This window comes from Carex rostrata, chromosome 7, assembly GCF_964058835.1.
Source record: "Carex rostrata chromosome 7, lpCarRost1.2, whole genome shotgun sequence".
NCBI classification, from domain to species: domain Eukaryota; kingdom Viridiplantae; phylum Streptophyta; class Magnoliopsida; order Poales; family Cyperaceae; genus Carex; species Carex rostrata.
In genome coordinates this window covers 12,139,688-12,200,635 of record NC_135924.1, presented here as the reverse complement: position 1 = coordinate 12,200,635, position 60,948 = coordinate 12,139,688, and the positions used below count along the sequence as shown (strand labels likewise).

At 33.4% G+C, this 60,948-nt stretch overlaps 4 protein-coding genes and 1 long non-coding RNA gene across 5 annotated transcripts; 4 read left to right on the top strand and 1 right to left on the bottom strand.

Annotated features, from left to right (window-relative positions):
• The first annotated feature begins 5,114 nt into the window (after positions 1-5,114).
• On the top strand, positions 5,115-15,215 carry LOC144556885 (putative disease resistance protein At1g50180). Its single transcript, XM_078305372.1, has 4 exons — positions 5,115-5,904; positions 6,290-6,577; positions 7,031-7,526; positions 15,076-15,215. The coding sequence occupies exons 1-3, from the start codon at positions 5,285-5,287 to the stop codon at positions 7,203-7,205; spliced, it is 1,083 nt and encodes a 360-aa protein (XP_078161498.1). The 5' UTR covers positions 5,115-5,284; the 3' UTR covers positions 7,206-7,526; positions 15,076-15,215.
• On the top strand, positions 7,294-16,402 carry LOC144557159 (putative disease resistance RPP8-like protein 2). The gene is made up of 2 exons (XM_078305688.1): positions 7,294-7,526; positions 15,076-16,402. Exons 1-2 carry the CDS (start codon positions 7,294-7,296, stop codon positions 16,400-16,402), a joined length of 1,560 nt encoding a protein of 519 aa, XP_078161814.1.
• Positions 16,403-28,162: 11,760 nt separating this feature from the next.
• Positions 28,163-28,885, bottom strand: LOC144557309 (uncharacterized). The gene is made up of 2 exons (XR_013512602.1): positions 28,749-28,885; positions 28,163-28,437 (listed from the first exon to the last, which is right to left on the bottom strand). It is a non-coding gene; the product is annotated as an uncharacterized LOC144557309 (long non-coding RNA).
• Positions 28,886-32,452: 3,567 nt separating this feature from the next.
• On the top strand, positions 32,453-40,102 carry LOC144556979 (disease resistance protein RPP13-like). The gene is made up of 4 exons (XM_078305498.1): positions 32,453-33,152; positions 33,541-33,828; positions 34,279-34,773; positions 38,776-40,102. Exons 1-4 carry the CDS (start codon positions 32,533-32,535, stop codon positions 40,100-40,102), a joined length of 2,730 nt encoding a protein of 909 aa, XP_078161624.1. The 5' UTR covers positions 32,453-32,532.
• Positions 40,103-44,847: 4,745 nt separating this feature from the next.
• On the top strand, positions 44,848-48,709 carry LOC144557158 (uncharacterized). The gene is made up of 2 exons (XM_078305687.1): positions 44,848-47,464; positions 48,443-48,709. Exons 1-2 carry the CDS (start codon positions 44,894-44,896, stop codon positions 48,707-48,709), a joined length of 2,838 nt encoding a protein of 945 aa, XP_078161813.1. The 5' UTR covers positions 44,848-44,893.
• Positions 48,710-60,948: the final 12,239 nt, after the last annotated feature.

Genomic DNA, 60,948 nt, shown 5'->3' with positions numbered 1-60,948 from the left:
AAGAACATTGTTGATGGTAAAATAATTCATTTGGAAAGGAGATTTCTCTAAAACGATGTTTTTTTAGTTAATTTCTTATCTACTCGCGCGTTATGCATGTGTAAGGCATATTTACGTAAAATGAAGCAACCACTGGTATCTTCTCATTAGTTGTCCTAGAAAAAATGAGGTAGATTTGATGTATATTGGTTTGTAAAATTCATTGGATTTGTACATTACTATTGCAGTTGACATGAATGTTTTAATTTTTTTTAAATTTACATAATACTTATCCAAAATAATTCATTTTTCTTTTGGAAAAATTGAATTGTTATTTATTTTTTATTTTTCTCATACGTCATGAGGAAAATTAATAGATTAATACAAAAAAGTACATGAGTAAACTAAATGTATTTATATTATTTATCTAAAATATTGTATAATATAGTGTTTTTTTTTGTAAGGAAAAGAGTCAATTGATTTTAGTTTCTTTTATTGGATTTGCCATTGATTGATTCGGTTAAAGTTGAATGAATGGACACTAAATTTTGCTCCTTTTGTTCTTCATATTGATATCATTCAATTTTAAAATAATTCGGATTCCCTTCGATAGGTGTGAAAGAATGCAGAGAATAGGTATGCTTAATTTTCTAATATATAACTCCATCATTCATTGTTTTATTTATTTTTTAAACCTAATTGTGGGTATCAGGTTGTACTCCATTACTCGTTAGGTGGTGCATATCGAAGGACAAAATTAATAAGCATACCCAATCAATCAAGAGCAAATCCAATAAAACAATATAAAATCAATTGTCACTTTTCTTGAAAAACAATATAAAATCAATTCCCAGAAATATTGGTAGAATTTGAAAGTAAATTCATCGGGGCCAGGGTTCACAAACAAAGACAGAAATTTTAAGCTCATCTAATGTGAAAGAGAGTTCTAAAGATTGTTGTTCTATGGGAGTTAGTAGCTAGAGTGGAAAAAACGTGCCGTGCCGTGATCAAAATGTTAAGGGGTGGTCACGGCACGTGAGTCAAGCTGTGACTATTTACGTGCCGTGTTCAAACGTAATTAGTCATGTTTCTCACGTTTAACTATTTTTTCATAATTTAAGTTAGTTTCTTCAAGATTCACCATTTGATTAAGACCTAATGTCCTTATTACACGTGACTCGTGTGATTACGTGTCATGCCGTGCTGTGATCGGATCTTTCGCATGTCATACCGTGACCAAAACATCAAGCGGTGGTCACGGCACGTGACACGTGAGTCACAACACGGAACAGTAACACGTGCCATGCCATTATGTGACGGAGCCGGCTCCGCCGTGCCATTTTTCCCACACTATGGAGTTAGTTTATCACTTTCATCCCAAAATTGTGTATCTAAATGAGCACATGTTACTCCAGGGATTCCTAAAAGTTTCTTATAAAAATCAGAGATATGGTGTCGTATGGTGGTCATGTTAGTGGTGGGCTCTGACCATCTATTTCTAGTTGAGTTATCGATTTTGTTTTTCTTTGATCTATGAGAGGCAATTGTATGAAAATATTTCGTATTGTTATCTCCTTCCTCAAACTATTTTTATCTAGATCTATGAATCCAATATTTTTCCTCTTCTAAGTAGATGGTATCTAAATCCTGTTTATACTTTTTAACCAAAGGTCTAGTTTAATCCTAGTAATATTGCAAATTAGACCTTCTATTCTTTAATTCTTTCACACTCAAGTCCCCGACAGTTTAAATCAGCATAACAGTGGATCCACTTAAAGAAAAAGAGGAAATAATGAAGGAACCACTTGAAGAAAAAGAGGAAATAAAGAAGGCAAAGAAAGAGAGATTCCCCAACATAAAAAATAAGGAAATAAAAATTAGCTTCACGAACAAGAGATTGATTGACTTTACCAGTATGAAGAGGTCTTAAGTCTATTCATGATTTATTCCTTATCTCTAAAATTTGATTCCCAGACATAATAGAAAAAAGTTTCTCTAGTGAACCCAAATGGAAGCTAATATAAGTGGTGGAACCCTTCTAGCACTTAAAAATAAAGACAAAGGCATGCGATGCCTTTCACATAAAGAAAAAGAAAGAATAAGATTAACATGTCATGTGGTTCCGTTGTCTATTTTACAAAATAAATCCTTGATTAATTTAATTTAAATACATAATCTAAATTCTTATATATCTGTAGTGTGTGCATTGGATTCAAAATTTTAAAATTTGCACATTTGTATTTTTGAGTAATGTTAGTCTTCATTTGAATAGAATATATCCAGATTGCACAAAAAAAATTACTTATTGTATTATTTTTGAAATGTCAAATAAAGCAAGATCGTGGCGGATCCTCTCATCCTCTTCTAACCAGTGCTGTAAAAAACGATCTTAACAGTCGTTTAATCGTTAACGGCGGTGCCTGTTTGTGGATGAAAATAATTAATTGGCCGTTTTTTCCACTTAATTGGCCATTTTACTTTTTAATCGTCCATTTATTCCTGTTTATTTCAATTTATTCCAGTGTATATTATAGTTTTATTTGTGCTTAGACATACATCCAATATTTTATATATATATTTTTTCTTCTTATTTTCTTTGAAATTGATTAATTCTTCTGTTATTTATATACCATATATTTTTCTTACTTACTGATATAATTTTTTCAATTAGCACAATATGTTCATTGATGAAACTAAGTTGTTATTATAAACTAAATTTAGTGATTTTATATTGGAATGTTTGATTTCTTTCAAATAATATGTTATTAGTATTTGTAAAAGTTTAATTCTTGAATTGTTTTTCATTAAATAAATGTGTTACTTACACATGTAAAGTGCTTACACGGTAAGAAAAAATAAGCATAGTGTCATATTATAATAATAGAACTAAGTTAAATTAAGTTTATTTGATAAGTTTAATGAGTTAAATAAATTATTTTATAAATTATGATATTATATACATAAATTTCGTTAAAATGTTAAATTGTCCGTATAATTCTGAATAATTGGACAAATTACTGATTATCGCTTTGCGGTATCCGGTCCGTCCAATAATCTCATACCGTTATTTGCAACACTGATTCTAACCACTCCATGTGCAGTGTTCAATAAATTATCTTAGAAGGTTTCTTTTTAAAAAATCCTCTCTTACTTGAAATACCTGAAAATGTCAAATAGAGCAAGATGGGATCGATGCGCATATATTTATTCGAGATATGTGTGGATGTCCGACTACATTTTTAGTTACTTACATATCCAAAAGAAAATTTTATCTAATTTTATCAAATTTATACTTACATATGCATTGGAGATCTTGTATCCTGTGGCCGGGTACCAGAGCAATGTGCTGATATTTTTCTGCATCATCTAAGGCAACATGGACCGAGCTAGCTACTCATCCAAGTCTGAGCGAGTCATCTCATCTAAATATGTCTGTTCTCCGGTTCTCCAATTGATAGATATATGGCAACATAAAATAATTAGTTCATTTTAATTGAGAATCAGAATTAAAACTTCATAACTAAGATAATAAAAAAAAATATGTTCATATATAACTCACATTGATTGAAGCTATAATTTACAACACAAGAACCTGAGAAAGTGATGGGGAGCTTTGCACCGTGAAACAGATAGGTTCCCCTGTTCCACCACCATGAAATCTAGTTTCAGTCTAGTTGAGTGATTTGGTTTTTCTTTGATCTATGAGAGGCAATTGTATGATAATATTTGGTATTGTTATCTCCCTCCTTTAACTATTTTTATCTAGATGTATGCATGAATCCAATATTTTTCCTCTTCTAATTAGATGGTATCTAAATCTTGTTTACACTTTAACCAAAGGTCTAGTTTAATCCCAGTAATATTGCAAATTAGACCTTCTGTTCTTTAATTCTTTCACACTCAAGTCCCCGACGGTTTAAATCAGCATAACAGTGGATCCACTTGAAGAAAAAGAGGAAATAAAGAAGGGAAAGAAAGAGAGATTCCCCAACATAAAAAAAAGGAAAAAAAAATTAGCTTCACGAACAAGAGATCGATTGATTGGCTTTACCAATATGAAGAGGTTGCTTAAGTCTATTCATGATTTATTCCTTATCTCTAAAATTTGATTCCCAGACAATAGAAAAAAGTTTCCATAGTGAACCTAAATGGAAGCTAATTAATATAAGTGGTGCATGTTGAAGGTTCCCTTGTAGCACTTGAAAATAAAGGTAAAGGCAGGCGATGCCTTTCACATAAAGAAAAAGAAAGGATAACATAAATAAATTCAAATATCATTATTATTATATAATAAAGGAATTACAAATTATGTCGTCTATAACAAAAAAATAATATTTGTGGAGGAACCTAGTCCTTAAAATATTTTGTATGTATTCGGTAGCAATATAATAGAAATTCTGAGTTTAATCAAATTTGAACCGAGTGAAGAATTCAGGTCTGCTGAATCATTTTTGTTCCATCTCCATTTTAAATAAATGTTAACAATTAATAATATATCTTTGTTTTTAAAAATTTAGCAATACTCTATACATATTTTATGAATGCATTCAGTATCGTAAACTATTGTTTTTATAAATTCCCAAGTCATTCTAGAGTCATCTATTCAAATATTGTGAAATACTGAAATTTCCTAAATGCATTATGTATCGTAATTTAGATTCTTTTTTTTTTGGGCCGAGCTTGTAACAACTAACTCTTCCACTGATTTAATTAAAGATATACATTTTAATAAAACTTGTGACAAGTGATGTTTTTGTTAAAAACTCTAATGTGGATTCAAATTGAATTAATCAAGATCATGGCGTGTTGCAATTAAGCATGCGTTGCTTCCTTCTGTTCATAGTATGTGCAAATAAAAAATAATATTCATAGCATGTAGAGGTGTGTTTTGGATATCTGTAAAAGGTTGATACTTTTTTTAATGTATTAGAAACACTAATGCATGAAAGATTGATTCTTTACCCAACACAGATCACTTATCTACCAATTATGTGCCAAAAACAAATTAAAGAAAGAAAATAAGACATAGGATATAAAGGTTGATAGGGAAATATATAAAAAGAAAAAAAAGAATCAATCTCTTTAATTTGTATAAAAAGAGATATCAACATGGAACCACCTAAGAAAAGAATCAATCTCTTTAATAAGTATAAAAAGCATACTGAGTAATGAACGATAATTACTCATTCTTTTGCTCTCATACCTATATATACTCTATTGTCATACTTAAAGGCCACACTATCGTTAACTACTCAATAACCTTTATCGTTAACTACTCAGTAACCGTTTTTTACAAATTAAAAAGATGGCTGAGACTATCGTGAACCTTGTTCTTGGCAAGCTGGCCGATGCGGTTGTTCAGGAAGCACTCTTTCTCTATGGGGTACGTGCCAAGGTCGAGCAGGTTCAACGCGACCTCACTTGGATCCAATCTTTCTTGAAAGATGCAGACGCAAAACACCACAAAAATGAAAGGGTAAAAACATGGGTGAATGAGATTCAGGAGGCTGGGTATTTAATTGAAGATGTATTGGAGAAGTTTTTGGTTGAGGTTGGAGGAGGTAAACGGGAAGGCCTTTGCAACAAACTCAAAAGGATAGGCAAGATGCCCATGAAACTAATTTCCGAACACAAAGTTGGTAGTGAGATCGACAACATACAGAAGAGGCTCAGTGAAATCAAAGATAACAAAGAAAAGTACGGATTAGATCTTGAAGAAGCTAGTAGTGGGGCCTCTGTCGAGCAGCCTATAAGGCCGTTCTTTAATCCTGACATAGATGAAATGGAGGTTGTCGGCTTCGACAAAGAAAAGAAAACAATTGTCAACCAACTCATTGATCCAAAAGATACAAGGCGAGCTGTGATCTCAATTGTTGGGGCCGGTGGATCAGGAAAAACTACACTTGCAAAAGAGGCGTACAAAAGGTAACTACTGCTGAATAACATAGCAAATTCATTGTTTTAAAACATGTGTCATATGATAAATAGTTTAATTTTTAATTTGGTAACTTTTTCCCTGAAGAGAATAATGTTATAAACTAAAATGGTTGTTTACTATAAAAATAATTGTATAGGGAGGGACAAATCGTCGCAAATTAAATGTGTGATATTACTTCTAACATGCTCTCTTTTTTAATATTAAACAATTCAATAATTATAACTATTGTAAAACAATAAATTTAATTATTTAACTATCAGTGTTGAAAGCTTTGTAGTTTGGTAAAATCTTAATTTGTGTTTATTTCCAACTTGTATGTATAAGTATGTTGTATACAAATCATCTAATTAATTTATTTGATGCATTTTACAGTGATGAAGTTAAACGTCACTTTGGCATTTCCATGTGGTTAACTATTTCACAACAATACAAGCTAATTGATATTTTGATGACGATGCTAGAGAAGATTCGAAAGGTAGATGACTCGGAGAGGCAGAATAAGAGAGAAGATTATTTCCTTATAGAGCTTAACAACTCCTTGAGAGAGAAAAAATATCTAGTTGTATTGGATGATTTATGGTCAAGCAATAATATTTGGACCCAACTTCAAGCTGCTCTTCCTAATGCTAATAATGGAAGTCGAGTATTAATTACTACCAGGTTTGTTTGCATTTCTTTTATTGTAAAAAAAAAATAGTGTTACATTAATTACTCAAGGGAAGATTTAACAATTCTTTATATTGACAATCTTAAATTTGAAATCCAATAAGAATGACATGATCTATATTATCCACCTATAATACATATAAATATGATAAGATTTGATGTATGTTCTACCATAAATCAAATAACTTAAAATGTCATGGTATGAAATTAACGGCCCTTGATCGATGTATTTTCAAACAATAATTTGAATTACATAAAATATGGTTGTTAGACTATCTATATGTCCCTTAATTAATATATCTATAAATTTATCTTTAAAATTTTCAATTTGGCATCATTTTTATAAAAAAAGAATTAACTATTGTTAAGATTGTCAAAATAACCATTGCCAAGTGATTCCTTCTCATAAAATATGCTTCTTCTGATTTGTGTATTGATTAATATCAGGTTCATTAACCTCGCTGAAGAGGCCGACATTATATCTATCCCACACAAGATAGAGCCCTTAAATGAAGATGAAAACAAACATCTATTACTGAAGAAGGTTTTTCCTAATCGTTTTGCCAAAGAATGTCCCAATGAAGTACTTCCCATAGTAACTCAATTTACCAAAAAAATGTAATGGATGGCCTCTAGCATTGGTAGTTGTTGGCGGAATCTTATCAAGAAAAAATCCTGATCACATTACATGGGATGAGGTGATGCAAAAAATGGATTGGCAGACTGATGGTAGCATCTTCACGGGTGTTATATCCACCAGTTATGAGGATCTACCAATTGCTCTCAAACCTTGCTTCATGTATTTTGGTGTTTTTCCTGAGGACTATCAAATCAAAGCAACAACTCTGATTCAATTATGGATTGCAGAAGGATTTATACGACAAGAGGGGATAAAATCATTGGAGGACATTGCTGAAAGCTATTTGGAGGAACTTGTGGAAAGGTACTTTATATTTATTATCATTAAATTATCTTGTCAACTGCAGGTACATATAGTCTTTCCAGTTTCTTTTTAATAGACATGGATAGTTTTTTATTCTAAGCATCAAATTCACATTATGATATTGAAAATGCAATTTTGCCCAACAATTTTCATGTCTATCTCTATATTACTTTTGGTAAATTATAAATTTGGCAACCGAAGGAACATGCAATTACAATATCCTCTTATTTATAATAATGCTTTGAAAAGCATATCAATAAATTCACGAGTTAGTTAATCACAGTAATATCAAATAAAAATTCGATATATAAATATATATATAGAGAGAGAGATTGACTAATATGGTTTCGGTAGCATATGGACCGAAGTGCTACCGGTCCAAATTTAAAATTTCATAATCCAAAAAGTCGATCTGAACCATTCATCTTGTTCTCCATATTAATATGTGCTTGGAGACCAAATTTTACATTTTTCTGAATTTTTTTACTATTTATTAAGCCACTTTGAAAATCGCTGATCCAACAGTAGCACTGTTTTGTTAAGCCACCATTGGATCAGCGATTTTCAAAGTGACTTAATATATAGTAAAAAAATTCAGAAAAATATAAAATTTGGTCTCCTAGCACATATTAATATGGAGAACAAGATGAACAGTTCAGATCGACTTTTTAAATTTGAAATTTGGACCGGTAGTACTTCGGCCGAAGTGCTACCGAAAACATATTAATATGTGTTTGGAGACCAAATTTTACATTTTTTTGGAATTTTTTTACTATTTTTTTAGATTTATTGAAAATCGCTATTTTTTATGGTCCAGATTTGTCTGAAAACAACGATTTTCAATAAATCTAAAAACATAGTAAAAAAAATTCCAAAAAATGTAAAATTTGGTCTCCAAACACATATTAATATGGACAATAAGATGAAGAGTTTGGATCGGTTATTTGGACTTTGAATCACGTAATTTATAGTGCAATGTACCATAACCCATCTCTCTCTCTCTCTCTCTCTCTCTCTCTCTTGAAAATCTTCGCAGAAGTTGCGAAGTCGTGAGGGGGAATTGAACTCTCGACCTTTGGGTACAACAACTCTAGGACTTTTTCCTAGCCAATTGTGCTACCTCCCCTTTCTCCCCTCTCTCTCTCTCTCTCTCTCTCTATATATATATATATATATATATATATATATATAGAGAGAGAGAGAGAGAGAGAGAGAGAGTTAGGCTTGGGTGCTATGGATAACATAGTGGCCTCTATGCTACGGCTCAATATTCGAGTTTTCAAAATCCAAACGGTCGATCCGAACCATTCATCTTATTCTCCATATTAATATCTGCTTGGAGACCAAATTTTATAATTTTCTGAATTTTTTTACTATTTATTAAGCCACTTTGAAAATTGCTAATCCAACGGTTTTACTGTTTTGTGCAGCTACCGTTGGATCAACAATTTTGTAAAATACTTAATAAATAGTAAAAAAATTCAGAAAAATGTAAAATTTGGTCTCCAAGCAGATATTAATATGGAGAATAAGATGAACGGTTCGGATCGACCGTTTGGATTTTGAAAACTCGAATATTGAGCCGTAGCATAGAGGCCACTATGCTATCCATAGCACCCAAGCCTAACTCTCTCTCTCTCTCTCTCTCTCTCTATATATATATATATATATATATATATATAGAGAGAGAGAGAGAGAGAGAGGAGAAAGGGGAGGTAGCACAATTGGCTAGGAAAAAGTCCTAGAGTTGTTGTACGCAAAGGTCGAGAGTTCGATTCCCCCTCACGACTTCGCAACTTCTGCGAAGATTTTCAAAAGAGAGAGAGAGAGATGGGTTATGGTACATTGCACTATAAATTACGTGATTCAAAGTCCAAATAACCGATCCAAACTCTTCATCTTATTGTCCATATTAATGTGTTTGAAGACCAAATTTTACATTTTTTGGAATTTTTTTTACTATGTTTTTAGATTTATTGAAAATCGTTGTTTTCAGACAAATCTGGACCATAAAAAATAGCGATTTTCAATAAATCTAAAAAAATAGTAAAAAAATTCCAAAAAAATGTAAAATTTGGTCTCCAAACACATATTAATATGGACAACAAGATGAATGGTTTGAATCGGTTATTTGAACTTTGAATAACGTGATTTATAGTGCAATGTACAAGGAAGGCTATATATTGCAATGTACCGTAGACCATCTCTCTCTCTCTCTCTGTCTCTCTCTCTATATATATGAGGAGGGTTAAAATGCACCATCTTTTTGTGCTCCTAATGTGCACCCTCACCTCATATATTTTCATTTTCAAAGTTCAAATAGTTGATTCGAACCTTCCAACGTGTTCTTCATATTAAAATGTGCTTGGAGACCAAATTTTATATTTTTTGAAATTTTTAGTATTTTTTTCAGAATTTTTGATTAAACTAAACAATAATAAAAAAAATTCAGAAAAGTGATGATTTTCAAAAATTCTGAAAAATAGTAAAATTTTTCCAAAAAATGTAAAATTTGATCTCCAAACACATTTTAATATGAAGAATACGTTGGAAGGTTCGAATCAACTATTTAAACTTTGAAAATGAAAATATGAGGTGAGGGTGCACATTAGGAGCACAAAAAGATAGTGCATTTTAACCCTCCTCTCTCTCTCTCTATATATATATAGAGAGAGAGAAAGAGAGAGTTAGGCTATAGTGGTATGCATATATAGTGTCGTGTTGTGCTAAGACTTTTCAACTGTCAGATTGACTTTGAGATTCGTGCAAAACTAGATCTCTGGATGCAGGGGCGGAACACAACTTTGAGTATAGGGGAGGCTAACTGACTAAAATAATATGATTTTTCACTATTTGATTTTAGAAAACTTACAATAATTAACAAACACCAATAAATGACATGTTTAACAAAAAAAAAAACATAGTATATTCAAACATCATATTTTTTTTATATTTTTTTTAATTTAGACCTACGCTTTGCTAAAAGATAAAATTCGACAATAATCTCATCTGAGCTAAAATTTTAATTAAGCATATAGACGTCGAAATATATAGAAAACCCGTAAATGAGAACACTAATTTTATCTTTCTTCTTTTGAAATTTTTTAACTTCAGAAATTAATTTACTATTTTCGAAATATATAGAATGATTATTAATAGAGCGTTAATTTTATCGTTCTTATTTTGATTTTTTTTTTTCTAACCGGAGAAACTACTTTCTTTGCTTTCTATTTTTAGAAAAGCTTTTTTTGTTCTTCTAAACTAACAATAATTTATTGTTTTTTCGGTTCCGAGTGCATGTTGTCTTTTTCCAATTTTAACTTGTGACTTTCTATATTATAATATTAAATCACTTTGATGGATCTGGCAAAACCATCCCAAAACGAATGATAGACTATATTATATAATATTAAACAACTTTTGACTTTGGTCACGGGTCACATGAAACCATCCCAAACCAATTAAAAATTGATGTTACTTTTACATATGAACTCTTTAAATTTTCTGTATCATAACAGGGGTGGCTGAAGCATTCAAAATATAAACTTTAGTAAAATTTGTAAATGCTAGTTAAAAAAGTTTGGAATGTTAGGGTTTACTCAGCCACTTTTCAAATGCACTATCTTCCGCCCCTGTCTGGATGGGTCTAACTGAGACATAAAACATTAAAAAAGTGTACTACGGACTCTCCGTTAGCATTCTCTCTTGGTTTGAATCAACAAGTTCTATGAAATAGAAGAAAAATAATGAAAAGTCTCTGATCACGATCTCTCATTTGTTCTCATTTGTTCTAAAGCTATCGTCACTATACTTGAATCAAGATTTATCTTGATCTTCTTGGATCAGGCAAGAACTCATTTCTCTATCTGATTCCCTATCTCTCAAATTTTTCTGAACAAGTCTTTTTGGAGTCGTTGGTACAAGTTAGGAATTTGTCTAGAGGGAGAAGAGCGGCTAGCAGGGTGGGGCGAGCGATAGTGGTGAGGGATGGAATCGACGGACAGGAAGCAAGGGACACAAGGGGACTTGAGAGCGGGGTGCCGAGTAGCTGGCGGTGAAGGACTGGTCTCTCTGTTTTTAATTTGAGGAAAAAGTACTAACAGAGGGACTTCCAATTTTTAAAAAAAAAAAAAAACTAACGGAGGGACTTTTTCTTGCACTGATCTAAAAGTTTATCAGATGGTTAAAAAACGTATAGCACAGAACGACACTATATACGCATAGCATCGTAGCCCAACTCTCTCTCTCTCTATATATCTATATGTATGAGGAGCAGTGGCGAGGCTAGCACTGTACAGCGGTAGGCATTTGCCTACCCCTATGTTTTTTTTTTTTTTTTGAATCAAATTCTTTTGTTGGGTTTGTATACTCCTGGAAAATAATCTTATTTCCATACTAATATACTATAATTCAGCCCAGAGAGAATATCAGTCCCAAAAAAAACCTCCGCCTTTCTATTAGAATTTTGTTTACTTTTTCCTATAATTGTTTTACTTTTTCCCAAGATTGTTATTGTCTACTCTCTACTATTAGACTAGCTGACAAATAAGAATCTGTAATAAGATACAAATACAAATAAGAATAGAGAATATTTTAGCTTCATTTGGGCAATACAAATACAAATAAGAATCTGTAATTTAGAATATGTACCAATATGTCATTTGTAATTTAGAAAGTGTTTTGAACCCGAACCCGTTTAAAAAAAATGAATTTGATTTCTGCCTACCCCTAACTCAAATTTTGGCCTCGCCACTGATGAGGAGGGATCCACTGACACCATTTTTTGGTGACACCGAATTACACTCTACATTTTCAAAGTTTTTAAATTATAAATAGTCGATCCAAACTATTTAACATGATTGATATATTAAAATGTGATTGTAGATCAAATTTTGCATTTTTTTTTCAATTTTTTTACTATTTATTAAGTATTTTACAAAATCGTTATTTTCAGACCATTGAATTTTTGTATCCATCTTAATAAATATTAAAAAAATTCAAAAAAAATGTAAAATTTGATCTGTAAGCACATTTTAATATATTCACCATGTTGAATAGTTTGGATCGACTATTTGAATTTTAAAAATATAGGGTATAATTTGGTGTCACTAAAAAAAGATGTAAGTGGATCCCCTCTCTCTCTCTCTCTCTCTCTATATATATATATATATAGAGTTGGGCTACGGTGCTTCGCGAAGTAAAGCGAATGTTTTACTTCACGTTTATATCTTCAATTTTAAAGTTCAAAACGTCGATCCAAACCGTTCAAGTTGATCTCCATACTAAATTGTGCTTGGAGACCAAATTTTATATTTTTTGGAAATTTTTTACTATTTCTTTAGAATTTTTGAAAATCACTGCTTTTCAGAAAATTCTAGACCATCAAAAACAGTGATTTTCAAAAATTCTAAAGAAATAGTAAAAAATTTCCAAAAAATATAAAATTTGGTCTCCAAGCACAATTTAGTATGGAGATCAACTTGAACGGTTTGGATCGACGTTTTGAACTTTAAAATTGAAGATATGAACGTGAAGTAAAGCGAATGTTTTACTTCACGTTCATGCTTTATATTTCTTTTTTTCTCATGTCACCAATGATCTGAAAATTCTGTACCATTCCAATCAAGTGATTTTCTACATATCTAAATAAATAGTAAAAAATTTCTAAAAAATGTAAAATTTGGTTTGCAAGTACATATTCATATGGAGATCATGTTGAACGGTTCAGATCGACCATTAAGATTTTGAAAACTTAAATATTGAGTCGTTGCACAAAATCCTCTATGCTACATGTAGCACCGTAGCCAACTCCTAATCCTTTAATGGTACAAGGACCATATTTCAATGAACATATTCACCCCCAAAATTTTTTAATGTTGTGAAATGATTAAATCCCTTCCATTTTGCAATTAATAACAATAATCATAAGGTGTTCAATCAAATTCCTTTAACCAAATTAAAATTTTAAATTACCGCTCTCACAATAATCTCCGACGAGCTTAATTGTCGCTCTTAAACAAGATTCCCCATGTTACTAATGATTTCTATTTTCTTAATTTTGTTTTAATATTTTCAAACTTTTTTTTTATTTTCTAAGTTCCAGAAGTTTAATTCATTTTAAAATTGCTTTATTTTTGAATTAGTTTTTGTGATTCTTTTATTTTTCTTGTAATCTTCCTATCCCAGTTCTAATAATTCTTTGAGATTCCAGCCCTTTTTTTTTTAAGTATATCAAACGTTATAATTAATTTATAACATAGTAAATTCAAACTTATTTAATTTCTTGTTTTGACATAAGTCAAATTTTTACTATTATGTCATACTTCAATTAGTATTTTTTTTCTCTGTACAGCGGTGAGTACTAATTTTTCTTTTTAGTTAATTAATCTAGAGAATATCCATTTAGAAGTCAGATTTCAATTCCCCTTTAAAGAAAACCCTTGAAATCTAAAATCAATTAAATACCAAAAGTGGAAGTAATCTTGGGAGTTTAATGGCTATTTTTATCCTTTCATAGATTGTATTAGCTTATTTCATGGCTATTCTTCACCGATGTCCCTGGAAGATTTTTTCCGATAGCCCGAAATTTATTTTTATTACAAAGAATCCAATTAGTAAATATTTACTAGTAATTTCATTCTTCTTTTCCATCAATGAAATCCTTCAAACTGTTTTGATGTTTAAAGATAAATTTACAACCTTTAAATAAAATATAACTTAATTACAAGGTAATAATTATTTAATTTTTTAATATTATATTCTAAACTACAAAATTTACAACATTACAACACTGCTTTTATTGCTCTTTATTTAACATCAGTTTTTTTTAGGCACAATATTAATCGATTTCTTTCCAAAGATGATGATCTTATTGTACCTTGAATTAAATTACAAAATTAAATTTTCTAAATTAATAATATCCAGTCAAAAACTTAGCGAAGGTATAATTTAAATGAAAATGTCTAATTGCAATTTCCGAATCATGTAACGATCGAATATGATTCTTCCGAAATTTTTAAATATACCATTATACAAAAAAAAAAAAAACCAAACCATCACTTTCTCTCAAAATTTCGAATTTTGACATAGCCGCATTCCCAAAATGCGGCCACTTTTCTGCGGGCCGCATCTAGGGGATGCGGCCACCTTTTTTTTTTTTTTTTTTTGGCTTTTTTCTCTTCTTCGTGCAGTTCAATTTGAATGGAAAAAAAAAGGGTGGCTGCATCCCCTAGATGCGGCCCGAAAAGAGGTGGCCGCACCTAGGGGATGCGGCCATGTCAAAAATCGAAATTTTCAGAAGTTGTGGTTGTTTGGTTTTTTTTTTGAAAGTATGGTATATTTAAAAATTTCGGATGATTCTTAGGAATTATCACTAACGAAAAGTAAGTCAATAAATTATAATTATGGTCAATAAAAACTATTATTAACAATAAAAGAAAGAACTAATATTAACAGAATTATTCGCTGCATAAGTTCAATTTAATTTCTGCAATTAGGATTTAATTAAATGAATGATCCAATTCAATTCAACTTTCGTGGTAACTAACAGGTGCATGGTGCAACTCTCAAGGAGATCTTGGATAGGTAAAATCAAGTATTGTCATACCCATGATCTCCTACGGGACCTGGCCATACGAAAGGCCAAGGAGAATAATTTTCTGATGGTGGTCTTGAAGAATGACACCAACTTGAGTTGTAGAACAAGTGCACGTCGTGCTGCACTTCACGGTGATAAGATGATAGAACAAGCTTCCACAAACCTTCGCTCTTTGATAAGTTTCGCAGATGAACCAGATTTCAATAGGTTTAGAGCGCTACGAGTTTTACACATTACCAAAGAAGAAAACAAACCTTTACATGAGACAAACTATTTGAAGTTGAAGGGCTTGAAGTACTTCGCGTTTCAATGTACTACTTATTCGACTTCGTATTGCCGCAAGCATCCCCCTTGTAGGTTTTTTAAAAGATCTCCTTTAACTTATATGAAGAATCTTCAAACGGTGTGTACATGGTTTTGTAAAAAACAAATCGGGGCACACAAGTTTCCTCAGTCCTTTTGGGGTAATAAACAGTTGAGGCATATCAAGTTCACCTGCTGTTTTTTATGTCAAGTAGCTCCAGAGGGACCACCATCAGCAGCAGATTTGCAAAGTTTACTGACCTTAAAAGGAGTGAGAGCCAGGCAAGGCTGGGTTGCAGAGCTACCTAACTTTCCCAATATTCGTAAGTTGGGGATTGTTATACCTGAAGATGTTGCAGGGGAACCATTGATCATGTTGTTAAGCAACCTAAATCATCTGGGTTCTCTGCATTTAGAAATGACCCGCAACGTGCAAATGACATTTCCAGATTGCATTTCTGCATTCAGAAACCACAACAATTTGCACTCATTTAGCCTAGTGATGTGCAAATGGCCCAGGAAAGAAGTTGATGATTGTACCCTGTTCCCACCACATCTTGTTAAGCTATCACTTACTTCATGGGGTGGGTTGTTTGCTTTAGAGGAAGACCCGATGCCCCAACTAGAGAAGTTGCCAAACCTCAAGGTACTCCGTATATATAATGCATCCATGCAAGCAGCTGATGGGAAACAAATGATCTGCTCCAGGGGAGGTTTTGGTCGCTTGCAACAATTGAGACTTGATGTACGTTATTTGGAGGAATGGAAAATAGAGGAGGGTGCTATGCCCATGCTCAACCAACTCGAGCTGTGGGGTTACTCGATGATGAAGATAGTTCCTGACTTGCAATATCTAGTCAACCTTCAAGAGTTAATTATACATTGTTCGAATGAGTTCAAATCAAGGCTGGAAGGAGAAGACCAATGGAAAATAAAACATATTCCCTCTGTAGAAATAATCAATAATAATTGGTGAGTTCATTTATTTATTAATTATAGTTGGCTTGCTTCTTATAACATTTTATTTGAACTTGTATACTTTTTGGTGTTATGTACTGCTTCAATTGATACGTACTATAATTTCAGCTTGTACGACACGTTCCATAAGTTGTTCTTTTAATTTTTACTTTTATATGACCTGCATTAGTAATTTACTAATTTTTCTTCACACAGTTAGAAACATATATTTGACTATGTACCTGACCTGTCGAATATATTTCCCTCATTTTTTTATGTTTACATATTATTTTTTTTGTTTTTGGTGCAATAAAAAAATTACTGCTAAATAATAACTACCCCATTTCATCATACTAAACATATATAATTTAATTAAATAACTTTTTTGTTTTCTTATGGAGTCAACTATTTACTAACTGAGAATTTTATGATCATTTAACTAAATACTTATCATTTTATATTATATAAAAAAAATTCAAATTACATTAAAAAAAACTTAAATCAAATAATTAATTTTTTTATATCTTCACTTAAATCTATCTTTAACTATATATATTGTCAAACACATACATAAAATTGTTTTAGCCCGGGCCCACTAAATTATAGCCTTTACACGACACGTGAATTTTTGTTTTCCCTCTGGTAAATACGAGATGTATAATATAATTACTATTAAAACGTTATTTTCATTAAATTTTATTATACTACTTGACTTTTTATTTATAATTTAAATTTAGAACCACTCTATTTTAATATTATTCATAATTGTTGAATAATTATTATTTTTAATAATTTTTTAAAATATTTTTTTTCTCTTATAATATATTTATGTTGCAATATACGAATACATATTATTAATAATAGAAAAAACTTATGATAATTTCTTATCGCTCTTGTGTAATAATAACTTCACAAAATGTCAAATGTACGCTGACATCTTAATCCGACGAATTTCTTTTTCTTAAATTTCGTAGCCTTTTGTTATTTTTTAGAAATTTGTTTCTGCTCGCTGAGAATTGGCTGTGTAAAGGGAATCTTTTTTTTATAAACCATAATTAAGAAATTGATTTTTATCAAACCAACATGATTATTTTTATTTTTTACAAAAACATCAACAAAGAGACCGAAAATCCAATTTGGTCTCGCATTTTTTTTTGGACCGATTTAACTATTCGGTCCCCACTTATTTCACATATTTTTTCACTATACGGTGCAGCTGCTGGTGTAAATGCGAATTTTTTTTGGGACCGAAATGCCAATTCGGTCCCATGTATTTTTTTTTTTTTCAGCTGGGACCGAATTGGCATTTCGGTCCGATGTATTTTTTTTTTTAAGTACCCTTCTTCTTCCTCCAAAAATATATTAACATGCAAATCCAATTAAATATTAACATTCATTCTATTACTCAACATTATTCTATAGTTACACTACAAATGTCTAAATTACACTAAAAACATTAAATCATTCAACAATTGATTAATACTATATGCAAAGAGTTAAATTACTTGCAAACTAAATAATTCTACAATTAATAGTTACATTACATAAACTTAAATTACACTAAAAAAATCATTCACAATTAATAATTACACTACAAAAACCTAAATTATACTAAATAAAATACTGGTCGTTGTATGTCTACCGTTGATAGAAAACTTGAACTGAATTTTTGAGGCACTAAACGACTTTTTTTGCAATTCTGATTCCGTCGAATTACCGGGGATGATCCACGAGGCAAAATCCAGATCTGTCTTGTCCCCCTTCCGAATTGGGATCATACGCACAAATTTGACTTTCCTGGCTAAAGTTATGGTTGTTTAAAGTAAAAAAAAAAAAACGATGCTTCCGTGCAAAATCACTGATAACACACTGATGCTTTATGCCCGACTTAACAACAGCAGAAGTGCATCGATGTTTCATTGCCAAAACATTGATGACGAGCCCATGCTCTCTAAACATTGATAACTTTAAAATACATTTACTAATTATTGTGTGCGTTTGCTTATTTTTTTAATGGATTACAGTTTCATTTATTATTCAAAGATCATTGAAATTATCTATGATTGTTCAATATATGTATTTTAAATTTGATAATTTGTATTTTATGTTGGATACTAATAAAAATGTCGGTAAATTATTTTACATGCAAACTAAAAAATTATACAATTAATAATTACAGTACAACAACCTAAATTACACTAAACAAAAACCTAAATCACAATTTTTCCAACATGCGGCCACAAAAAATCTGAAACCACAAGGGACCGAATTGGCTATTTGGTCCAGCCTTTTCTCTAATTTTATGTGGCTGCGTCCACGAAAATATGCAAAAAAAAAAGTGGGGACCGAATAGTCAATTCGGTCTCAAAAAAACAAAAATATGGGACCGAATTGGCTGTTCGATCTTTGTGGTTATTGTAAAAAAATATATAATGTTGGTTTAGTAAAAATCAATTTTCTAATTATGGTTTATAAAAAAAATTGGTGTAAAGGCTATAATTAGTGGGCCCGGATTGAAACGATTTTCTCGCTGGCATATTGGGCTCAATAATTATTATACATAGTTAACCCTTGAAATGGAATTTCATATTGTGGAATCGACTTTGGAGTGATTTGAAAAATCTCTCTTCTCAGAAGATTGTATCCTCAGGTTTTGTCAAGAAGAGAAAGCGACGACGAGCGCCAGAGAGTGGAGTCTAGCTATCAGTCAGAGAAGGTTCTTCCAAGCCAGAGAATGGATTACGACGATCAGTCAAAGAAGGTTCCGCCAGGAAAGCAAAGCAACAAGCGCCAGAGAACGGAGTCTGATGATCAGTCAAAGAAGGTTCATCTTTCTTTTTTCCTATTTGAGCTTCTATTATCTATTTATCTCTTCTTGTACGTCCTTGCAACATTAGCTGAAATTTTTATTAATATCCAAAATTAATAAATATCTATCCCCAAAGCTAAGCAATTTTGAAATCTGTCCAAATCAGAGATTAAATTGCCGGTTTCATACAAACTCTCCGTAAAGAAGGTTTCTGGTTCTAGGCATTCTGAAACTAGGAAAAAAAATTCTGGTTTGCGAAACCAGAAATTAAATTCCTGGTTCTAATTTTTTTTAAACATAAGATGTTATTATTTATTTATTTTTTATATTGAAATATTAGAAATATTTTATATATTTCTTTGAAAATAGATGGAATACAATGTAATTTGATTTATTACAAAGACTACGACAAATAACCCGAATCAATATTTTTTAAATTGAATTTTTGAATATGAGTTATTGATTCCGATTCAAAAATCACTTCCAGGTAAATAAATAAAATATTGTAATCCTTTTATTTTAGAAAAAACAAAAAAAAACATCTGACAAGACTGACAAAGATATTAAATAACTTAAAGTTTTTTTTTTCAAAAATAAAAAGATTAGAATATTTGCTGAATTTACCTAGAAGTGACTTTTGAACCGTGATCAATAATTCAAATTCAAAACATTTTTTTTTAATAACACAAAGAAATATTTTAATTTTTTCTTACAGCTGCGAAAAATCTGGCCTGAAAAATGTTGATCCGAGTGATTTGTCACAGTTTTTCTAATAAATCAAATTATACAGTATTCCATCTATTTTCAAGAAATATATAAAATAGTTATAATATTTCAATACAAAAAAATATAACATTTTATGTGGTTATTTGGCCTAAAACTGGGAAATAAGTATGTGGTTTGGGCAGTTTTCGAAATCTTGTCAAATAAGGTGTAGATTTTGAAATTTAATATTTTTTTTGGACACTAATAAAAATTTCGGCAACATTTGTTTAATCAGTGTTGAAAAAAATGCCCGTTTAGGCCGATTAATCGTTGGCGGTAACTAAACCGTCATAAATTTTTCGGACTAATTGGTCGATTAATTCCGATTATGGTCAATTATTCCTGATTATTCCCGATTAATCACTTGGTGGTACTCTGTCTGTCTGACTACCGCATACTGTTATTTACAACTTTGGTTTAATGCTTCACTTATTCATTATTTGTTGAGGATTCAAGTTTTCCATTCTTGATAATTTTTCCTTGTTAAATTCTCAGTGGAAAAATTTCAAGAACACAAATTGACATAATAAAAAATTAGATTTGGTCTATATTGTTTATTCTACAAGCACATAAAAAATCAAGCATTTTTAACTTGGATTGATGAGAATCAAGAATTGAAAATTTGACTTCAAGAAATTCTTGACTTCAAGAAACTGTTTACAATAGTAGTTTTTGACAAACTCTTGATGCCTATGAAAATAGAATTGAAATGTCGTCATTTGTGTGCAAGTAGTAAAACTGATTGATCAGACCACATCTTGCAATATTATTTTGATTTTTGAGGTTTAGTTTTTGAAGTATTTACATAGTTTTAATATAAAATAATGGAGAGACCAAATGAAGGCATTTGATTCCTCTCTTTAATTTCATTATTATGCTATCTTGGAGTTAGATTTTTTTGTAAGGGCATCATTAACCATCTGATAAAAATAGTGTAAATTAGTTAAAGCAAACTCCTATATCTTGAGGGCCAATTAAAATAATTTTACTTGTTCTTCTTTTAGGGAAAGGAGTTTTGAGCAAGACTAATATATACAAATTTAGAAACTAGTCCAGCAATTACTTAGAGATCTTTTTTATCAAACCATGAATAGCATCTCAATACATACTACTGAAGCATTGCTCATCCTATATACCATTGGCTGTAGAATTAATATGTTAGCAGATTTTTCACTCTGAAACTATGCTTATTGGTATTGTATATTTTTATCCAAACTAAACTTGTAAGAAACCACCACCAAGGAACAACATGTAAACCTCAACTTGTGTTTCAATTTTCTGAGATTATGAATAATTTTTTCATTATGTAGATCTTTGTGAAGATGACAAAAACTATAGCCGACCAGGGCCAGAGAATGGAGTCTGGCGATCTGTCAAAGAAGGTTTGTCTTTCTTTTTTCCTATTTTGAGCTTCTATTATCTATTTACCTGTTCTTGTCCTTGCATTATTAGTTTAGTGCTTCACTTATTCATTATTTTCACTGAATGTAGAATTAATATGTTACCATTATTTTCACTCTGAAACTATGTTTATTGGCAGTTTATATTTTTATCCAAACTGAACTTGGAAGAAACCACAACCAAGAAACAGCATATATACCTCAACTTGTTTTTAAATTTTCTGAGATTATGAATAATCTTTTCATTCTGTAGAACTTTGTGAAGAAGACAAAAACTATAGCCATCAATGTAACAAACACTGATACAATTGATGCAATCAAAACCAAGGTTCAAGAACTCGAGGGGATTGCATCGAGCAAGCAAAAGTTGTTTTTTTGTCGCATCCACCTCAAAGGCACCGAAACCCTAGACTACTATAATATACATGCAGACTCATGCATCGACTTGTATGTCAAAGATGATATTACAATTTCAATCCAGAGCCTCAATAATTCAAATTCAGTTTCACTGAATGTGAAAACCTCAGACACCGTATCAAAGATAAAGGCTATGATACATGATAAAATGGGGATATCTTCTTATCAAGAAATTAGTCTCTTATTTTCCCATAAAATACTTCACGATGACCAAACACTTGCATCATGTGGTGTACACAACAATGCTATGCTTCAGATGGCTACCCGGCGAATTAGAACTCTGCATATTACTGTGGAATTATTTCAAGGTCCATTCATAGAAATTGAGGTGCAGAGATGGTACACCATATCTATCCTAAAGCACATCATTGGTCTCCCACAAGATGGTCCACTCAAACTCTTCTTTTCTGAACAAGAGTTGAACGACAATACAACGCTACGCCATCACAAGATACATCATAATGCGATGCTCCAAGTCAGGTCGGTGATGTAGGTCTCTGTGAAGAAATGTAGATGCGTCTGAGTGGCTTTCTGATGTAGCCTTTTGATTTAACAAATTCTTTGTATGGGATTGTACTTTCAGACCAAATTTTTTATTTTTTATTTTTATTTTTTCTACTATTTTTTAGATAGGAACAAATTTATTGATTTTGAATTATCCAAAATTTTCAAATCGAGGGATTTTCAAACCTTATTATGTGGGAATAGCAGGAACCAGCGATTCCAAATCCATCCATTCAATTTTCTTTGAGTTTCGTGCAAGAAAAATCATTTGCTTTGAGATTCAAATATAAAAAATTTAAAGGCTAGATTTGGAATCGCAGGTTCCTGCTATTCCCACAGAATCACAGCAGATTTATTTCCTTACACAGATAGTAGAGCAAGTTTTCAGCGAGCAGAAACAAATTTCTTACAATAACAAAAGGCCACGAAATTTAGACAAAAGGAAATTCGACGGATTAAGGTTCCGTAATGGAGAGAGAACAACGAGGAGAAAGAATCAGGGTAAATTTGACATTTTGTAAACTTTTTATTACAAAAGAGAGATAGGAAAGAGAAAATAGGAATTCCATCACATCATACATATAAGCTGTTTCCTTTTTTTTGAGGAAAATTTTCAAAAAAATACCATATAAAAAAGGAAAGTTCAAACGGACACAGCTCAAACAAGAGTTCAAAGGAAAGTTCAGTGACCAATTCACACTCTACCCGTATAAACTTTTTAAATTATGAACTTCCCTATAAAAAATACCATATACTTAATCTCCATAAAAACTTAACATTTATCTTCTATCCTCAAAAGAAAAGTTCAAACGGAACCAAGCTCAAACAAAACAAAAGGACATGCTCCAGTACATGCAAACTCATGATCCCTTTCTGGAGATTCCTTTTCAGGTCTCAATTTGATATTGAGGGATCATCTAAGAAATTTTCAGCTTACTGTACCATATTGGAGCTGCTGGAAACATTTAACCTGCAATTAAAATTGTGAAATTTCATAATCATCTCCCTACCAGAATCTCATCTTGCTCCAATGTTTGCCCTTTTCCTAAGCACACCTTACATAATGCATATAATTTATTGCTTAAAAAGGACATTAAATTTAGTAATGTTAATACTTAATAGCCAGTCAAGCTACTCTCCCTTATTATATTAAGTGTTAGCTGCCATTCATACTCATGAATCATATCACAATTGAAGTAAAAACAAGAATCAGTTTTATAACCAATGGATCCTAATTTAGTAATTTGACCAAAAAAAAAAGTTAGCAGATTATGCTTAGCAAAAGTAAAACCTTGTCATCCAGGAAACAAATAAAGAACAAATTATAGCAATAAAATATTATGATATGGCTTCAGAATTCAGTTAATTAACATCACAAACACAATCAATTGCTGTCTTTTTGTCTACTACTAAAAAAACAACCCGTTGTATTTCATGTCCGAGACTAAAACAGTTACATCATATAAGTATATATCAGGCAAACTAATGAATCCCTTATCAATCTATCATGCACATTTAGAATAACACTAACCCGAAGCTCTAATATAGAGTAAAAATATGCACTTATAAATTGCATTCTAAAATGAAAATAACAACATTATTTTGAAATAATACTATTCTCATGCATCCAGATTTACCCAAGCAATACATGCAAGTGGGATCGATGTTTTATCCGTCTCCAAAATATATAATCAAAGGAATAAAATAAAAGAGCTTTATTTTAATTATACGAAAAAAATTGATCTCGCAATTGAAATAAATGACAGATCAAGTATTGTTATGTCAAGTGGTCGGAATAGGCATTTACAAGTACCATGTTCAATAGTTAAAATTGGAACATGCTCTCGATTATCTGACTCTGGAATTATAAGACATGCATGCCAATGCAAAAGAATACTTAATCCTGCAACAGTGAAAGACGCAAACTAAGGAAAAGAAAATATTTTAAACAAAGATTTATATGTTTGTGAGTAATATTTTAAAATGTTATAAACATAGCTTTAAATATTTGAATATTAGTGTTGAAAATGAAATTTAAATAATATTAGAAGGTTTTTTTCTATTAAACTACTCGAGGGACATGCTCAGATATAATGGTTCGGGAATCAGAACATTTATCTTTTAAATAAATGTTAACAATTAATAATATATCTTTGTTTTTAAAAATTTAGCATTTTATGAATGCATTTCGTAAAATATTATTTTTAAAAATTCCCAAGTCATTCTAGACTGTTCTATGCAAAAGGAAAAATAATGGTTCACCATTTTTATTTGAAAGTCAAAAAGATGCAGACATGAAATAACTCTGACTGACACTCCACATGGCCCCAAAACCCCAAAATTTATGAAATTTCTATTGGATGCTGTAACTTAAATTATGAGTTTCTGCACAACGAATCTAAACCATTCAATCCATATTATCACGAATATTAAAAAATATATATTACAGACGTGAGTCGGATTGATTCGAATTCTAAGCGGAAGGTTGATATTATAAACACAATATGCGAGTTAATGCAGAGAATTCAAACTTAAGTTTATGATAATTTCCAGCAGACAATGCGTCACGGGTTCCACAGGTGCTCACAATTAATACAAGCGCGTCCAGCTTTTTTCACTGTTCCGAATGAATGTGTGGGGCAGAAAAAATTGGACGATTATGAAACAAGGCTGAAACTTCCATTTTTTTTTCTTTTATTTTATTTGTCAAATAAATCATACTAATTGCTTCATTTTAAAATACCTTTCTGTTAAATACGTCCACGATAATATCTGAAGAGTAGGGCTATGGTAACATCCATATTATGGATCAACTCTTGTTATGAATTTATATCTTTTTCTTAAAAATTCAAACAGTTAAACATGATTTTCATAGAAAAATGTAATTGTGAAATATTAAAATTTCCTAAATGCATTCAGTATTCTAATTTAGATAATTTTTTCTGGGCCGAGCTTGTAACAACTAGACTGCACTCGATGAAGAATAAATCTTCCATTGATTTAAAGATGAGGAGGGTTCAAATGCCTCCATGTTTTTGTGTCTCCATCATGTCTTCATCTCTCTTCATCATTTTCAAAGTTCAAACAGTCGATCCGAACCGCTCAACCTAACCTCCATACTAAAATATGTTTGGAGATGTTATTTTTAGAGATGCAAAACTGAGGAGACAGAAGAGATTTTGTAATTTGAAAAGTTGTATATTTTTTACTGTTACAATGGCTATATATATGTTACAAGATCAATATGACCGTTGGAATTTATCTACCTTTTCTCTACAGTAGACTTTCTAAGTTATTTGTACATTTTGCATATTAACCCTTACATCTAAGATTATTATTCAACACCCCCCTCAAGCTAGGATTATAAATATCGAATAATCCTAACTTGCTTGTAATTTCTTCAAACGGCTTCGGATCTAATCCTTTTGTGAACACGTCCGCTAGTTGGTTTTCACTTCGCACAAATGGTGTTTCTATTTCCTTGGCTTGGACCTTTTCTCTAATAAAATGACAATCCACTTCGATGTGTTTGGTCCGTTCGTGAAATACGGGATTTTGAGCAATGTGACGTGCGGAGTTATTGTCACAATACATTTTCATGGGTTGATCAACATTGATTCCCATGTCTTTGAGCAATTGCTTGAGCCAAATCAATTCGCTTGCGGTTGATGCCATGGCTCGATACTCCGCTTCCGCACTTGATCGTGCCACGACATTTTGTTTCTTGCTTTTCCATGTGACTAAATTTCCGCCTACAAATGTGCAAAAGCCGGTGGTGGATTTTCTATCAAAGCTACCGGCCCAATCTGCATCGGAGTAGCCACATATTGCATTAGAATTATTATTTTTCATCCATATGCCCTTTCCGGGATTTCCTTTTAAATATCTTAAAATTCTATTTATGGCCTCTAAATGTGGTGTTCTTGGTGAATGCATAAATTTACTAATTTGACTTACGGAAAAAGAAATATCCGGACGGGTTACCGTGAGGTAAATTAATTTTCCTACAAGTCTTTGAAATTGGTTTATATTTTCTAAGGGTTCACCATCCTCGGTATTTAATTTATATTTATTATCTATTGGTGTAGAGGCCGGTTTACAACCTAATTTACCGGTTTCTTTTAATAAATCCAAGGTATATTTTCTTTGTGAAATTAATAGACCCTTGTTTGAAAATGCTACTTCTATTCCTAGAAAATATTTTAAATATCCTAAATCTTTAATGTCAAATTTTTCTTTTAATTGGAGTTTGATTTTTCTAATTGCTTCTAAATTGTTTCCAGTAATTATTAAATCATCTACGTATACTAAGACAAGTGTTATATTGTTTCCTTCACTTTTGGTAAATAATGAGTGATCGGCATTGCTAATTTTAAAATTGCAAGAAATTAAATATTGAGATAATTTGCCATACCATGCCCTTGGAGATTGCTTAAGTCCATAAATTGATTTTTTTAACCTACAAACAAGGTTAGCATTTTTTTCCTTTACATGACCCGGTGGAAGAGTCATATAAACTTCTTCCTCAAGTGTTCCTTGAAGAAATGCATTTTTTACATCCATTTGGTATAAATTCCACCCATTGTTTACGGCAATGGAAAATAAAACCCTAACGGTATTCATTTTTGCAACCGGTGCAAAAGTTTCTTTGTAATCTATCCCATATGTTTGTGTAAATCCTTTGGCTACTAACCTTGCCTTATACCGTTCTATGGTACCATTACAATTATATTTAATTTTGTAAACCCATTTGCATCCAACGGGTTTTTTATTTTTTGGTAATGGAACAATTACCCATGTTTCATTTTTTTCTAGAGCTTTTAGCTCTTCTTTCATTGCTTTATTCCAAGACGGTTTTTGAATGGCCTCTTGGTAATTTTTTGGTTCTATTTCTTTTTCTATGGTGGTAAGAAAAGCTTGGTATGAAGGCAAAATTTTTTCATATGAAACAAAATTTTGTATGGGGTATTGGACGGTATAAGTAACATAGTCTCTAAGTCTAGTTGACGGTTGTGATACTCTAGTTGTTCGTCTAAGTCCCGAATTATTCTCTACTTCGGTCTCATTTATATCATCATTATTATCATCAATTTCTTCTTCAACATCACTTATTTCATTTTCTTCTAAATTATTTTGCGCAATGTAGGGTATTACCGAATTCATTCTTTCAATTTGGATTTGATTAGGCTCTTGAATTTCTCCTATTTTTTTAAAATATGGCTCATTTTCGAAAAATACAACATTTCTAGAAATAAATAGTTTTTTATTAATAGGATCATAACATTTGTACCCCTTTTTAAATGGTGAATATCCTAAGAAAATAGTTTTTGTTGATACAAAATCTAGCTTATCTTCCCTTTTAATATGTACAAAACTTGTACATCCAAATATTTTTAAATGATCAAAGGTAATTTTTTGTTGATAAAGGATTTCTAACGGAATTTTGTTTTCTAATCTTGAACTTGGTAATCTATTAATTAGATGTGTAGCACAAAGTATGGCATCCGACCAATATATTTTAGGAACATTATTTTGAAACATCAATGTTCTTGTCATTTCTAACAAATGTCTATTTTTTCGTTCCGACACTCCGTTTTGCTCGGGTGTATTAACACAAGTGGTTTGGTGTATAATTCCTTTTTCTTTAAAAAATGTTTCAAAATTTTTGTTCACAAATTCCGTTCCATTATCCGACCGAAATATTTTTAATTTTGCATTAAATTGATTTTCTATAAGACAAAAAAATTCTTTGAAGCTACTAAACACTTCACTTTTTGATTTGAGTAAATATAACCAAGTGGTTCTTGAAAAATCATCGATAAAAATAACAAAATATTTAAATCCATTGTATGATTCAATTGGGGCCGGTCCCCATACATCCGAATGAATTAAATCAAACATAGCTTTACTTTTGCTATTGGAATGAGAAAAAGGAAGTTTTGTTTGTTTTGCCAATTTACAAACTTCACAATTGGCATAATTTAAATTTTTACAATCAAAAATATAATTTAAAATCTTGTCGGAAGGATGCCCAAATCTTCTATGCCAAAGTCCAATATCAATGGATTTAGCGGAAGCACAAAAATAATTTTTTGGGTTCAAAAAGTAGTGTCCGTTTTCAAGAAACCCTTCACCAATCTTCATCCCGGTTTCCCGGTCCTGAAATACAACATTTTTACAAGAAAAAATCACGTCGCAATTTAATTCTTGTGTTAATTTTTGAACCGAAAGTAAGTTTATCGGAAAAGTATCTAAATATAACACATTAAATAATTTTTTGTTACAAAATATAGTTTCACCTATACCATTTATTTTAGCCTTCATACCGTTCGCTACTAAGACAAATTTGTCACTTTTGGTCATTTCTAAATTTTTTAGAAGTCCTTGATTTCCAAACATATGGTCTGTAGCACCACTATCAATAATTATTTTATCTAACAAATTTAAATTTTTTGAGTATGAAGATATACCAGAAAATTTAGACTGGTTTTGTTGAGTCAGCAGCACAGACATCTGCTGGATTAGTGACTGCAATTGATCTGCTGCTGCCTCTGACCCGTTTCGGCTTGGTTCTGACCCGCCAGCGAAAAATCCTGCGCCAGAGTTGTTAATTGTTGCGCCAGAGTGGTTAATTGCTCCAGGCCCATTAAGAAAATTTGCTCCAGGCCCGTTTCTTTTTGCTGCCACGTTAATTCCACTGTTCGGATTTGGTTCAAGGGTTATTAGATTATATGGTTCAGCGGAGGACTTGGGTTCAGCGAAATACACACGCCCCTCATTTCTTAATTCCCTGCCTTCGTTCCGATCTCCTCTTCCTCCTCCAATTGAGCTCTGATTTTTCCAATGTTTTGGTTTCAAATGGGGATGAAGAAACCAGCAGTTCTCATGAGTGTGCCCCTCCTTCTTACACCCCGTACATCTCTTTATTTCATTTTGATTTGAGTGAATTTGAGATCTAGGGTTTTGGCCGAATTTAGGGAAATTAGATTTTTTTGCTGCTGCAAAGGCATGAGTTTCGTGTTGCTCTTCGATTGTCTGTTGTGGACCACCCATGGCCTCTCTTCGGCTCTCTTCCTGTTGAATCATGTTCTTGATTTGGGAGTAAGAGGGAAGAGGAATGGTGTTCATAATCTGAGCCCTTACGGCCTCATAGCTCGGGTTTAATCCCGCAAGGTACTCAAATATATCATCTTCTTCTTCTCGTTTTTTTATTATTGCCAAGTCGGTGGTTGCCGGCCGGTACAATCGAAGCTCATCTTTTTTCTTTTGAAGAGTACCAAGGTACTCTACATGTTTTCTCGTGCCTTGCTTTTCTTGTTGAATTTCTAATTTGAGTTGATATATACGGGAATAATTGTTTTCTTGCCCGTACATATCTTTCACGGCTTGCCATAGCTCAAAAGCCGTGTCGGGAAGGAGAAATAGCTCAGCAATGGACGGTTCCATTGAATTCGTGAGCCATGTTATGATTTTGTCATTTTGGGTTCTCCATTTTTTCATTTCTTTTTTCTCCGCTTGGGTCAGCGAAAGCGGATTTGCAATATCGGGCACTTTGTTGTCTCCCGTGATGTATTCACGCATCTCTCGGCCGCTGAGTGCTCTCGCTGCAGCCTTTGCCCATGTAAGGTAATTTTTGCCGTTAAGCAACGCATTTGTGAGCTTGGAGGAATGGTTGGTAGCCTCGTGTTGCCCTTCTTGAGCCATTTGCCCTTTGCTGATTTTGTTGTTGTTTTATGAGTTTTGTAGTCAGAGATCTTAGTGCTCTGATACCATGTTATTTTTAGAGATGCAAAACTGAGGAGACAGAAGAGATTTTGTAATTTGAAAAGTTGTATATTTTTTACTGTTACAATGGCTATATATATGTTACAAGATCAATATGACCGTTGGAATTTATCTACCTTTTCTCTACAGTAGACTTTCTAAGTTATTTGTACATTTTGCATATTAACCCTTACATCTAAGATTATTATTCAACAGGAGACCAAATTTTATATTTTTAGGAATTTTTTTACTATTTTTTTAGATAGGTACAAAAATACTGTTTTTAGATGGTTCAGATTTACTGATTTTGTACCTATCTAAAAATATAGTAAAAAAATTCCTAAAAATATAAAATTTGGTCTCCAAACACATTTTAGTATGGAGGTTAGATTGAGCAGTTCGGATCGACTGTTTGAACTTTGAAAATGATGGAGAGAGATTGAGGCATTTGAACCCTCCTCTTTAAAGATATACATTTCAATAAAACTTGTGACAAGTGATGTTTTTGTTAAAAACTCTAATGTGAATTCAAATTCAGTTAATCAAGATCATGGCGTGTTGCAATTAAGCATGCGTTGCTTCCTTATGTTTATAGTGTGTAACTAAAAAATAGCATTCATAGCATGTGGAGGTTTGTTTTAGGTATTTGTAAAAGTTGATACTTTTTTTAATGTATTGAAAACACTAATGCATGAAATATTGATTCTTTATCTAACATAGATCACTTCTCTACTATGTTGCATAGATACAGGTACGAGTGTCGTATCGGATACGATACGGATATAGCAATACGTCAATTTTCAAATATCCAGGATACAATACGCCTATTATATATATATATATATATATATATATATATATATATATATATATATATATATAAAGAGAGAGAGAGAGAGAGAGAAACTAGGGTGTGATGTGCTCACCAAGAGGAGTTGGTTAGCACACCTCCAAATGACTATCGGATTGACTCCGAACTACGAATCTAAACCGTTGAAGTCCATGTACTTCGTGAGTGATGCATGTACGTACATGCAAAAAAATTTAAGTTTCGAATTCATTTAGCACATGGTCAAGAGGTCAAAACAATGAATATTTTATAAATTGTTTTTTTTAATGTTTTATGTATTAATTTTTCATCATTGTTTTGACCGCTTGACCATGTACTTAATGAATTCAAAACTTTAAAATATTTTATGTACATGCATCACTCACAAAGTACTTGAATTTCAACGGTTTAGATCTGTAGTTCGGAATCAATCCGATAGTCATTTGGAGATGTGCTCACCAATCTCTCTTGGTGAACACATCACACCCTAGTTTTGCTATATATATATATATATATATATGAGGAGGGTTCAAATGCCTCCATTTTTTGTGCTTCCACTATGCCTCTATTTCTAAAAACTTTAATAATCTAAAATATAAAACTTAAAAGTCAAAATAAAACCGTTGGATATGATCTACATCATTTATTATTCAAAGATCATTAAAATTATCTATAATTATTTAATATATGTCCCTTATGAGATAATAATATTTTTTTAAATTCAAGAAAATATAGTGCAAAAAAAACAATCCCAAGTTGCAGGATTTTCCTGCAACTTGGGCCTTAATTCCAAGTCCTAATAAAAAAAAAATTTCAAGTCGTAGGATTTTCTTGCGACATGGATATTTTTAAAAAATTTCAAAATCTTAATTATTTTTATTAAAATATATAAGAAAATAGGTAAAATTCTGCTACTTGGATATGTTTAAATTTTTTTGAAAATGCTGATTATTTTTATTAAAATATATTAAAAAATACGTAAAAATAAAAATGTCGGTTCTAATTGTTTTGTATCTCGTGTGAATCATTGAATTCAGTTCTCTATGGACTGGAGTTTGGTTACGAACAGGCAACACAATAATAGAGCGTTTGCAGGAGTAACACGTGTTCCTGTATAGGAAGGGAGCGTATGTTAAGGTGGTTTACTGGAAACTTTGTTCTGCACCAACATTGGGATGGGCAGATCTGGTCGTTTACTCTTTTTTTTTTTTTTTTTTATTGGCAACCCGTAGACTGGTCGTTTACTCGTCTGCAAGTTGCTGGAATCCATTTCCACTGAGGTAACAAAATATTTCTGTTTAGGTTTAAACCGTCCGATCGGAACTCAGACCAATCTGGCCCGATCAGATTCTGATCGAACGTCTAAATCCAAAAGGAAATATTCTGTTACCTTGGGTGACATGAATTCGACTGGCAGCAGGTGTGATTGGGACAATAACTTTTCGCCTAACTTCTTAATAATATATAAAATTAGAAACAAAATATTCGCACATTTTTTATCCGCACCCGTGATAAGATTTATGTAATTTCTTATTCTCTCGGAACGTATTTCCTCTTAAAACAGCACATCTTTCTTTCATTCTTTCATTCTCATCTATTGTCATTCTTAAAAGCCCACAATATCGTTCACTACTCAGTAACCTTTTTTACAAATTAAAAAGATGGCTGAGATTATCGTGAAACTTGTTCTTGGCAAGCTGGGTGATGCGGTTGTTGAGGAAGCATTCTTTCTCTATGGGGTACGTGACAAGGTCGAGCGGGTTCAACGCGACCTCACTTGGATCCAGTCTTTCTTGAAAGAAGCAGATGCAAAATGCCATAAAAATGAAAGGGTAAAAACATGGGTGAATGAGATTCAAGAGGCTGGGTATTTAATTGAAGATGTATTGGAGAAGTTTTTGGTTGAGGTTGGAGGAGGTAGACGGGAAGGCCTTTGCAACAAACTCAAAATGATAGGCAAGATGCCCATGAAACTAATTTCCGAACACAAAGTTGGTAGTGAGATCGACAAGATACAGAAGAGGCTCAGTGAAATCAAAGATAACAAAGAAAAGTACGGATTAGATCTTGAAGAAACTAGTAGTGGGGCCTCTGTCGAGCAGCCTATAAGGCCGTTCTTTAATCCTGACATAGATGAAATGGAGGTTGTCGGCTTCGACAAAGAAAAGAAAACAATTGTCAACCAACTCATTGATCCAAAAGATACAAGGCGAGCTGTGATCTCAATTGTTGGGGCCGGTGGATCAGGAAAAACTACACTTGCAAAAAAGGTGTACAAAAGGTAACTACTGCTGAATAACATAGCAAATTCATTGTTTTAAAACATGTGTGTCATATGATAAATAGTTTAATTTTTAATTTGGTAACTTTTCCCCTGAAGAGAATAATGTTATAAACTAAAATGGTTGTTTACTATAAAAATAATTGTATAGGGAGGGACAAATCGTCGCAAATTAAATGTGTGATATTACTTCTAACATGCTCTTTTTTTTTAATATTACACAATTCAATAATTATAACTATTGTAAAACAATAAATTTAATTATTTAACTATCAGTGTTGAAAGCTTTGTAGTTTGGTAAAATCTTAATTTGTGTTTATTTCCAACTTGTATGTATAAGTATGTTGTATACAAATCATCTAATTAATTTATTTGATGCATTTTACAGTGATGAAGTTAAACGTCACTTTGGCATTTCCATGTGGTTAACTATTTCACAACAATACAAGCTAATTGATATTTTGATGACAATGCTAGAGAAGATTCGAAAGGTAGATGACTCGGAGAGGCAGAATAAGAGAGAAGATTATTTCCTTACAGAGCTTAACAATTCCTTGAGAGAGAGAAAATATCTGGTTGTATTGGATGATTTATGGTCAAGCAATAATATTTGGACCCAACTTCAAGCTGCTCTTCCTAATGCTAATAATGGAAGTCGAGTATTAATTACTACCAGGTTTGTTTGCATTTCTTTTATTGTAAAAAAAATAGTGTTACATTAATTACTCAAGGGAAGATTTAACAATTCTTTATATTGACAATCTTAAATTTGAAATCCAATAAGAATGACATGATCTATATTATCCACCTATAATACATATAAATATGATAAGATTTGATGTATGTTCTACCATAAATCAAATAACTTAAAATGTCATGGTATGAAATTAACGGCCCTTGATCGATGTATTTTCAAACAATAATATGAATTACATAAAATATGGTTGTTAGACTATCTATATGTCCCTTAATTAATATATCTATAAATTTATCTTTAAAATTTTCAATTTGGCATCATTTTTATAAAAAAGAATTAACTATTGTTAAGATTGTCAAAATAACCATTGCCAAGTGATTCCTTCTCATAAAATATGCTTCTTCTGATTTGTGTATTGATTAATATCAGGTTCATTAACCTCGCTGAAGAGGCCGACATTATATCTATCCCACACAAGATAGAGCCCTTAAATGAAGATGAAAGCAAACATCTATTGCTGAAGAAGGTTTTTCCTAATCGTTTTGCCAAAGAATGCCCCAATGGAGTACTTCCCATAGTAACTCAATTTACCAAAAAATGTAATGGATGGCCTCTAGCATTGGTAGTTGTTGGCGGAATCTTATCAAGAAAAAATCCCGATCACATTACATGGGATGAGGTGATGCAAAAAATGGATTGGCAGACTGATGGTAGCATCTTCACGGGTGTTATATCCACCAGTTATGAGGATCTACCAATTGCTCTCAAACCTTGCTTCATGTATTTTGGTGTTTTTCCTGAGGACTATCAAATGAAAGCAACAACTCTGATTCAATTATGGATTGCAGAAGGATTTATACGACAAGAGGGGATAAAATCATTGGAGGACATTGCTGAAAGCTATTTGGAGGAACTTGTGGAAAGGTACTTTATATTTATTATCATTAAATTATCTTGTCAACTGCAAGTACATATAGTCTTTCCAGTTTCTTTTTAATAGACATGGATAGTTTTTTTATTCTAAGCATCAAATTCACATTATGATATTGAAAATGCAATTTTGCCCAACAATTTTCATGTCTATCTCTATATTACTTTTGGTAAATTATAAATTTGGCAACCAAAGTAACATGCAATTACAGTATCCTCTTATTTATAATAATGCTTTGAAAAGCATATCAATAAATTCACGAGTTAGTTAATCACAGTAATATCAAATAAAAATTCGATATATACATATATAGAGAGAGATTGACTAATATGCTTTCGGTAGCATATGGGCCGAAGTGCTACCGGTCCAAATTTAAAATTTCAAAATCCAAAAAGTCGATCTGAACCGTTCATCTTGTTCTCCATATTAATATGTGCTTGGAGACCAAATTTTACATTTTTCTCAATTTTTTTACTATTTATTAAGCCACTTTGAAAATCGCTGATCCAACGGTAGCACTGTTTTGTTAAGCCACCATTGGATCAGCGATTTTCAAAGTGACTTAATATATAGTAAAAAAATTCAGAAAAATATAAAATTTGGTCTCCAAGCACATATTAATATGGAGAACAAGATGAACGGTTCAGATCGACTTTTTAAATTTTGAAATTTGAAATTTGGACCGGTAGTACTTCGGCCGAAGTGTTACCGAAAGCATATTAGTCAATCTCTCTCTCTCTCTCTCTCTATATATATATATATATATAGAGAGAGAGAGAGAGAGAGAGATGGGTTATGGTACATTGCACTATAAATTACGTGATTCAAAGTCCAAATAACTGATCCAAACTGCTCATCTTATTGTCCATATTAATATGTTTTTATGGAAATTTTTTACTATGTTTTTAGATTTATTGAAAATCGTTGTTTTCAGACAAATCTGGACCATAAAAAATAGCAATTTTCAATAAATCTAAAAAAATAGTAAAAAAAATTCCAAAAAAATGTAAAATTTGGTCTCCAAACACATTAATATGAACAACAAGATGAATGGTTTGAATCGGTTATTTGAACTTTGAATAGAGTGATTTATAATGCAATGTACAAGGAAGGTTATATATTGCAATGTACCGTAGACCACCTCTCTCTCTCTCTCTCTATATATATATATATGAGGAGGGTTAAAATGCACCATCTTTTTGTGCTCCTAACGTTCACCCTCACCTCATATTTTCATTTTCAAAGTTCAAATAGTTGATTCGAACCTTCCAACGTGTTCTTCATATTAAAATGTGCTTGGAAACCAAATTTTATATTTTTTGAAATTTTTACTATTTTTTCATAATTTTTGATTAAACTAAACAATAATAAAAAAATTCAGAAAAGTGTTGATTTTCAAAAATTCTGAAAAATAGTAAATTTTTTCCAAAAAATGTAAAATTTGATCTCCAAACACATTTTAATATGAAGAATACGTTGGAAGATTTGAATCGACTATTTAAACTTTGAAAATGAAGATCTGAGAAGAGGGTGCACGCTAGAAGCACAAAAGGGAGAGTGCATTTTAACTCTTCTCTCTCTATAGAGAGAGAGAGAGTTAGGCTACAGTGCTATGCATATATAGTGTCGTGTTGTGCTAAGACTTTTCAACTGTCAGATTGACTTTGAGATTCGTGCAAAACTAGATCTCTGGATGGGTCTAATTGAGACATAAAACATTAAAAAAGTGTACTACGGACTCTCCGTTAGCATTCTCTCTTGGTTTGAATCAACAAGTTCTATGAAATAGAAGAAAAATAATGAAAAGTCTCTGATCACGATCTCTCATTTGTTCTAAAGCTATCGTCACTATACTTGAATCAAGATTTATCTTGATCTTCTTGGATCAGGCAAGAACTCATTTCTCTATCTGATTCTATATATATCTCTCAAATTTTTCTGAACAAGTCTTTTTGGAGTCGTTGGTACAAGTTAGGGATCTGTCTAGAGGGAAAAGAGCGGCTAGTAGGGTGGGGCGAGCGATAGCGGTGAGGGATGAAATCGACGGACAGGAAGTGAGGGGCACAAGGGGACTTGAGAGCGGGGTGCCGAGTAGCTGGCGGTGAGGGACTGGTCTCTCTGTTTTTCTTTTTCTGTTTTTAATTTGAGGAAAAAGTACTAACAGAGGGACTTCCAATTTAAAAAAAAAAACTAACGGAGGGACTTTTTCTTGCACTGATCTAAAAGCTTATCAGATGGTTAAAAAACGTATGGCACAGAACGACACTAGCTATATACGCATAGCATCGTAGCCCAACACTCTCTCTCTCTATATATATATATATGAGGAGGGATCCACTTACACTATTTTTTGATGACACCGAATTACACTTTACATTTTAAATTTTCAAAGTTTTTAAACTTGAAATAATCGATCCAAACCGTTCAACATGATGGATATATTAAAATGTGATTGTAGATCAAATTTTACATTTTTTTTCAATTTGTTTTACTATTTATTAAGTATTTTACAAAATCGTTGTTTTCAGACCATTTAATTTTTGTACCTATCTTAATAAATAGTAAAACAATTAAAAAAAATGTAAAATTTGATTTGTAAGCACATTTTAATATATTCACCATGTTGAACTGTTTGGATCGACTGTTAGAATTTTGAAAATATAGAGTGTAATCCGATATCACCAAGAAAAGATGTAAACACATTGTGAAATGATTAAATCCCTTTCATTTTGCAATTAATCACAATAATCATAAGGTCTCAAATCAAATTCTTTTAACCAAATTAAAATTTTAAATTACCGCTCTCACAATAATCTCCGACGAGCTTGTCGCTCTTAAACAAGATTTCCCCATATTACTAATGATTTCTATTTCTTTAATTTTGTTTTAATATTTTCAAACTTTTTTTAATTTTCTAAGTTCCAGAAGTTTAATTCAATTTAAAATTGCTTTATTTTTCAATTAGTTTTTGTGATTCGTTTATTTTTCTTGTAATCTTCCTATCCCAGTTCTAATAATTCTTTGAGATTCCGACCCTTTTTTTAAAGTATATCAAACGTTACAATTAATTTATAACATAGTAAATTCAAACTTATTTTCTTGTTTTGACATAAGTCAAATCTTTACTATTATGTCATACTTCAATTAGTATTTTTTTTATTTTTCTCTGTACAGCGGCGAGTTCTAATTTTTCTTTTTAGTTACTTAATATGGAATATCCATTTAGAAATCAGATTTCAATTCCCCTTTAAAGCAAACCATTGAAATTTAAAATCAATTAAATACCAAAATAGGAAGTAATCTTGGGAGTTTAATGGCTATTTTTATCCTTTCGTAGATTGTATTAGCTTATTTCATGGCTATTTTTCACCGAAGTCTCTAGGAGTTTTTTTCCGATAACCCAAAATTTATTTTTATTACAAAGAATCCAATTAGTAAATATTTACTAGTAATTTCATTCTTCTTTTCCATCAATGAAATCTTTTAAACTGTTGATGTTTAAAAATAAATTTATAACCTTTAAATAAAATATAACTTACAAGGTAATAATTATTTAATTTTTTAATATATATTCTAAACTACAAAATTTACAACATTACAACGTAACACTGCTTTTATTGCTCTTTATTTAACATCATTTTTTTTAGGCCCAATATTACTCGATTTCTTTCCAAAGATGATGAATCTTATTGTACCTTGAATTAAATTACAAAATTAAATTTTCAAAAACTTAGCGAAGGTATAATTTAAATGAAAATGTCTTATTGCAATTTCCGAATCATGTAACGATCGAATATGATTCTTAAGAATTATCACTAACGAAAAGTGTGTCAATAAATAATTATGGTCTATAAAGACTATTATTATTAACAATAAAAGAAAGAACTAATATTAACAGAATTATTCGCTGCATAAGTTCAATTTAATTTCTGCAATTAGGATTTAATTAAATGAATGGTCCAATTAAATTCAACTTTTGTGGTAACTAATTACAGGTGCATGGTGCAAGTCTCAAGGAGATCCTGCGTAAGTAAAATCAAGTATTGTCATACCCATGATCTCCTACGGGACCTAGCTATTCAAAAGGCCAAGGAGGATAATTTTCTGACGGTGATCTCGAAGAATGACACCAACTCGAGTTGTAGAACAAGTGCACGTCGTGCTGCACTTCACGGTAATAAGATGATAGAACAAGCTTCCACAAACCTTCGCTCTTTGATAAGTTTCGCAGATGAACCAAATTTCAATAGATTTAGAGCGCTACGAGTTTTACACATTAGCAAAGCGTCAAACAAACCTTTACATGCGACAAACTATTTGAAGTTGAAGGGCTTGAAGTACTTCGCGTTTCAATGTGAAGTTTATTTGTCTTGGTATTGCTGCGAGCATCCCCCTTATAGGTTTTTTAAAAGATCTCCTTTAACTTATATGAAGCATCTTCAAACGGTGTGTGCATTGTTTTGTAAATGTCACGTCTGGGCACAAAAGTTTCCTCAGTCCTTTTGGGGTAACAAACAGTTGAGACATGTCAATTTCACCACCTGTTGGAGTTGTCAAGCAGCTCCAGAGGGACCACCATCAGCAGCAGACTTGCAAAGTTTACTGACCTTAAAAGAAGTGAGAGCCAGGCAAGACTGGGTTGCAGAGCTGCCTAACTTTCCCAATATTCGTAAGTTGGGGATTGTTATACCTGAGGATGTTGCAGGGGAACCATTGATCATGTTGTTAAGCAACCTAAATCATTTGGGTTCTCTGCATTTAAAAATGACCCACACCAGGCAAATGACATTTGCAAATTGCATCTCTGCCTTCAGAAACCACAACAATTTGCACTCATTCAGCCTAGTGAATGGCAAATGGCCCAGGAAAGAAGTTGGTGATTGTACCCTGTTCCCACCACATCTCGTTAAGCTATCACTTAATGGAGAATATGATAGGTTGTTTGCCTTAGAGGAAGACCCGATGCCCCAACTAGAGAAGTTGCCAAACCTCAGGGTACTCCATATAGGTCGTGCATCCATGGAAGCAGTTGATGGAAAACAAATGATCTGCTCCAGGGGAGGTTTTGGTCGCTTGCAACAATTGAGACTTGGTGTGGTAGATTTGGAGGAATGGAAAATAGAGGAGGGTGCTATGCCCATGCTCAACCAACTGCGGTGCTGGTGCTGGTGGATGAATATAGTTCCTGACTTGCAATATTTGGTCAACCTTCAAGAGTTAACTATAAATTGTTTGGATGAGTTCGAATCAAGGCTGGAAGGAGAAGACCAATGGAAAATAAAACATATTCCCTCTGTAGAATTTCGAGAATTTCCTTTATAATTTGAACTTGTATAATTTTTGGTGTTATGTACTGCTTCAATTGATACGACATGTTCCATAAGTTCTTTTAATTTTTACTTTTATTTCAGTATTAGTAATTTTTCTTCACACAGTTAGAAACATATATTTGACTATGTACCTGACCTGTCGATATATGCTACTTTTTTACGTTCTTTTCCCTCAATTTTTTACGTTCACACGTTATTTTTTTTGTTTTTCGTGCAATAAAAAAATTACTGCTAAATAATAACTACCCCATTCCATCATACTAAACATATATAAATTAATTAAATAATTTTTTTGTTTTCTTATGGGGTCAACTATTTACTAACTGAGAATTTTATGATCATTTAATTAAATACTTATCAATTTATATTATATAAAAAAAATTCATAACATTAAAAAAAACTTAAATGATCAAATCATTAATTTTTTTTATATCTTCACTTAAATCTATCTTTAACTACATATATTGTCAAACACATACATAAAATTATTTCAGTCCGGGCCCACTAAATAATAGCCTTTACACTGACACGCGAATTTTAATTTGTTTTCCCTCTGATAAATACGAGATGTATAATATAATTACTATTAAGACGTTATTTTTTATTAAATTATATTATACTAGACTTTTTATTTATAATTTAAATTTAGAACCACTCTATTTTAATATTATTAATAAATATTATTGAATAATTATTATTTTATTAGTTTTTTTTTTATGAAAATATATTTTTTTCTCTTATAATATATCTTTGTTGCAATGTACGAATACATATGCTAAACCGTTATAAATTTTCCCGACTAATTGGTCGATTATTCCTGATTAATCGCTTGGCGATACCCTGTCTGTCCGACGACCACATACTGTTATTTACAACACTAGTTTAATGCTTCACTTATTCATTATTTGATGGGGATTCAAGTTTTCCATTCTTGATCATTTTTCCTTGTTAAATTCTCAGTAGAAAAATTTCAAGAACACAAATTAACATAATAAAAGATTAGATTTGATCTATATTGTTCTATCTACAAGCACGTAGAAAATCAGAGTCTGTATCCCCCCCCCCCCGGTACGTGCAATTAATAAAAATCACTACTACAGAAATGGTCATTGTACACTGCACATTATACACGGATTCGATAAATTTACCTAAAAACCGTGGAGAAATTCTAATTTTTTGGAAGCCCGAAATATGTGTGGGATCTCTACACGGATGTTTACTAAAGAATCAGTGTAGAAAGCCATGAGAGAGCTACACGGACGTTTATTAGGAAATGTACACGGATTATTATTTAAATAACAGTGTAGAAAGCCTTGAGAGAGCTACACGGATATTTAATTAAAGAACCGTGAGGAAAGGTAGGCATTGTACACGGATGTTTGTTTAAATTAAAGTGTAGAAAGCTTGTGAGAGCTACACGGCCGTTTCATAAAAAGCCGTGTAGAAAGGTGTCAATTATACACGGTGTTTTGTTTAATTAATAGTGTGGAAAGCTGTTAGAGAGCTACACGGACGTTTATTAAAAAAAGCCGTGTATAAAGGTTATTTTAGGGTTTTGGTAAAGGGCGCGCCTTTTCCATCACCAAGTTGGTTATATAAAAGGCCTTCTCCTTCCAGCGCCGATTTGATCAACTCTCTCTCTCTCTCTATGATCTGATAATTTCAGAGGTGGATGAAAATCATGTTTTAATAAAGAAAGAGCTGATTAAATAAAGAGTTGGATGAAGATCTTCGAAAAAAAGGAAGAGGTGAGATGAAGGACCTTCAGAGCGGATGAAGAGTCGAATGAAGAGTCGGACGACTCTTCTTCTGACTCCGAAGGTTCTTCATCCATCTCTTCCCTTTTTTTCCGACGATCCTTCATCCATCTCTTTATTTTCACCTAGCTCTTTTTTTATTAAAACATGTATCTTCATCCTCCAAAAGAAAAGAACCCATCTGATCACTTCGGACTTTCGGAGGCGGATGAAAATCATATTTTAATAAAGAAAGAGCTGATCGAATAAATAGTCGGATGAAGATTTTCAAAAAAAGGGGAAGAGGTGAGATGAAGGACCTTCAGAGCGGATGAAGAGTCGGACGACTCTTAGTCCGACTCTGAAGGTTCTTCGTCCATCTCTTTTCCTTTTTTTTGAAGCTAGGTCCATCCAACTTTTTGGTTTTAGCTAGCTATTTCTTTATTAAAATATGTATTTTCACCCGCCCTGAAGAGTCAGACGAAGAGTTGCGCTAAAGTGTTTTTGGAGGATAATTTCATAGCCGGATGAAGAGTCGGATGATGGACCAGAGCCGGATAGGGAGTCGATGAAGTGTCGGACGATCTCGTCCGACACTTCGTCCGACTCTCTATCCGATTCTGAGTGTTCTTCATATTTCCGTGCTTCCAGTCCTTAAAAGAATTTTTTAGTTTATATGGATTTAACTTTTGTAATTAATGCTCAATAGGAATTTGTAATTTTTGTATAAAGGGCGTTGCAACGGGATTGAAATATTATTTTGATCACTTTCTTCAGATGCGAATTTTTTTTATAAAATAAATGTATATGCAATTATTTGAATTATGTATTCACTTCTTGAAAGACAAACACGGATTTGTCAGGAGCAAAATCCAATTTTAAGTAGGGAGTTAACTGAGAGGACACATCATATATTTTTAAAAAAGAATCTCTATAACACAAGATTATAAGATTTTTCGGTATTGAAATTAATGAAAATAAAATAAAACAGTAATATAAATAGAAATGACATGTCTATAATGTAAAACATAACATATTAATATTTTTTTTATTAAAATTTTGACCTGCGATTTTTAAAAAAAATCATATTCGTAATAATTTCATCTAAGCAAATTATATAAAAATTGTATAGAAAAGAATTTGCGTGACCTACGTGTCCCCTGAGAAGAGTGTGGATCCCCTGAGATATCTCATATTTGCGTGACCTACGTGTCTGGTTTGTATTCGGGGATAGCCCGGGGGCCAGTATTGTTTTGAGCTTTGCGAATTGTGCAGAACGTCTTTGAACGGTTAAGATTTTCCAAAAAAGTCACACAAAATATGAGATATCTCAGAGGATGCGAAATCGGAAGAAAGTCACACAACATATTCTACACGGACGTTTAATAAAGCGCTGTGTAGATATAATAAAAAGAGGTTTTCCGTTTTAATTAATAGTGTGAAAAACAATTCTACACGGCTGTTTATATAAAAGTCGGTGTAGCTCTCTCAACTTTCTACCCACATTTATAGCTAAATGTCCGTGTAGAAAGGTTTAGGGTTACAAAAAGCTTTTTCAAGCAGGCTTCCAGCGCCGTTTTGATCAATTAATACTCTCTCTCTCTCTCTCTCTCTCTGTATTGAATTTGTCTGATTTCTGCGCAGACCGGAGCTGAGCTCTTTGAAGTTAATTTGCATTTCTCCACTCTATCCTGCTAGGTTAGTCTTCCTTTTTTCTCTCGCTAATTTTCTGGTACTTACTATTGCTTAATTATTTAGGTCAGTTATTTATTAATGCATGCATGCTTGATCTGTTTAGGTAATGTAAATAACTAATTAGTGTATTGTGGTCCAATAACCGACCTATTGATGCTTTTAGGTCCATGCCCGTTCAAAATTAATCTAATAGGGATTAATTTTGGATAGTCCCCCGCTTGGGACTGCTCTTTGAATATTGTGTCTCATTTAGGATGTGAACACATTAATTAGCGGGATTTAATTATTGTTTGAGAAAAATTCTACAGCATTTCTCCTTATTGCTCCTACGAGTATGTGGTTTACGCATACTTGGGGAGTTAAGGGGAAATGCTGTCGAATTTTTCTTAAACACTAATTAGATCCCGCTAATTAATGTGTTCACATATGAGGCATAATATTCAAGGAGTGGGTTACGATTGTAAACCGGCCCGTTTGTAAGCCAAGAATTTGTAACAATGTATATATATATGTTGCTCGACCACCATGACTAATTGGAATCATTATTTTAATTTAATTTACAGATGGATCGAAGTTGGATGTATGAATTGCGACGTGATAGTGCAGAATATTTGGCTCGCGTTGATGAGTTCATAAAATGTGCCGAGAGTTATAGAGTGAAGACAAAGGATAACGACATCTTGTGTCCTTGTAGAGATTGTAGCAATTTTAAAAGATTTGGGGACTTGGAAGAAATTAGAGCTCATTTGATTTGTCGGGGATTTCAGAATAGATATACGTGTTGGTTTATGCATGGTGAGAAAATTGGGGAATGCAGTGCTACCAATAGAAATTTTGTTTTGGAAGACAATGTTGATATTAATGTAGAAGTTGTTGATAATTTTGAGCTTCATTCCAACGATGATTTTGAGAATGTCGAAAATTTTGATAATCTACTTGAACTTAATTACAACGAGGATGATTGTGTGAATATTGACGAAAATGCCGAATACGATTTTATTGAAAATCTAGAAGACATGTTACATGATGTGGAAGATGAAATTAGTGATAAAAATTATAAAAAATTTCAGTATATGTCTAATGAATCGAAAAGGCCGTTATATCCCGGGTGTACCAAATTTTCAAAACTGTCAGCTGTGTTGAAATTGTTGAACTTAAAAGCAGACAATGGTTGGAGTGACAAGAGTTTCACGTCCTTATTAGAGCTCTTATGAGATATGCTCCCAGATAACAACGAGTTACCCTGTACAATATATCAGGCGAAGAAGTTGATCTGTCCAATGGGCTTGAAGGTCGAAAAAATACATGCATGTCCGAATGACTGTGTATTGTACCGTTGAGAGTACAAGGCCATGCATGTTTGTCCTAAATGCGGTGTTTCACGGTACAGACGTAAGAACCAGGACACTGACGATGGTAACGATGAAGGAAACAAGGGTCGGGCTCCGGCTAAGTCGGTGTGGTATTTTCCGATAATACCGAGATTCAAACGGTTATTTGCAAATTCCAAAGATGCGAAATTATTGCGTTGGCATGAAGACGAGCGCAAAAGGGACGGTAAACTAAGACACCCAGCTGATTCTCCTCAGTGGAGAAACATTGATAGAGATTTCACAGAATTTGGTGGCGAATCAAGAAACCTTAGGCTAGGGTTGAGCACAGACGGAATGAGTCCGTTTGGAAGCATGAGCAGTCGGCACAGTACTTGGCCAGTTCTTATATGCATCTACAATCTTCCTCCTTGGTTGTGCATGAAACGCAGGTATATAATGATGTCATTACTAATCCAAGGACCCAGACAACCCGGAAATGACATAGATGTATATCTCGCACCGTTAATTGAGAACCTCCAAAAATTGTGGAGGGATGGCGTCCGGGTGTGGGATGCGTACGGCAAAGAGCAATTTGAGCTGCGGGACATGGTATTTTGCACCATAAATGATTTCCCCGCGTACGGAAATTTATCGGGCTATAGTACTAAAGGAGCAAAAGCGTGCCCTATCTGTGAAGATGACACGCAGGTGCTGAGGTTGAAAAATTGTAAAAAGAATGTTTTCATGGGGCACCGTAGGTTTCTTCCTATTAATCACCCATACCGTAAGAAGAAGAAAGAATTCAACGGGAACACAGAGCTTGGAGTGGCACGTCGTCCGTTAGACGGGAAGGGTGTCTTCCTGCTTGTTAAAAATCTTAAAGTTGTTTTCGGAAAATGTGCCAAAGCACCTCCGAAAAATATTTGGAAAAAGAAGTCCATATTTTGGGAGCTACCGTACTGGGAATATTTAGAAGTGAGACACTGCCTAGATGTCATGCATATTGAGAAAAATGTCTGCGACAGTCTGATCGGCACATTGTTGAATATTCCGGGGAAGACTAAAGACGGTATCAATGCTCGAAAAGACATGGTGGAACTGAAAATACGACCCAAGCTTGCACCGCAGGATAAAGGGAAGCAAAAGGCATACCTACCTCCCGCAATGTGCACAATGTCGAAGACCGAGAAAACAAGCTTCTGTAAATGCCTTCATAGTATTAAAGTCCCATCAGGGTATTCCTCGAATATTAAGAAACTTGTGTCGATGAAGGACCTAAAATTGATTGGTCCGAAATCCCACGACTGTCATGTTTTAATGACACATATGATTCCTGTTGCAATCCGGGGAATTTTACCAAAGCCCGTTCGACAAGCCATCACGAAGCTTTGTTTTTTCTTCAATGCAATTAACTCCAAAGTGATAGACCCGCTAAAATTGGACGCTCTGCAAAAGGAGGTCGTAGTTACTCTTTGCCATCTCGAGATGTATTTTCCGCCATCTTTTTTCGATGTTATGGTTCACCTTGTTGTTCACATTGTGAGGGAAATTAAGATTTGTGGCCCCGTGTTCCTGCGGTATATGTATCCATTCGAGAGATTCATGGGTATTTTGAAAAGTTACGTACGGAACCGACATCGGCCCGAAGGTAGCATCGTAGAAGGATATTCCACGGAAGAGGTGATTGAGTTTTGCACCAACTACATGACCGGTGTTGGTCCTATTGGCGTTCCAAAATCTCGATACGAGGGAAGGCTCCAAGGAGTAGGGACTATTGGGTTGAAAGCCATAGTTGCTGATAGAGATGAACTGTTAAAGGCACATTTTATTGTAGTACAGCACATGGCAGATGTCACTCCCTATATAGATGAGCACATGGCAATCCTTCGACAACAGAACTACACGAGAAGTCAGAAGTGGATTATTGACGAGCATAACCGTTGTTTCATAGGATGGCTGAAAGAAAGAGTGAAGTCACACTCTGAAATGTCGCCCGTAAGTGAAACGGTTAGATTACTGGGCCAAGGACCCCGAATGGTTGTTAGAACATTCCAAGGGTACGAGATTAACGGATATACATTTTACACTAAATTACAAAGTGATAAGAGCACCATGCAAAATAGTGGGGTGACGTTGGTGGCGACGTCTCAAGAATTCAGTAGATCAGGGGATGCCCGGCCTGTAATGGCATCAAAGTCATATTACGGTGTTATTGAAGAAATTTGGGAGCTCGTTTACAATGCTCACCTCAGCATTCCCTTGTTTCGGTGTCAATGGGTCGAAGACCGTGGTGTTAAAGTTGATAACGACGGGTTCACAGTGGTAGATTTCAACAAAGTTGGGTACGTTGATGATCCGTTCATACTCGCCAAGCAAGCAACCCAAGTCTTTTATGTCACTGACCCGAGTGATGCTAGGTGGAGCATCATCTTACCCGGAAAAAGAAGGATTGTTGGGATAGAAAACGTAATCGACGAAGAAGAGTACGACCAGTTCGATGAGATACCTCCATTTTGTGCCGATGTGCAAGCTGAGATAGCAACAACTACTGAAGAACAAGACGAAGCAAATTACATGAGATGTGACCACAGTGAAGGACTATGGGAAACTGTTCAAACAGTGGAAAAAAAGAGAAAAGGAAAAAAAAAACCAAGGTATAATATTTATTTCGTTTAAACGTGAACAATTTCATATTTATATTCCAGAAAAAAAAAACAATTTATAATTTTATTTCTTTTATAATTTTTCAGAGATGAATAGCCGAATGAAGAGTCAAACCATAAGATCTTAATACTGTTTTGTATGATCTGTTGTTCAATATTATGATTTCGATCGTATCATTGTTTATATGTAGTGTTTTTTTTCAGTTTACATATTTACCAATATTGTGTAAATGGCAGATTTTTTTATAAACGATATTCACAACCGAGCTTCACGGATTATTACATAAAAAACCGTGTACAATTATATTTCTACACGGTTATTTATCTAAATATCCGTGTAGCTCTGTTAATTTGTAATATTTTTTTAATGTATAATTTAATGTATTAATTTTCTTTTTTTCTTTTTAAATTGTGGAAACCCCTTTCTACACGGATAAATTTTAAAATGTCCGTGTATAATTGAACTACTGTTTTTTTAAAAAAAATTTCTTTTTTTGGCTAGCCTCCAGTTTTGCCAGCCATTTGTTATCAGATCAATTCCAGAACAGAGAATTTCCAAAATAAGCATACCAAAAACCCTAAATTTTCGAAATCTCCAAATTACACTAAATTATACAAAGATCATACAAGTCCATATTGTGTAAATGCATTGGTAAATAATATTTGTTATTTTCTTCACTTTAACCAAACACGTTAATGTATATCTATAACATTTTAACATTATTAATTATTTAGATAGCATCATTTATTTAACAAAAAAGAAAAATTTATAGAAAACAAAATGTTGATTAAATTAAACAAAATATATTACATCAAAAAGGATCCTGGCTAATACATCATATAACACCAAAAAACTGATTAAACAAAATACAGAAGAAGAAAACAAAAAAAGCTAGCTAAATTAATAAAACAAGCCTTCATAAAGGCCCTGGCGCGACCCCGGCCTCCTCCTAATCCAGGGGCTCTTTGGCCTGATCCAGCGATCGCCCCTCCTTATGTACGGCTTTGGTGGTGGGTGCCCCCTTGGACTTCGGCATGGCACCCTTTAAGGCGGCCACGGCCATGTCCTCCTGTAGTTGGGAGGAGGCCTGAGATAGCCGGGAGGGACTTCGAAACCGGGGGGGAGTTCGAAATTAACATCAACCTCTTCGGGCGGGACGTAGCCGGAAAGCCATGGCCACGACACATTTGATGGGTGAGCACTGCTGGCCGGAGAGTCTTCGGCCATTTCTACTTGCAAAGAAAATTATCTTGATCGAACTAGTTTTATATAGTCGGAAGAGCCGTTTCGTCTTCTAAGAATTTTAAATTAATAAATATTTGCACACGGACGTTTTAATAAATATCCGTGTAGAAAGTTAAAAGATCCGTGTAGAAAGTTAACAGATCAGTGGAGACATTCTCTATCATTTCTAAACGGTTTTTTACTTGAACATCCGTGTAGAAAGTTAAACGATTTTGCTATTAAAACTAAAAATGTGCTTTCTAATTAATTATCTAATGGAAGTCGGAACGGCGTCGCTTCAAACTCTGAAATTTAATTATTTATAAATATTTGAGTTCAGATGCAAATTAAGTTTAAAAATATAAAAAAACATAAAAATATGTCTTTACATTTCGAACTTCCCAAGGCGCGAATTTGTTTCCGCGAACGCATAGAATTTATAATACACGGATTATTAATGAAATAACCGTTTAGAAAAGTCTTCCTTCACAGATGTTTAATTAAATATCCGTGTATAAATGGTTTGCGCGAAATAAAATGCGCGCTGGGTCGGCTTCTTTTCAAAATCCACGCGTCTCCTCTAAACCCTAACCCCACGCGTCTCCTCCTCTCTCTTTCCGTGGTTCCTCCCTCTTGGTGCTGCCACTGTTGGTGTTTCTCTCTAGTTGGTGAACCTCTAAGCTCCTCTCGCTCGCTGTAGAAAGAACGATGACACATTCAGGTGAGGATAATGTAGAAGGAGAGAATGTAGCTGTCATGGAAGAAGAGGTCTCGCCGGCTCGGCCTGGAAAAAGGAAAAGAGGTCCGACAATGTGCAAGAAGATCACTGAGAAGAAGGAAATATTGCCAATCGAATTCCACAAGAACGGCTGTGCGAAAGGTGACAATCGGGCAAAGTACTCAAATTTTTGTGCCTCCACGGTGAAGAAAAATGCATCTATCCTGGTTGAGCGCTGGGATCAGTTTGATCAAAAGAAGGACAAGGACCAATGGTGGAACATTGTGAAGGTAAAGTACCTAACAATTCTTTTTTTTTTTTTTTGTTGGAGTGGATCATGAACTTACATGCAGTAGTTTCGTTGTCAATCAGGCCCAGTGGAACATCGTGGATGACCCAAAAGACAAGATAAAGGGAGTGTCTTTGAAGATAATGAATGAAGCTTGGAAGCAATTCAAGAGCAGGCTGAAAAGAGATTACATGGATTAAGGGAAAGATCCGTTGCCAGTGTATCCTTGGCTGACACAAGAGGTGTGGGAGGAGTTCCAAGCTTTGAAGAAAACAGAAGAATTCAAGGTATGTAACTTTAGGTAACTCATTAGAGTATCTCCAACAGTGATTGCTTATGGATTGCTTATGCTGATGCGTCAATTGTTTCTGTAATTGCTGGGTTGTACGGCTATTGCTTATTTAGCAATTGTTGGAATTAATTTCTTAATTGCTAATTTAGCAATTAATTTCAATTGCTGGATTGGAGATGCTCTTAGTTTTTGTTCTTTCTCAATCTGTACTCATCTTCCTTAAGTAATGGATTTACTTTGATGCTTGCAGAAAAAAAGTGAGCAGGGCAGGAAGATCGCCAAAATGAACAAGTACCCGCACAAATTAGGGTCGGGTGGTTACGAGGGTAAGTCGAAAGAATGGGCAAAAGTTCTTTTGCAAAACCAAGAGTCTGACTCACCCGTGGTTAAGATCAAAAATCCTAGGGGCCAAGATTGGCTCATGGGAAGATCTGAGGTAACCGTTGAGGGGCGGATAGTACTCCCAAAAGACGTGGAACCCGTTGCTCATAAAATGGTAAGAGCCTTTTGTTATAACTGTGTCATTCAAACAAAATCATAACTCTGTGTACATTACTTAGTGTTTTTTTATAACCAATTTTTTAATTAACAGTTGGAGGTGGAGGAGGAGATCACTTCTGGTGCCCGGACTGTCGCAAGACAAGAAGATTCCTTGACCTTGGCGCTCCCGAATCCAGAACACACCGGTCGAGTTAGGGGCAGAGGGGTCTACACGGGCTGGAAGGAGGAATTCAATGGAGCCAAACCCCATAGAAGACCTCGTGCCAAGGTCAACAAAGACGAGATGGAATCAAGGTTGGCGCAGGTGCGCCAGGAGGTACGCGAGGAGCTTTCAATAGAGTACAACCAGAAGCTGGCTGAGCTGGAATCAAGGATGGTGAACCAAATGCACCAAATTAGGCAGTCATCCGAGGACCGACCTCCCGTTTCACCGGGAATTCGGCGAAGCAGTCAGGCATCCGGGACCGAAGTGATAGGCGGCTTGGACAATCTAAAGGTAACCACTACTTGTTCATAATCGAAAGGTATTGTTGATTCTCGCGGTTAATTCGCTAGACAATATTATTTCATTCTAAAGACAACTAATTGCTGATAATTCTTGCAGGAGGCCACAGCATGCGACCTCGTCATGTATTTCGGTACTACTCCTCTGACCATTGCTAAGGGCATTGTATATCCTCCTGCAGCCGGTGATCAGTTGAGGCCCAACTATCTCCGCGTAGCGATTGAGAAGATCACGCAGGATTGGGCTGTGAGAATACCTCTTCCTGTCCCTACCGATGAAATGGCGGTGCTTGATGATGCCCGCTTTTCGACAGTCCAATGGCCGAAAAATCAAATTATTTTGGACAATGTACGTAAACTCAAAATACAATAGGATATCTTATTCAAATCATTCTTTTCGAATACTTGAAAAAGACATATACAAAATTTGATACAGACACGAAGAGGTCAAACAATCAATGAGGATGAAGCGTTGTCACCGGTACGGGACATGGAATTATACTTGGTGTCTGTTGCGCCAGAAGTGCCTGATGCGCAAGTGGATGCGCCAGTAGCTGCGCCAGTAGATGCGCCAGTGGATGCGCCAGTGGATGCGCCACTAGACCGTACGGGGCTCACAGCAGAAGAGGTTAGCCGTTTGCCTGGTGAGTTGCAGACTCTCCACGCCCACTTGATGAAGGCACCCAAGGACATGGCGGCTGTTACCTTCACTGTCCCCCCCGGTATGTTTCTACACGATGGCAGGGAGGTCGTGCTGCCTTTCACAGAATTCAACGACTTTCTACAGGGCGCCTCGTCAAGCGATAAATGGCTCGATGTGGGAGTCATCACCGTTTTCCTCATGTTAGTGACCAATCAATTATTTATATCATGTGTATAGCACTCAAATATATACTCTAATGTAAAATGATGATTTTTCAGGTTCCTATCCCAGAAATGCCGTGAGACCGCAACGAAAGGTAAGGTGAACTTGTGTGCACTTTTGGACCCCGGCAGAATTAATGGAAACATGTTGGAATGGTATGAGGATGATTGTGTCGACTACTTGCGTAAAGCGATGCATCATGCTCGTGGGGATCAAAAGAAATTTCTTCTCCTGCCATACCACCAAAGGTAGGTTACTTGTAACCCTTAATTGTTTATATTTTCAGTTAAACAATTACACAATGAACCGTAGCAAACACTTGTGTCACCATTACATGCTGAAATATATATGTCACTAATTTTATGCTAAAGTACTACAATTCTTCTCTGCCCACAGCTCCCACTGGTGTTTGTTGGTGATTGTGCCACTTGAAAATACGATTTATGTCATGGATTCAAGGCGGCCCGACAAATCCATCACCACAATGCAGTCCAAAAGAGTCATGCCTGTTATAATTAAGTAAGTTATCTAAATATCACTTGGTTTGATTTTTTTTTTTTAATTGTGGAATTGCTGATTACAGTCACTCAATTTTGTAAGGGCTTTTCTGCAATATGTTAAAGAGGGTGGTGTGCAAAGCACGGGTAAGAGCAGAAATAAAATGAATGGGAAGTGGTTGGAGGTGAGCACACTATAATTTTATAATTTCATATTTTTGGGTTCAAAAATTTTCTGACATAGGCTGCTGAATATAAATTTCAGTGCCCGCAACAGATTGAAGGTTGGGAATGCGGTTATTACACGATGTTTTTTATGTTTCTCTTTGTTGAGAGCATACAATTCAAATGGCCAACATATCCGGTATGTAATTCATATGTTTTGCCTTGACTTGTCCATACAATTAATATTGATTTCCTCTAAACTTGTTTTATTAGTTGCATTGTTATAATTGCAATAATTTATTTCTATAAAGCAAAACAGAGATGTAGTTGCCATATTTTTGTAACTTGCATGTTTTGAATTTTTTTGTAGTATTCAGCAAAGTCAAAGAGTTACACCAAGGAGCAGTTAGATCAGTTTAGATGTATGTGGGCAGATTTTTTTATAAAACAATTTTGTAAACCAGAATATGGACTTGTATGATCTTTGTATAATTTAGTGTACATGAATTTTGTATTAATTTTTTATATAATTTGGAAATTTCGAAAATTTAGGGGTTTTGGTATTCTTATTTTGGAAATTCTCTGTTCTGGAATTGATCTGATTTTAAATGGCTGGCAAAACTGGAGGCTAGCCAAAAAAAGAAATTTTTTTTAAAAAAACAGTAGTTCAATTATACACGGACATTTTAAAATTTATCCGTGTAGAAAGGGGTTTCCACAATTTAAAAAGAAAAAAAGAAAATTAATACATAAAATTATACATTAAAAAAATATTACAAATTAACAGAGCTACACGGATATTTAGATAAACATCCGTGTAGAAAGGTGTTTCCACAATAAAAAAATAAAGAAGAAAATTAATACATAAAATTATACATTAAAAAATAAGAGAGCTACACGGATATTTAATTATACATCCGTGTAGAAAGAACATTCAATATAAAAAAAATATTACAAAATAAGAGAGCTACACGGATATTTAATTATATATCCGTGTAGAAAGATCATTCAATATTAAAAAAATATTAAAAAATAAGAGAGCTACACGGATATTTCATTATACATCCGTGTAGAAAGGTGTTTCCACATTAAAAAAATATTAATAAATAAGAGAGCTACACGGATATTTAGATAAATAACCGTGTAGAAATATAATTGTACACGGTTTTTTTATGTAATAATCCGTGAAGCTCGGTTATGGAGAGCGCCAGTGTCAAGTATTTGTAAACGGCTGTGTTTGTAATAATCCGTGTAGCTATTCAGTAATTGTACGCGGTAAATAACCGTGTGTATATATACAAGGATTTCTAAACCGTGACAGCCTACGCGGCGGGAAATCCGTGTAGCTTGCTTGTTTATGTCCGTGTATAATCACTTATTCTGTAGTAGTGAATGGACGGACCAAATTAATTCCATCTAGGCTAAACTCCATCCGGTAGCTGTTGAGACTTAGGGGGCCTGCTTTGAGATTCGTGCCAAGTAAAATGAATGGTCCAGATTCACCACTTACACCTCAGGTACCTGGGGTGATGCGGATCAGAAAATCAAGCATTTTTAACTTGGATTGATGAGAATCAAGAATTGAAAATTCGACTTCAAGAAACTGTTTACAATAGTAGTTTTTGACAAACTCTTGATGCATATGAAAATAAAATTGAAATGTCGTCATTTGTAACTTGCAGTATTATTCTGATTTTTGAGGTTTAGTTTTGGAAGTATTTACATTGTTTTAATATGAAATAATGGAGAGACCAAATGAAGGCATTTGATTCCTCTCTTTTTTCATTATTATGCTATCTTGGAGTTAGATTTTTTTTGTAATGGCATCATTAACCATCTGATCAAAATAGTGTAATTTAGTTAAAGCATGCTTATTTGTACCTCCAATTTTTGTTTTGTTAACAAACTCCTATATCTTGAGGGCCAATTAAAATAATTTTACTTCTTCTTTTAGAGATCTTTTTTCTCAAACCATGAATAGCATCTCAATACATACTAGTGAAGCATTGCTCATCCTATATACCATTGGCTGTAGAATTAATATGTTAGCAGACTTTTCACTCTGAAACTATGTTTATTGGCATTGTATATTTTTATCCAAACTAAACTTGTAAGAAACCACCACCAAGGAACAACATGTAAACCTCAACTTGTGTTTCAATTTTCTGAGATTATGAATAATCTTTTCATTCTGTAGAACTTTGTGAAGATGACAAAAACTATAGCCATCAATATTGTAACAAACACCGATACAATTGATGCAATCAAAACCAAGGTTCAAGAACTGGAGGGGATTGCATCGAGCAAGCTAAAGCTGTTTTTTTGTCGCATCCTCCTCAAAGGCACCGAAACCCTAGACTACTATAATATACAGGCAGACTCATGCATCGACTTGTATGTCAAAGATGGAATTACAATTTCAATCCAGAGCCTCGATAATTCAAATTCAGTTTCACTGAATGTGAAAACCTCAGACACCGTATCAAAGATAAAGGCTATGATACATGATAAAATGGGGATATCTTCTTATCAAGAAATTAGTCTCTTATTTTCCCACAAAATGCTTCACGATGACCAAACACTTGCATCATGTGGTGTACACAACAATGCTATGCTTGAGATGGCCACCCGGCGAATTAGGACTCTGCATATTACTGTGGAATTATTTGAAGGTCCATTCATAGAATTTTACAAATTCATTGTATGGGATTGTACTTGTAGACCAAATTTTGCATTTTTTATTTTTTTTATTTTTTCTACTATTTTTTAGATAGGAACAAATTTATTGATTTTGAATGACCCAAAATTTTCAAATAGAGGGATTTTCAAAACTGTTTCTGTGGGAATAGCAGGTTCCAAATCCATCCGTTCAATTTTCTATGAGTTTCGTGCAAGAAAAATCATCTGCTTTGAGATTCAAATATAAAAAATTTAAAGGTTAGATTTGGAATCGCAGGTTTCCTGCTATTCTTACAGAATCACAACAGATTTATTTCCTTACACAGATAGTAGAGCAAGTTCTCAGAGAGCAGAAACAAATTTCTTACAATAACAAAAGGCTACGAAATTTGGACAAGAAATTCGACGGATTAAGTTTCAGTAATAGAGAGAGAACGAGGAGAAAGAATCAGGGTAAATTTCACATTTTGTCAACTTTTTAGAGTGAGTCTATGGTACTATGCATATTACGATTTTGCATCGTACTACGGCTCTATATTCGAGTTTTTAAATCCTAACGGTCGATCCGAACCGTTCATCTTGTTCTCCATATTAATATGTGTTTGGAGGCCAAATTTTACATTTTTTGAAATTTTTTTACTATTTGTTTAGATTTATTGAAAATCACTGTTTTTAGATGGTCCAGAATTTTCAGATCAAGTGATTTTCTAAATATCTAAAAAAATAGTAAAAAAAACTTCAAAAAATGTAAAATTTGGTCTCCAAACACATATTAATATGGAGAACAAGATGAACGATTCGGATCGACCGTTAGGATTTGAAAACTCAAATATAAAACCGTAGCACGGTAACAACCCGTGATATGCATAGTACCATAGACTCACTCAACTTTTTATTACAAAAGAGATAGGAAAGAGAAAATAGGAATCCCATCACATCATACATATAAGCTGTTTCCTTTTTTTTAGGAACATTTTCGAAAAAAAAAAGTAAGCAGATTATGCAAAGCAAAATAAAACCTGATCAGCCAGGAAACAAATAAAGAACAAATTATAGCATCAAATATTATGATATGGCTTCAGACTTCAGTTAAGTAACCTCACAAATTAGCATGACAACCAATTGCTGTCTTTTTTGCTTACTACTAAAAAAGACAACCCGTTCTATTTCATGTCCGAGACTAATAACAGTTGCATCATATAAATATCAGGCAAACTAATGAATCACTATCATGCACATTTGGAATTGGCGCAACACCTCTCCTCGGCCGTGGATGCGAACAGCTCCACGTACCTTGACACGATGGACATCATATTTCGGTTCATAGCCTTCTTCGCCATCTTGGCGGAGGAGAAATTCGCAAAGGCCTCCCCAGTAGCCTTCCCATTGACCCGGCAACAGATTTTGATGTCAGCTTCCTTGATGTCAAACTCCTGTCCAAAAAACTTGACAATATATGCTTTCGTAGCTGAGTAGGGGAGGCCACGTAATTTTAGCATCTCTGTGAAGTGCATTTCATCAAGGCTCTTCTTCTTATCCTCCCTCGGAAGAGCCAGCAAAGTTTACCTGCGAAGTGATAAATTATCACCTACATTAGAACTTGGAAGCACAGGAAAGGAAAGTTAAAAAACTATAGCAATAGCAAGCTTTTTTTTTTTTTTTTTTTCATTTTTGCTATATTTGCAAATACCACTAACAGACAAAATAATTGCAGCTAGACCTCACAATTCACAAAAACAATAACACCTCAAATTTAGATCAAAGTTAACACCAAGGAAAAAGAAATTGACTATATTTCCATGGGTTCTCAACAACATTGCTTGATAAGTGCTCCATGTGAACTATGTTTTAATCCAACTTATTCAGCTTTATTTAGTACTGCAATAAAAAAAAAAGAATTATGTTTTAACCCAACTTATTTAGTACTTATTCAGCTGTGATAAATTATTATCTCTTGTTCCAGTATAGAAAAACAGTGTTCCTCCGCAAAGAAATAGTTTTTTTTTTTTTTTTTTATACAACTACCAAAAATATTCAAATATATTAGTTTAATTGATTGGTTTATGTATATTATTCATGCAGAGGATCAAACTATTAATTACATTTGCCATATATCGCACAAATCTCTTAATTTCAAGTGTGCTATTGCTTCTATCTCACTGCTCAATACTTGTAGGGGGGAGGGGTTTGGAACTGGAACATGTTGCAACCCAAATTATGCAAATTGACTCTAAATTAGCACAGAACTAATTGAACCAAAAATATACTAAAATTGAATCAAATCCCTATTGGAAATCTAGGTTAGTAAAGCAATATTCAATTTCTTTGAAAACTAAAAGAACTCTGACACAAAACTTTAGCATCTAGATATTACTCAATTGAGTTTGTTTATTAGTTGCAAGTATGCAAACCATTACAATTGACTAGTTTCCTCGAATTGGAAAAAATAAGAGAACAAATAAGGAAAAGTTAAGATAGCAATGAATTACTAAAAGTATTCTTTCTACTTAAAATAAGAAATAGTAATTCCGATTACCTTTGAAATTTGTCAAACTGAAACATATGTATGTGACGGTTGAGTCCAATAAAGATGCTAGATGAGGGTTCACCGTAGAAGAGACGGCAGTTTTTATTTGGCCTGAAAATTTGGAAAGAGTCAAGAGAGTATCATCAATAAAATTATTGGAACATTATATTTTTGGAGAGGGGCTACAGTATCCATTTCCATTTATAGGATAATATCCTGATAAATTGCTTCAGGGCAATAAAGGGAAATTGAATGAGTACAGTATCTATTTTCTGTGTGTAAATTTGGTAAACACACATAACAGGACTATGTCGTATAAGTGTATGCATCTTGATATGATTATGTTTTTGGGTACAATAGTATTTCACAATTATATAATCTATTAGGTACCAAAACTCTTATGTATGCAAGCACTATTAAAAAAATACACATTACACTGTCATATGGGCAGCTTAATCATTAAGCAAAAAAAAAAAAAAAAAAAATATTGGTACATGGAGGGATTTTAATTTTTTTATCTGCTTAAAACAGAAGGGTAAAAATAGCAGATTCAAGGCTGATTACATTACATATACATAATTTAAGATGTTTACAACATAATCCGATACACTGGTTTTTACTGCCCATGTACCAGTATATAATAAAACCATGACATATGATTTGTATGCACCTTGACATATGATTTGTATCATCAGTTTCACTTACGGCCATACGGGTGGTGTCCGTTTCTGGACAAAATGCAACGAGCTAGCTGTGAATTGGGAGTGTCCGTTGAAGCAAGTGAGGAAGGAGGGAATTTGAATAAAAAGGGCAATGCGGTCAGAGACATAGGGCAGGCGGAAATCAAAAGCCACATCGCTGTCAGCGACTGGGCCCCGACCATTTAAAGCACTGGAGTTATCGCTTCCTGACAAGGGGGTCCCACAAGCAGGAGAACAATAGCCTTCAGTGTCGCGAGGTGTTGTTATGCCAGTTTCTGACAGTTACGCCAACTGGCTGATTTTCTTTCTGTTTCTGTTATGCAATTGAACAATTTAGTTAGTCATTTTAACTAATTTGTGTTGTATTCATTTCGCCTATATAAGGCCTTTGTTCCTATGGATTCATTTTATGAAAAATAATAACAATTTTGGAGAATTTCTCTTTTATACCTGTTACTGTATCATATCCTTCCTTACTGGTTGTTCTCAGTTCCACCTAAATTCGCCACAATTTCTCAAGAAATTGAAATTGTGTCGATCTCTCTCTCTTTGATTCATCTCAGCTACTTAGGCTGTTTGCACAAAACGAAGAAACAAAGCAACGAAAGGAGAAGGAAGTAGAGGCCGGCGAGGTGAGCTGAAGGGATACGGTCTAACAGAGAGGAGAGGAAGCGCTCGCTTGTTTTCCAACTGTCGGGTGGCGTCGCTGTTTTCCAACTCTCGGGGGAGCCGAGTTTTTCAACATGTAATTTATCCCACTTCGATCTTTTCTTTAAAATAATTAAATGATCATTTTTTAACATGTAATAATATGAGCCGACTTGCGAGCTCGCGAGTCGAGCTGAGCCGGGCTTTTTTCTTTCAAAAGTGAGCCGAGTCGAGTTAGACATTTTTTAGTTTCGAGTCCGATTCGTTATGAAATATTAAGCCGCTCAACTCATTGATTCGCGAGCCGGCTCGACTCATTAGCAGCCCTAAACCCTACCAAGGATTAAGATATAATAATAATAATAATAGAGTAGAACTAGGGTGCTCTTAAGCTCACCAAAGTTTTGGTGAGCTTAACTCTAAAACTCATCAAATCGATTTCAAATGACGAATCCGAACGGTTGAAACCCGCCTATCTTATGTGTGATGCATCTACATGTGAAATTTTTAAACATTCGAATTAATTTAGTATAAAGTCAAGTGGTCAAAATTAGAAGGTTAATAAATTAATTTTAGTACATTCATTTTTTGAACGTTTTTTGACCGCTTGACTTTATACTGAATTAATTCGAATTTTATTTTAAATTAAAATTGTCTCCTTCATTAGCCGAGTAAATAAATTTTATTGATATTAAATTAATGGCAAAAAAATATTATGATTTTAAACTCAACGAATTTTATTATAAATTACAAAAAATAATAAATTAATTTTATATCATAGTAATTTCTATGATATTTAGATGTAAGTATAAAAACAAGAACAATTTTTCTGACGTTGAGCTCTAATTAATGCATTCAACATATTATTTGAAAAACTTAAGGAGAGAGAGATAAAACAAGAAATCATAAGAAAAAAATTGTTTGGTATGACCTAATATTTTATTTCGCACATATTTCTAAAGAAATGAGAATAAAGATGGAAAAAAATAATTCAATCTCATACTATAAAAACAACCATCCGAACGGTTTGTTGTCCTCCAAACAGGGTCTAAAGCTTTAAGCGGATCCAATGGGCCGTGGCGCTGAGGGATTTTGAATTCAAGGGTATGTGGTGTAGCTCAAAGTCTTTCAACCAAGTCTGTCTAAAACATTTTGTGTTTGACACCAGCGCAAATTTTCTCTGTGCCGCTGCAATGTTGGACCCTTATTGTTTGGTGACAGGTTTTCGGCTCCAGATTGCACTCACAGGAATTATTATTGATTTTTGTTAGCTATTCCCCAAATTGCACCCTTATTTACCTCCAGACCTTGATAAATTCATAATAAATCAACTGTTTGAAGATTTTTTTGAGTCTTTATATAAAAAAAAATGATTTTTTATGCAGAATATTACCATAAATTTGATTTCATGAAAATCACTGCCCATTTTTTTTTTATGAATTTCAAGAAATTACGGTTTAGAGCATTTAGTCAACCAATTTTAAAAAAATTAATGGTGTAAATTCCTTAGATATATTCCCAAATATTTTAGGTTTCAACATTGTATTCTAAAATTGAGATTCACAGAAAAATGGGGGTTTGAGGGAATTATATACAGTTACAATAAGAGCTTTCAGTGTTGTGGAAGTTGTACTAGAGATAAACATTACATATTAGTTTATTTTCTAGCTGGTTCATAGTGTTGGTGTGAATCTTATTTTAATTATCGATCCATCCCTTTTCCTTAAGTTATTGTCTTAATACCATCAAGTGTTGGTGTGAATCTTAAATATTTTAAATATCCATCATTTTCCTAATTTATCGTCTTAATACCATCAGAT

Bases quoted from the DNA above. Each gene is read 5' to 3' on its own strand.
- LOC144557159 (XM_078305688.1), top strand. From the start codon at position 7,294: ATGGATTGGCAGACTGATGGTAGCATCTTCACGGGTGTTATATCCACC. The intron at 7,527-15,075 runs GTACTTTATATT...GGTAACTAACAG, and splicing joins TTGGAGGAACTTGTGGAAAG to GTGCATGGTGCAACTCTCAA.
- LOC144556979 (XM_078305498.1), top strand. From the start codon at position 32,533: ATGGCTGAGATTATCGTGAAACTTGTTCTTGGCAAGCTGGGTGATGCG. The intron at 33,153-33,540 runs GTAACTACTGCT...TGCATTTTACAG, and splicing joins GCAAAAAAGGTGTACAAAAG to TGATGAAGTTAAACGTCACT. The intron at 34,774-38,775 runs GTACTTTATATT...AACTAATTACAG, and splicing joins TTGGAGGAACTTGTGGAAAG to GTGCATGGTGCAAGTCTCAA.
- LOC144557158 (XM_078305687.1), top strand. From the start codon at position 44,894: ATGCATGTTTGTCCTAAATGCGGTGTTTCACGGTACAGACGTAAGAAC. The intron at 47,465-48,442 runs GTTCAAACAGTG...GCCTTCATAAAG, and splicing joins GTGAAGGACTATGGGAAACT to GCCCTGGCGCGACCCCGGCC.
- LOC144556885 (XM_078305372.1), top strand. From the start codon at position 5,285: ATGGCTGAGACTATCGTGAACCTTGTTCTTGGCAAGCTGGCCGATGCG. The intron at 5,905-6,289 runs GTAACTACTGCT...TGCATTTTACAG, and splicing joins GCAAAAGAGGCGTACAAAAG to TGATGAAGTTAAACGTCACT. The intron at 6,578-7,030 runs GTTTGTTTGCAT...GATTAATATCAG, and splicing joins CGAGTATTAATTACTACCAG to GTTCATTAACCTCGCTGAAG.